General features: G+C 37.7%; 5 protein-coding genes across 7 annotated transcripts in view; all 5 read right to left on the bottom strand.

Annotated features, from left to right (window-relative positions):
- Positions 1–1,586: 1,586 nt before the first annotated feature.
- Positions 1,587–11,421, bottom strand: KRT222 (keratin 222). Its single transcript, XM_067541276.1, has 6 exons — positions 11,326–11,421; positions 9,074–9,202; positions 7,630–7,850; positions 3,848–3,928; positions 2,946–3,077; positions 1,587–1,815 (listed from the first exon to the last, which is right to left on the bottom strand). The coding sequence occupies exons 1-6, from the start codon at positions 11,419–11,421 to the stop codon at positions 1,587–1,589; spliced, it is 888 nt and encodes a 295-aa protein (XP_067397377.1).
- Positions 11,422–14,600: 3,179 nt separating this feature from the next.
- LOC137148463 (keratin, type I cytoskeletal 24-like) lies at positions 14,601–20,340 on the bottom strand. 2 transcript variants are annotated; one of them, XM_067541274.1, is made up of 9 exons: positions 19,819–20,340; positions 19,192–19,274; positions 18,594–18,750; positions 18,204–18,365; positions 17,981–18,106; positions 16,508–16,725; positions 15,383–15,435; positions 15,245–15,304; positions 14,622–14,725 (listed from the first exon to the last, which is right to left on the bottom strand). In XM_067541274.1, exons 1-9 carry the CDS (start codon positions 20,338–20,340, stop codon positions 14,622–14,624), a joined length of 1,485 nt encoding a protein of 494 aa, XP_067397375.1. The 2 variants fall into 2 exon arrangements, with proteins under 2 accessions (XP_067397376.1, XP_067397375.1); XM_067541275.1 differs by lacking the exon at positions 15,245–15,304 and having other exon boundaries at positions 14,601–14,725.
- Positions 20,341–36,736: 16,396 nt separating this feature from the next.
- Positions 36,737–42,802, bottom strand: LOC137148290 (keratin, type I cytoskeletal 12-like). 2 transcript variants are annotated; one of them, XM_067540936.1, is made up of 8 exons: positions 42,242–42,802; positions 41,548–41,630; positions 41,109–41,265; positions 39,685–39,846; positions 39,452–39,577; positions 38,851–39,062; positions 37,900–37,991; positions 36,737–36,834 (listed from the first exon to the last, which is right to left on the bottom strand). In XM_067540936.1, exons 1-8 carry the CDS (start codon positions 42,800–42,802, stop codon positions 36,737–36,739), a joined length of 1,491 nt encoding a protein of 496 aa, XP_067397037.1. The 2 variants fall into 2 exon arrangements, with proteins under 2 accessions (XP_067397037.1, XP_067397036.1); XM_067540935.1 differs by having other exon boundaries at positions 38,845–39,062.
- A 6,582-nt stretch (positions 42,803–49,384) lies between these two features.
- On the bottom strand, positions 49,385–57,572 carry LOC137148466 (keratin, type I cytoskeletal 19-like). The gene is made up of 8 exons (XM_067541280.1): positions 57,138–57,572; positions 53,710–53,792; positions 53,193–53,349; positions 52,169–52,330; positions 51,939–52,064; positions 51,552–51,772; positions 50,394–50,437; positions 49,385–49,482 (listed from the first exon to the last, which is right to left on the bottom strand). The coding sequence occupies exons 1-8, from the start codon at positions 57,570–57,572 to the stop codon at positions 49,385–49,387; spliced, it is 1,326 nt and encodes a 441-aa protein (XP_067397381.1).
- Positions 57,573–68,196: 10,624 nt separating this feature from the next.
- KRT23 (keratin 23) overlaps positions 68,197–71,261 on the bottom strand; it is a 16,843-nt gene continuing 13,778 nt past the window's right edge. The window contains exons 6-8 of the mRNA XM_067541281.1: positions 71,092–71,261; positions 69,804–69,835; positions 68,197–68,301 (exon numbers count right to left, since the gene is read on the bottom strand). The exon at positions 71,092–71,261 is cut by the window's right edge and continues 51 nt beyond it. Of these exons, the coding sequence (XP_067397382.1) occupies positions 68,204–68,301; positions 69,804–69,835; positions 71,092–71,261 (300 nt within the window). The 3' untranslated portion in view covers positions 68,197–68,203. The remainder of the gene's footprint in view (positions 68,302–69,803; positions 69,836–71,091) is intronic.

Below are 71,261 nucleotides of genomic sequence, written 5' to 3' on the forward strand. Positions count from 1 at the left end.
TTAATTAGAGTTTGGAAGGTCAACACCTTTGAAATTCTTCATAAGTAAACCATCATTCTTACCTAAATAATGTAAGCTGTTTAAACTTAGTTTTACATTCTGTTAAAGAAAGTGCGTATAAGTTTGTATTTCTGTTTTCCTGTGGAAAGAAAGCTATCTAACATAGCTGAGATTTGCCCATGCTGCTTTGAATTATCAGAGGAAGATACCATAAAAGGTCTAGTAAAATTGTGACTTAAATTTGTAGTCCTTATTTGGTGAATTTAATTAAATATACAGTAAATAAGCCCAGGCATAATAATTATGTGCCATATACTGTAAGACAACTGCATAAATTACTTTTTAAAGAGGATTTTATTCAAATTACTTTAATTCAACACTGATTGTAACAACTGGAAATGTATGGCAATAACAGTATTTTCAAAATTGTGTGATGACTCTAAATTTTTAACAACTTCCAAGAACTATTTTACTTACTGCTCAGATAGTCATAACATAGATATATTAGTCAAGACTCGGGAAACAGAAGCAGTTCTAGGATTTTTCATTTTATACAGTGCCTATATTCCTAAAGTTATGTGTAACCTGTGGATCTTTGGGGTTATCCTACACGACTTCTATGTGTGGAACTTCCACTGAAGTCATGAAATTCCATGCATGGAGGGTTTGCGGGACTAGGCGTAGTATTTTGTATTTCACTTCAGGTGAAATCTGGGACCCAGGTCTCCTTAACTTCAGTGGGGTCCGGATTTCACCCTCTATATTTCACCAGAACTCAGAAAGGCAGTTAAAAACTCAATGTAGTAAGCTTAATGGCCTATATCATACCTTCAGTTTTAAAGTAAAACCCTGAATTGATTTTAATGGAGAATTCTCCTTTAAAATCAATGGCATGATATTACTCAATATTATTTCCTTGTAAAATTGGTCTTAAGGAATATGTACATGGATACACAGCAGAAAATATACTATTTTAGATGAGTTACTTCCTCAAATAAATTTAAAATATCAGCCACTTTTAAAGGAAAATTATTTGTAATAGCTTACATACTTTGAGTTTATATGCATTTACCTTTAAAAAAAAAGTTTAAAAAATTGTTTTAAATGTATACCTTCCAATATGATACTTCCAATATGATTGTATACCATCCAATATGATCTTTTTATGTTATAAGTGATATAAGGATACATTATTACTGTTACATTGAAGAACTAAGAAAATTAAATGTTCAGTTTTCATTAACTGAAAAGAGAAAACAGGTTCTTTGCTACAAAAATAATGTAAAGGTATAAAGGTATAGTTCAATTCTTAAAAATTCTACAAAGCAAAGCAAGAATTTTGGAAAAACAAATGAGAAAATTAATGAATAAAGAGTAAAAAACTAATAGAAGTTAGGTTTCTTGAAATCTAACACCTTTACCCGGCTCTCTTTCATTTAAGAGACTCTCACACTATTCATATATTTATTAAAGCGTATACTTAATACCATTTTTTAGTTGTGACAAGATGAGGGGAGGCCATATGGCCCATCTAGATCTGTCCTAATGTTATTTATTTCTGAAACCCATCATAAATAACATGTGAGTTAGTTTGCTGCAGGTGAAGGTTTGATAGATGGAATACTGCAAGACCTCCTCATTACTAGCCTGACTTCAATGTCAGGTAGGTTATTCTGTTTAGTCTGTAAACATCCTTCATCTGTTGCTGCTAGGTGGAGATCAAAGCGCAAAGAAACAGATTTTTTCCTTAAGTGAGGGTTGTCCTTAAAGAAAGATCCTTCCCATTCTTTAATAACTTCATCCACTTTTTCTGTCCTGAAACAATAAATTAACTGTAAATATGATCCTGTAGGCACAGTAGTACATATCTTCAAAGTATGCTTTTAAAATGTGATGAAAAATTCTGTAATGGGGTTTGGAGATAATTTTAGTAAATGCAAAGATTTCAGAGTTCTTTTTTCACAGCTACATTCTCAAGAAATATTGAATAAAGGGCTAGACTTCATTATATATCTGCTTATTGTAGAAGAGTAGAAATGGATCAAAACACCCCCAGGTTTTAGTGGGAAGTTATTTGAAATCCAACCCTAGATCTGAGTTTTGCAGTCACTTTCTGTATCTGTAATTGACAGAACCAAGTTCCTAGATCTGAATGCCTTCAAAACATAGAGGGTTAGAAATCCAGATCCAGACTTCAGAGCTTGGGCCTACTTTTACTGCAAACATAGAATTAAATACACAGTAGATAAGAGCCTGATTATAGAGCCTTCACTCAAATGAGTAAACTTTACTTAAGCAAGTATAAGTCTATTAGACTACTGGCATGAGTAAGGATTATTTACATAAAAAAGGTTTTCAGGATCAGCGCTAATGATTTCAATGAGTAATTCTAATTAAATATTAGTGACACAGACGGCCCAGTTTACATTACATACTAATGAAAAAAAGAAGGTGCAAACCAACAACAATGCTGTCCTATATTAGTAAAGCAAGTTAAGTTAAATAATACTTAATAATTACTTTACTTAACAACAAGGAGACCTTGCAAATTTATCATGCATCTGTAGTTCATAATGAAAGTAGGGAAGGAGCCAGTATGAATAATACAATAATAGAATATGAAAAATATAATAACATACAAGGCTAGTAATATTTTTTTAATTAATGGAATTAACAGTTCTTAGGTTTTAAAATGCTTTTAAGATTGGCTTTATTAAAATATAATTTTATTCTATTTTATTTCATATTAAAAATATAGAAAGTGAATTGAAGATGGTATGTCTTTAGATAACCTTTAAATACTCTACTGCATATTTATGTAAATATTCCTCAACTGATAACACATAAAGAGTGTTACCCATACATATAATTATTATTTCAATAACACATAAAGAGTGTTACATGTACATATCATTGTTATTTTGGTAAATTTATGTTTGTCTTACTGTATAGTGCCATGAGCTTCAGCATTTTCCTTCACAATGCTTCCATTTAAGATTGCTTGCTTTGTCACTATTTCCACCTTTTCATCTTCATGCTTCTTTATGGCACCAGCTGTAAAGGAAAATGCAAATATACTAGATATTTTTTTGAGCTATCCTATGGAGCCTTAATTCCTTGTACAAGCATCAGGAAAAGATCTCTTTATAATGTTTAAGAGACTAGCAGGAGATGATCCTGGCTAGTATTCCAGGTAGTGTACGATCTCTTTAAGCGGCTGTATCTGGTGACTGAGCATATCCAGCATATATGTTGTGGTCAGCAGTATGTGCTAGCTGTGGGCACATACTACCCCTTTTCAGAAGAAAATCAGTGTCTTTTCCTCTGCACGTCTTCCTAACTCACCCAACTGAATTCAGCCCTGGCAAATAGGATTCCAGAGGAGGATGATACACCAGGCCGTGTATCTAACCGTCCTCTCCATTCTAGCCTGAGCAGAATTTAGCTCTAAATTATTTATTTTGGTATTATCTGTGAATAAATTAGGCATTTACTTTTTTTTTTTAAGATACTGTAGAATATGTGACAATAGATCTGATATAAGAGAAATCAGAAATAATTATTTCCTAACGATGCATTAATCAACTACAGAACCAGCGATCTTTATCAGTAATTTACTGTAAGACATCTAATGCACAGCATACATCAATGTATTTTAATTCAGTAAAGTTTTAACTCCTGTAGTTTGGGGTACAAGTTTTACTCTCCTTATCCATGGGAAGGAAGCATGTTGTCCACCACTATATTAATAGATTTTTATAGCTCCTGTTTAGAAACTCAGCTGGGCAACATTAACTCAGAAACAATTGTGGTTTTATTTTAGGAATGTTCCCTTGTCTTTAAAAACTCACTTGAAGGTGGGATAAAAGCTATCTTGCTGATGGTAGGTTTTCTGTCATCTTTTCTATCATGTGTAGAACAATGAAACCTGAAAAAATGAAAATATTACAAATATGTAATAATATTGTTATTTTAATCCAAAACTTGAGTGATGAGCTTGAGGGGAAATATGCAGAAATAATGAAAATGAGATTCATATATAGATTTATTGTAGTCACACTTTCTTATTCTGATTGTAGGACTAAAGGATGTTGAAGATTTGTATTTGGATTCCATCATTCTTTCCTGAAAGGTTTTCACTAATTTTGAAGTATGCCAGAAAGACTTGTTCTTTGTATTTTTCATTTGTTTTATTCATATTGAACTATGTATATTTTTACATAGTTATAAAATAACAGTATATTGGAAACAAATGTCAAATAAGTTCCCTCACTTGGAGCCCTAATGTGCAATCACTTTTGCCTGTGAGGTTCTGGCAGTGAAACCCTCTAGTTTTTCCTTGATAGGACAGAGGAGGCAAAGCCCCTCCTCTCCCCCATTGGAAGTATTCCTAAGAAATGCTTTCACTTGTAAAAATAGTGAAGTTTCATGTCGCCTATGGAGGTTATCCCTATTTAAGGGAAAATGGGACCCTTATTCTTTAACATGTGAACCCTATCAATATTTCAGTATTTAATATAATTTATGTTAACAGATACTCAGTTGTGCAAAACCCAAATCCTGACTTTGATTTTCACTATATCTGAGATTTTCTAGATGAAATTTATCTAATTTATCTTTAGGGAATTCACATATTCAAAGCATGGAAAGGCTTACAGATGACAATGCTAATGTATGAGCAGTATCAGTGTATGTGGGAAGATGAGGAACTGTTTAAACTAGTAGCTTTGGAATTATAATTGTTTAACTTTTCTCTATTTCAAGTTTTCTCTCTTTAAAACATTAAAGCTAAATATGTATTGATTTCTTACAGCAAAATTTTTTTTGTAGGTTTGATCTGTATGTTTTACTCCAGTGTGATGCTGCTGTAACTCAATTGAAATCTAACTGGAGTAACACTGGGGTGAATCAGGTCCATTATGTATAATTAGGTTAAAACTGTACTGAAGCAAATATCTGATAATACAGTAGGGTTTACACACATACACACACATTCTTTCTCTCTCTCCGACAATGTACTATTCTTTTTTCTTTTCAATGGGAGTTGGTGAGTCCTAAATATTTGCCACTGTTGGGGCCAAACTGTCTTTAAATATTGGTTAAATAATAAACTTTACTTTAAAAAATGAAATCCATAAAATTTGTCTCAACAAAAACATTGAAAATCAGAAAAAAAATAAGCACTGCAGACTTTCGTAAAATAAGATATTTTAATGGGATGAAAATTGTTCATGCAATCATTTAACATATTACTTTTAGATTTTAAATATGCCTGAATAGAACTTTGTACAGATCAAAATGAAAAATCCTTTTATGAAGGATCATCTGATTTAACTCTCACCTACTATATTTGATGGTGGAGTTCATGTGATTACAACTCTGAAAACTGCTGCAAACAGAAGTTCTTTGAGTGTTTGCTCATGTCCATTCCCAATTTAGGTGTATGTGCTTGCCACATGCACCAGTGCCGGAAAATGTTTTCCCTTAATGGTACCTGTACAAGCCAGCTCTGGCACCCCCTGCAGCAGCGCACACATGCACCTGCATATAGGCGCCGCCGGCTCCCCCTCCCTCTCAGTTCCTTTTTGCCGCCAGTGATGGTTCTGGAACTGTCTTGCTTTTGCAAGTTTTTTCTCGCCTCCTTAGTGGTCTGTTCATCGTTTTTAGTATATATAGTTATTTGTTCGGCCACAGTTAGTTCTAGTTTGTTAGTAGTTAGAATCCCAGGATTGGGGCATGCCACATTCCCCGGGGGTTTAAACCCTGCAGTTTGTGTAAGAAGCCTATATCAAGGAGTGACCTCATCAAAGTTGTCTAAGGTGTCTGGGGCAAGCCCATGCGAACAATACGGTCTCTGTGTATTATATCAACAGGCAAGGGGGGACTAGATCCCCTGTCCTATGCATAGAGACCATGCATTTCTGGGACTCCTGTATGCCTTCTCACCGATACCTTTGATCCACAAAGTCCTCCTGAAGGTGAAGAGAGATAGGGCATAGGTCATCCTTGTGGCACCAGTATGGCCCAGACAGCATTGGTTCGGGATGCTGGTAGAGCTAGCAGGATCCAGGCACTGGCCCTTGCTGCTATGCCCGAACCTTCTGTCCCAAGATCAAGGTTGCCTAATCCACCTGGAACTGGCCTCCCTCCACCTGATGGCTTGGATGCTCCATGGCTGAACCAGGAGGAGCAGGTCTGCTCAACCCAAGTTCAGCACATGCTCCTGGAGAGCAGGAAGCCATCGACTAGATCGACCTATAGAGCTAAGTGGAAGTGCTTCACCTGCTGGGTGACTGATATGGCATGTCCCCAGCGGAGGCATCGATCCCAACAATCTTGGAATATTGAAGCAAGAAGAATTGGCCTACTCATCAGTTAAGATCCATGGGGTGGCCATATCTGTTTTCCACCCCTTGCGGGGAGGTAGAACAGTCTTTGCACATGAAATTACAACTACGTTCCTCGGGTCTGGAAATGCTTTTCCCATCGATAAGGGAGCCTTCCCTTCAGTGAGACTTCAACTTGGTCCTTTCCAGACTCACTGGACTGCCCTTCAAACCTATGACCTCGTGCTCCCTTATGTACCTGTCCTAGAATTGCCTTCCTGGTCGCTCTCACGTCCGCCAGTTGAGTGTCGGAGATCAGGGCATTAACATCGGAACCATCCTATACAGTGTTTTACAAGAACAAGATCCAGGCAAGCCCACACACGTATTTTTTGCCTAAAGTGGTTTCCCACTTTTACCTGGAGATTTTGCCTGTTTTTTGCCTCAAACCACGCAACTCCAGTGAGGAGACGCATCTGCACTCTCTTGACGTGAGGAGGGCCCTGGCTTTTTACATCGACAGGACTAAGCCCTTCCGTCGTTCTATACAGCTCTTCATGGCGATTGCGGACTGGATGAAGGGCCTACCGGTTTTCTCGCAATGTCTTTTTAAGTGGATCACGGCCTGCATCTGGGCCTGTTATGACCAGGCTGGAGTCGTGCCTCTGTTGTCCTTGACAACCCATTCAACGAGAGCACAAGCATCATCTGCGGCCTTCCAAACGCATGTCCCTATATTGGACATCTGCAGGGCAGCTACCTGGTCATCATCCATGCATATCTTCATGTCCCACTATGCCTTGATGTAGCAAGCCCGGGACGACGCTGGCTTCAGTAGAGCGGTGCTTCAAGGGTCACATCCATGAACTCCTGCCTGCCTCCAGAGACACTGCTGGTGAGTCTCCTAAATTGTGAATGGACACGAGCAAGCACTCGAAGAAGAAAGAATGGTTACTTACTTGTAACTGTTGTTCTTTGAGATATGTTACTCATGTCCATTCCACACCCACCCTCCTTCCCCTCAGTCGGAGATGCAGCAAGAAGAAACTGAGAGGGAGGGGGAACCGGCGGTGCCTATATGCAGATGCATATGTGTGCTGCTGCAGGGATGCCAGAGCCCACTTGTATGAGTACCACTAAGGGAAGAAGTTTTCCGGCACCGGTGCATGTGGCGAGGACACACACCTAAATTGGGAATGGACATGAGCAACACATTTCAAAGAACAACAGTTACGAGGTAAGTAACCGTTCTTTCTAAAAGATAATGTACAAGCAAATACACGTTCTCCAGTCTGCAAAATACCTGTTTTCTTCTTTCTCCAGCAAACTGCGATACGTTGCTATCTCCTGCTCCAGCCTCATTTTAGAGTTCAGTAGTATTTCATGCTCTTGAAGCTGTTTCTCAATACCTTTCCTGACTTGCTGTAGTTCCTTCTCTAAACCTTCAATCTCAGCTTCTAAATTCTGTAGTTGCATCTGGTATTGCCGCTCTGTGGCACGCAGACAACTTTCCAAACCTCTTTCCTGTCAAATAAATTCAATATTAAAGGTCCAAAAGGTAGTTCTAAAAGTTTAGTTCCACATAGTGTTTATAACAATTCAGACAACATATTTGTAAATCTATTTATTTGCTAAATAATCTTTAGAAATTGTAGTAATAACCCAGGTTTTATAACACCTTTTGTAGAAACTTAAACTGGTGATTTTTTGCATTTAATTTTCCAGTAAGATCTGTAATCATAAATACTCAATTAGAAACTGACACACAAAAATTGCAGTCTTCTACTGTATGACAAAATCAATCTATTTTGATAGTAATTTCACCCAGCTGTCCAGAATGATGTATTTTCTAATAGTCACAGAAACTCAAAGTGTTGCAAAGTCATCATCATACTTATGTTACAAATCCTGTCTGCAATAGGGAAATTGACTAATATCTGAAATATATTGTCAGTAGTGTGTCTCCCTGACAGTGTTTAAAACAGTGTAATTCCTAGGCCTCATTGTCACCACTGAATTTTAGAAAAAATTCCCACCAGTGCTACCATCAGTTCAAGTACATCAGTGAGAGCTCTGGTGTACACAAAGCTCTTTCTGTGTGACACTGGAAGCTGCCAAAAACTAATCTACACTAGAGCTCCCACCAGAGCAGATGAACTGGTAATAGCAGTGGTAGAAGAATGATTTTCTAAATTCCGTAATGTAGACAAAGCAGTAGGGTAGACAGAGAAAATTGTTTTCGGCACCATTATAGACCTCAAGCTGTGATTCGCAAAACATTTAAGCACATGATTAACTTAAAGGTATATGATTAACTGCTTTGCTGACTCAGGGTCCTAGTCCCAAACAATCAAAAAAAGCATGATTTGAATGGATGAGTCCGGCAGATTATTTATTAGGAAATTGACATGGGGATATTGTGGAAAAATTCTTGAATTCCATGGGTATTGATTCGCAGGAGTGAAAACGTAAACAAAGTAGCAGTATATATGGAATGACAGATGAATCAAAAGATGTCATATTCTTAAGCATTAATAACAGTCTGGGAGATTTCCTGGCTATTAATGACCAGCAGGAAGAGAGAAAGGCCCAAAGCAAAGCTGCTATGTATTTCTATTCTTGCTGTGTTTCCATCATCTGTTGTATGTGGTTGTTGTGTATATTGAACTATGGAATATTGCATGTCAGAAGAAGTAATGGGTTCTTTATTCAGGAAGTTGATCATATGAATTTTTGACCATGCTTACCACAGCATGGAGAGATTCAGTTTCAGTTTGCATATGATGCCATTGTTGCCTGGCTTCACTGAGCTCTGCTCTGGCTGCCTTTAAAGCTTCTTTGTCTTTGTCCATTCTTTCACTTGTAGCTTCTTCTAGCTACAGAAAATATAAACAAGATACAGTATTACAAATAAAAATATTTTAAAAGAATTAAAATAAAATAAATGCAGTTGTTTTGTAAAAAAAACCTATCTACTTCTCTTAAAATAGGTTTTTTAGGTTAATTTTTTTTGGCAACTGCATACATTTGTTCAAAGTTGGAATGAAGAAACTAAACTATCATCATCATAATTTTGTAAGCTCTGAGGAACGTCTTGTATTGAGACCTCTACTGGGAAATACTTTGCTGCATCTTTACTAACTGCTGCACCTCCATGCAAGACACTTCAGAAAACAGATTACTTTTTGTCTTTAGGTACCTTAAAATAAATACTCACAGAAACAAAAACAACCTGGACATATTCTGTACAAAATCATCAGCTGATTTAACAATATTAGGGCCAGATACTTTGGTATGGATTGAAAATAATATAGTAGGGAAAGAATGAAGAAAACAGTGAAATATTTTATTAATAATTTTGAGATTTGTGTTCTCTTAGGGGCAAAAAAGTGCAAGATAGGGATGGTCAGTCTAATCAATTAGAGAACTTAAACCAGATGTTTAGAACACTCTTCCCCTGCACTTTATAACACTCTTTCTTGTAATGCTGACCCAATACTGGTTTACCAACTGTATTAGGACCAAATCCGGCCCTGGATTGAATAGGCCTAGCTTCACTGAAGTCAGTGGAGTAGCAATGTTTATTCCGGGTCCGAATTAGGCCCCTTGTTTTTTGATGCACATTGAGCTCCCAGAAACAGTCTTACAGAGAGGGAACACTATTAGATATCTTACATAAATTAGATTGCGAAGCAGCTTGACTGTAGCTGTTGTTAAGGGGTATATTGCCTGATCAGGCAAAGGCAAGACTTTAAAATGGTCATGTCAGGTCAGTTGCTTCCATGCACTGTAGTAAGAATAATGCTCAGTACTTACATAGTGTTTATTATGATAATGATAATTAGGGTTCCTTTCACAATTCTGTGTTTTGCCTGCAAGCGTTGGTGACATCACAAGCACCTGAAGCAGAACGTTTTCCTTCATGCACTTTACTGCTTTACCATAGGTTCTTGTTATGACATCAGCTCTTACTGAGGAAACAAAATTCTTGAATTCAGGTCTTGGCAGGAGAGTAAAAGAAGAACTAATATTTTGTCTTTAAAATGTTAATGTATTTTTAATGTTATCAGTCCACCATTATGGTAACAAAAGCCAGATAATTCACACTTCACACTGAATTCTGTTCTCTACATGCCCTTTTATGCCTAGGTACTTCAACACATGTGAGGCCAGATTCCTCAGTACATTTTGGCTCCTTTTTGCTGCCCTGGTGATGCAAAGAAAATGAAAAGTTGTCTTAACAAGACCGTTAAACTGGGTTTATAGCTGCTTTGCTTCAGAGTGGTGCAAAGCAGACAGAGAATACTGGGGAATCTGGCCTATGTTAAGTAAATCTCTCAGTGTTCAGAATTTCTGCAATATCAAAGTAGGGTGATATAAGACACAAATTTCAGTGTGGATTTCTTGGCATTTGATGGTTATAGCCAGATTTCTCACATTATTTGAACATGTTCTGAAGAGATGTTTTGTGTGTGAATTTATAATAGTGTATTTATAACCTTTAAAAATATGACACAGCGAACAAGTAATATAAACATTGCAGACAGGTATGGCATACTTTTATGGAAACAATAGAAAATCTGTTCTGAGAAGGTAAAGTTTTCCATAACATAGGAGCTGAAAATTGTAAATCCTCTTTACAAATGGCTTCTTTACGTCATCTCTATATGATATTCAAGATGTTTACCTCCTGAGGGATAACTCTAAATGAGGCTAGAGGGTACCATGTTATTGTATATGTCATCATGTTTTTTTTGGTCACAATAGTATAACTCTCTTGTATGTACAGACAAACAGCCAGATTCATTACACAGCATTCCTTTAGAGTGAGTTTCATAACCTAAACATAGCATATTTTCTTAGCTTTTAGGTATAGTCATACTGCAGTAAAATCTAAATCCCTTCTCCAGTAATATGCTGTATTGAAAAGGAAATACTGTACCTCAAAGAGGTCGAGATTGAATTTGGTAGACATGGATTGTCTCCTTATTCTCATTACCTGGATTCTTGTTGAGAGGATGGTCTCTATCTGATTTCTGGTGATGAGCATTTCATAGTTTGCCCTGATCTCATCGAGGAGCTGGGACACTTCCATTCTGTTCCCATCCTCCACCTTGACTAACGGAACCTTATTGATAGGATGAGGCAGCTGCTGCAGAGCCTACACTGCCTGCAGTGAAAGCCTAGAGAGAGAGAGAGAAAATAAAGCAGGATTTTAAAGATGCAGAGCTCTTTTTTATAGGAATATTGAAAAGTCATCTGCTTTCAATTGGTTTTGAAGATCATGTTTAAAAATACGTCTCTCTTTCAATTTTGCAGTGATTAAAAAAGTAAGACCAAGGTAATGTGATGAAATAAACACAAATAGTGTCATCATATGTTTAGTACATTGTAAAGCCAAACACTTATCCAAGAAACTAGTATGAAAGATATTGATAATAAGGCAAAATTATAGCTGTCCAGCGTGAGTGTGCAAGACCAGAGAGGGGGGAGTGTACACTTTCCTGGCAGTACACTCTTGCAAGTGGCAATCATAATTTGGCTGACTGTACTCCTGGAATGCAAAGAAGGAAAGTAAGTCAGCATTAACTACTGTCAGAAGATCTAGTATCCTATTGGGTGGCTGGGCAACAAAATGGCAGATGAAATGCAATGCTGATAAATGAAAAGTAATGCACATCAGAAAACATAATCCCAAGTATGCATACAAAATGATGCTGTCTAAATTAGCTGTTATGACTCCAAGAATGATCTTGGAGTCATTGTGGATCGTTCTCTGAAACCATCTGTTCAATATGTAGTGGCAGTCAAAAAAGCTAACAGAATGACAGGAACCATTATGAAAGGGATAGACAATAAGACAGTAAATATCATAATGCCACTATATAAATCCATGGTATGCCCACACCATGCAGTTCTGTTCATCCCATTTTAGAAAAGATATATTAGAAATGTAAAAGATACAGAGAAGGACTATTCCTCTTGCAAAAGAGATGACTAAGGAGGATATTATTATAGAGCTGTATAAAATCATGAATGGTATGGAGAACGTGAATAAGGAAGTATTATTTATCGTTTCATATAACACAAGAATGAGGGGTCAGCCAATTAAATCAATAGGCAGTAGGTTTAAAACAAAAGGAAGTACTTCTTCATATGGAGTACACTGAACATGTGCAACTCATTGCCAGAGGATGTTGTGAAGGCCAAAAGTGTAACTGGTTTCAACAAAGAATTAAATATGTTCATGAGGAAAGATCCCACAATGGCTGTCAGCCAAGATGGTCAGGGATGGAGCCGCATGCTTGGGTTGTCACTAAGCCTTGGATTGCCAGATGCTGGGACCAGACAACAGGATGGGTCATTCGATAATTGCCCTGTTCTGTTCATTCCTCAGAAACATATGGCATTAGCCACTATCAGAAGACAGGCTAGTGTACTACCTGAACCATTGGTCTGCCCCACTATGGCTGTTCTTATGTTAGAAATTTTAAAGACCTAGATAGGTTTACAGTATACAATAGTATAATTAGGACAGCTTATTTTATATTTTGGTGGCAATATATATTTGATAATTTTCAAATTAATTTTGATGTGAATATTTAGATAAAGAAAACTCATACTATAATTCTTAATTTATACATTTATTTCTGCTTAATTAGATAACATTGATAGGTGACTTGCTGAATTCGACTTGTGGGGAAAAAAGTACTTTTAGAAATATTGAAGTGCATTTCAGTCTAAAGAATGTTTCTATCAAAATCTGTATGTAGAAATCATTATTCTATGGCAGTTTTACCTACTGTTATCATAACTGGATCTTATTTTTATAGGGGTCAAGAAAACACCATAACAGAGGCTCAGACTAAATGTATACCTCAAATCAAAAGAGACAGTGGAAGGACCAACAGAATGCCGTCATGGCTAAATAGCAGAGTAACTGAGGCTGTTAGAGGCAAAAAGGCATCCTTTAAAATTTGGAAGTTAAATCGTAGTAAGTGAAATAGGAAGGAGCACAAATTCTGGCAAATAAATTGTAAAAGTATAATAAGGCAGGCCAAGAAAGAATTTGAGAAGCAATTTGATAAAGATGGAAAAAGTAAGAGCATTTTTCTTTTAAAAAAGGTACATCAAGCAAAGAGCCTGCCAAACAGGCAGTGGGGCCAGTAGACTATAAAAGTGTTAAAGGAGCACTCAGGGAAGACAAGGCCATTGCAGAGAAATGAAATGAATTCTCTGCATTGATCTTCAGTACAGAGGATGTGGGGGCAATACCCACATAAGAGCTATCCTTTTTGGGTGACAAATCCAAATTGTGACAAATTGAAATTTTAGATTGAGTTGATAAATTAAAACAGTAATAAGTCACAAGGACCAGATGGTATTCACTTAAAAGTTCTGAAGGAACTCAAATATGAAATTGCAGAACTACTAATTGTAGTATGTAACCAATTAATCTCTCAATCAATCTCTGTACCAGATGACTGGAAGGTAGCTAATGTTGCCATTTTTTAAAAAGGGCTCCAGAGGAGATCCTGGTAATTGCAGGCTGATAAACCTAACTTCAGACTGTCAGACTAAGGGTAACATTTTCAAAACATTGTCTCAGTGATTTAGGAGACTAAATCCTATTTTCTAAAGGGATTTAGGAGCCTACGTCTCAATGAAAATCTCATTGAAATCTGGAACTTCTGAAGGACAGATTTTTAAAGGTTTCTAAGTGCCTAAAGATGCGGATAGATGCCTAATGGGATTTTCAAAAGTACCTGTGTGTGTAACTCCTGTTGATTTAAAAATAATGTTTCTCGGCTCTGAAAATTTAACTCTGCTATTGTTTTTCATTGTAAAAAGTCACAATGTGCATTCAGTGTACCTATATGCATGTGTGTTCTATACTGTTTAATAATAATTAGTAATTAATTGCTAATAGCTTTTGTGTATCACATATAAATCATAGGGCTGAAAAACCACAGTTTATTTAGAAAGACTTCCATGTTGAAGAGGGGAGGATTTTATAAGTTAAAGATAGTCAGGACTAATGCAGAAATAACTTGCAACAGCTAAAAGATTTATTGAAAAACAGCAGCAAATAGAATGTACTTTTTAGCATCCATAAAAGACTACATCTCAGTGAAGTGAGAAGAGAAAGCAGATAAATCTTTACTAGAACTCTTATTTTTAGGGTGGGAAATTCTTAAGTCACCTAAAATTCTACATTTGTCCAGAATACTTCTTTGTTTTTGGTTCTGTCTGTAGGCATATGTAAAAGGATCTTCTGTTCCATTTTCATGTTGGTTATTTAGCTGGCCTTTCTTCAACTGACTGGACTTGTGATGAGACTATTTTGCCATCCACCAGCTCTTCAACAATTGTCTTCACCACTCTAGTTTTAGATGGTTCTAAAAATGAAATACTAATAGTATTATCCATTCAAGATATTAAAATAAAAACTCACATAAAATGAAAAGTTATGCTGCAGTTAAATAAACATAGGATTGTATGCCTTATGACAGTGTAAACTTTCAAGGCAAACATTATAAATTTTTATTATTTGACATTTTGCTGAAATGCATAGTGCAGCAGAAAGTTACCTACAAACATGAAAAGGAGGTTGAAATCTTAACTTTGACAGATGATGGTGTAAATTAAGATCTTTGAGACTTCTTTTTCTTTATACTCAATTACAAATTTTATTTCACCATTTCAGGCTTAATAATCTGAGTTGCTTCATGTCTCCTGCTGACCTCAGTGGGAGTTAAAGGGTTCCTAGCACTTCACAGGAAGCACTCAGCAGTTTGTAGGATTAAAACTATATATAGTATAAAGAATTGGGGCCTGATTCAGTGTCCACTGAAGACAATGGGAAACTTTCCATTGACTTAAATGAGCATTTGATAAGGTTTTTAATAAGTTATTACTTATACAAATAAATACTTTGTTACCAAGATCTGAAGATTTTTTTATTGGCAGAGGTAATGCTATTTGATTTTGAAAAGTGTACTTCTACAGCCTTGTAATGCAATGGTACACCCAAAAATAAAAACAGTAACAGTTACCTTTGATTTGAACTCTTGGTTCTTGATATTCATAACTTCCAGATTTAAAGCCGCTGTTAAAAATAATAGATGCTCATTAGTTATCTTACAGTATTGTTGGAATTCTAAGAAAAGAGACTTAATTTTGAAGTTGATGAAAATGCTGGTTTCAAAAACAAGTTTATTGCTATCTTTCCAGAAACAGCATGGCAGGCAATCAGTTTTGTAAGTGACTGGAACTGCTATGTACCAGATCCAGCTTTCTGCATTTTTTTTTTGCATGAAAGAAAAAGATGAATAATTGATTCCATCAAAATGCTTTGAAGGATAAGGATTTTAAAAAGTATTTATCAAATATGGATGTAATATCAAACACTTTGCTGGCTCTTTTGCCCTTGATTGATAAAATGAAAATTTTCTATGGTAGATATTCTATTTATCAGAGTCATTTTCATGTATTTGCAGCTGCACATAATGTACAGCTCTATAATATTTGTCAATACTGAGACAGAACAGAGAACTGATATAGCAATTTGCTTTCAGTTCACTTAGGTCTATTTCAGTGGGCATAAGGCTCAGACTGACTTCAAAATGTGTTGAATTAGGCCCTTAGATTCCACAACAGAGCCTTACAAATATTTTTATTTCAGAAAAACATTTAATGAAGTGTGCTACTAAGAAAGAAATATCCTTCTTAATATTGTTTAGACATAATATATACAAACTCCAAAATTTTTAATTATTCAATTACTTCAAATCACATTGAAGTCAATGGATTTAAGAGCACCTTGACTCATTACCTTTCAGGATCAGATTTATAGTACTGATAGAGAAGAAAAAATCCTCTTCTTGAAAAAATGGATGCTTTCTATAGGTCATATTTGAATTGTGGGCTCAGTCCTACAAGGTACTCAGCACTTATGCAAGGTTCTGAGGGCCCTCAACTTCCACTGAAGTCAGTGGAATTTAAGGTGGTTAAACTCGTCACTGGAGTGATCCACACCTTATAAGATTTATCCCTCTGTGCACAGCACATGGAATAAAGGTATATTGATATTTATTTCTTATTTATTTATTTCTTAGTTGTAGTGTTTCAAAAGACATTCATCTAACTGAAACAGTGTTTTCTTCAGGCTGTTCGCTTACCCTCCTTCTCCATCTAGCAGGCGCCTATAGGTTTCAATCTCCATCTCTAGACGGGTCTTGACGCCCAGGAGCTGTTCATATTCTGCATTCTGGCACTCCATTTCAGACCTGATCTGCTGTAATTGTTCCTCCAGATTGCTAACCTGAAGCTGTATTTGTGAAAGCTGAGCACTGTAGTTTCCTTCAATTTCTGCCAAGTTGCCTTCATAGGAGCATTTCTATCAGTGCATAACAATGACATGTTACTGATTATGCTGAAATGCTTGATTACACACAAGGAACGTCTTCATTAACAGAAAAAATCATTTATACCAGAGATGTAGAAAAATTATTTTCCTAGTCATAACACTTAATTAGAACTAAAATTACATTAACTTTTTTCCCTATCAGTTTTCAATACCACTAATTTTTGTGTTGAAAATTATTTCTCTGGAATCATTTTTCCTTTCTCTTCTCTTTCTCACTATAGTTTTCTTGTATTATATTACTAGTTTTATAGTATTTTATAGCTATATATACACTGCTTCTTCTGTAACACTTTTCTCAAAATGATGCAAAGTAAAATCTATTCAATTATTTGGATATGCATGTAAAACAATTTTACTTGTGTGTTAAGTTTTTGAAAATGAGTGAAAGGTCAAAGTGGAAATATAAGGATTTATTCTCTTTGGTGCATGATTATCTGCTAAACAGGCGTTTGAAAGGAATTCAGTTTTGTTCTTATTGGTGAGATGTTGGAGATAAGTAGTTTGGCTATTGGCTGGTGTTCTGAAGAAATGTATAAGAGCTTTTAGATGTATTCTTTTCACAGATCAGAATGAATGAAAAATATAGTAATTGAGAGAACATGATAGAATAACTTTACGCCAAAATGTTGCAGGGCATTAATTTTAATATCTTGTGGTTTCTTATTTACATTAATAGTCTGTTATCTGTAAATATTAAAATAGCAAATAGGCCACCAACGGATTATTCAATATTCAGCATTCCACATACACATATATTCAGTTGTTTTACAATTACTTAAAAGACTGTGGGCCATATTCCAGACTGGATTCTTGCCAAAAAAATTCCATTGAAAGTAGATAATGTCGCATGTGTATAATGAAGGTGGAATATTGACCTGTAATGCCTCTTGTGAGGCCATGTCTATTACAAAACTTTATAAAGTATTTTTTAGACTGTTTTTAAAAAAAATATTTTGATTATTCTTTCTAGCTTCCCAAACTCACCACCTTTCATTCTCTATGGACTTTAATATTTAATTTAGAAGTACAGTTGTTTCTCCGTGCTTAGAGTAAATATAGGCGAACTATGAAAACAGATGTTTGTATTGGAAATGATTATATATTAAATGCAAATATGCCCTTACATGATGCCGAACTAGAGGATGAAGCTATTATGCACCTGTAAATTCTTTCTAAGAAGAATTTCCAATTACAAAAGCTACCTTAAGTAGCAGCTATTACAAACCTTGGCCAGAAGGGCTTGCAGCTCAATTTCCAAAGTTTGGAGAGTGCGTTTGAGCTCAGTTATCTCATGTCTGGCTGAGTTTGCTGCACCAGCATCATCATAGATCTGTTGCTGCAGCTGTTGACTCTGAAAAAAGCATAATAAAATATAGTGGATACAGTGTGATAAAACAAATCTTTGGCTTTGAATATGCTTTCAGATAACTTATCAACCATATTTTTACCATTTTATTAAACTGTTCTTCAGCTTCCCTACGATTTTGCTCAGCTAGAGATTCATACTGCATTCTCATGTCATTCAGAAGCTTCGTTAGATCAACTCCTGGAGCAGCATTAATTTCTACATTCACATCACCTGTAGAGCCATGCTGGAAGGATTTCCTTTCCTGGTTAAATGGAAGACAAGGAGATTAAATTTTAAATATATGGTAACTGTAGAAAAAGCAGGGAAAAATTAAAAAACTGAAATCGTGTCAAAATCTGAATGTTTTGAAATAATAAATTGACCATAAACCATTCCATTCTTAAACCACTTTTAAATGGAAAAACTCTCATTGACTTCAATGGGAGTTGGACTGAGACCTATATTTGCAAAGGGAAGGCAAAGATCTTACTTCCTCATGGTTCTTCTTAAGATACGCTAGCTCCTCGGTTAGGCTTTCAAGCTGTGCTTCCAGGTTGGATCTGTTCAGAGTCAGGTCATCTAGGACTCTGCGCAGACCATTAATGTCAGCTTCAACACTTTGGTGAAGGAACAGTTCATTTTCATACCTTAAAAGTGTTAGGAGAATTTGGAGATCAGATCAGAAAGAAAGAAAAATCATTTTTCCATGCGAGAAAAATATTTGATGTTAATAAAGTAGCATTTCATTAGAGAGTGAGAATAATGCATTTTTTATTATCTGTTATTTTACATTTTTTATACATTTTTTGTGATTTGGCAAAAGTTTAAATACATTTTTAAATTAAAAATATAGCTCTATTGCATATTATAGTTATACAATTGGTTTTAATATTGTATTTATCATTTTTTAATAGTACTTCAGATTTCTTTTAATACAAAAAATTGTAGAGAAAAGTGTCTAAGGAGCACATGATATCATCAGTTTGTAAGCAGAAAACAGTGGTGAGTTCTGCTTAAAAACAAGTGCACAATATGGCCCAAGTTGTTACTACACCATCATTACTAATGGTGGTTTTCATTGAACTTACTTAAGTCTGAAGTCATCAGCAGCAAGCTTGGCATTGTCAATCTGCAAGACTATTTTGGCATTGTCAATAGTTGCAGAGACGATCTGGATAAATAAAAACATAGATAAATAAAAAGACAATATTTGTATAAAAACTATGAAAATACCCTTTGCATTTAATTTTGAGGCAGTATTGGGCAAATTTAGAGACTAAAATGAAAAATGCAGATTTAAAAAATGTATTGTTTATATGTGGTACAAACATAGAGGAAGATATGATGTCTTTCCCTTTTTTAAAATTAAATATTTCCTTTCCAGATTAACAAATTAATTTTCATACATAAACAGTAGAAAACTGAACATGCTTAATAGTAAAGTAGATACTTTTATAGTAATCTTAAACTGAACAGTGTGACTGTACCTGATAAATGAGAACGTGCATGGGTGTGTGTGTGTAAAAAATCAGTTGGTAGAGATATTACATCTTAAAGTCTGCTTTAAGTATTCTTAATGTCAACAGAAAATCATACATTTCTGAAATTACACTGAGCAGAATTTCTCACTTGTTAATAACTCATGCACTGCTTGTGAGTTACAGTTTGGTTACAAGGTGCATACTACTGTAAAGTGCTGAAAAATTATTTATTACCTGGTTTTTAATATCTTCAATTATCTGGTAATATTTGCTGTAATCACGGCTTAACCCAGCAGCAGCAGGATCATGTTTCTCATACCACTGCCGGATTTTGTGTTCAAGATCAGCATTTGCCTCCTCCAGAGCACGCACCTTATCCAGATAGTTAGCGAGGCGGTCATTAAGGTTCTGCATGGTTTCTTTTTCACCACCAGAGAGAAGGCTGCCATCAACTCTACAAAAGCCCCCGCTAAAGCCACCACCATAGCCGCTACCCAAGCCCTCAAATGAGTTACCGCAGTAGGCTCCTCCATAGCCTCCTCCAACTGATACATTACCAAAAGCACCACTATAGCCTCCTCCAAAACCACCTGCACCTACTCCTAATCGACTACCTAATCTGACATCAGAGCCCCCAGCCAAACCACATACACTGCCACTACCAAAGCTTCCTCCTATCCTAGATACTCTGACTGATCCACCGCCTCCAGCAATTGAGGAAACCTGCCTGGATCCACTAGCAATCTGAAGAGACATACTCTTTTAGTGGTGGTATGAATTGTCAAAGCAGAGTGAGAGAATGTCTTGGCCAGGCAGTTCCTTTGCCTTTTTATACAGAATTATTAGGGTGTTTCTTTCTGGATTCCTCATACCTATAGCAAAATATTTTTTTGGCAACTCAGCATAGTGTTAGCCAAGATTGGATGATTTCTCCTAATTAGCATTTAAATCAATGGTGACCATTTGTGTAAAGAGGTTAGTGCCCTGAAGATGTTTGGTATATCAGAAATAGAGCAGGGTGGAACAAAGCAAAAGAGTCATTATTGCATTTTAATCATAGATGAGTAATTCCTTTTCTTCTTCCAGACCTGAGGCATAACTCTCATAATTCCTGAAGAAGATAGGGCAAAATTTCAAGTGATGTATATTTATTATACATCCTTCCAAACTTATAATTTCTGTCTCAGATAATTAATAAAAATTGCATTAGTCCCATTGTTTGTTCATCTGAGTTGCATGCAGTTTCCCTTTTTAACTGTTATTCAGGTTGGGTCTTCTTAATCATGAGCTATTTGAGACTTTCAGTAAATTTGGGGGCTGACTAAGGGCCATACCTAGGTTCTTCCAATTTGCCTTTACTAATAAAATCATCACCATTATTATAATCAATAATTTTATTTTCAGAGTGCCTTCCTGCTGAAGCAGTTGGTGTATTGCATAATATTTTAAACTATTAAAATATTAATCTATTATTATTAAATGTGACCTCTTAAAATTTAAATGAATAAAATGTAGGCATATCTTGGAATTTCTGATGCTTAATTTTTTCTTAGGAGAGGTGGAGAGATTTGGAGCTGGGAATTTGGAAGTTATCAGAACTATTTAGTAGATACAAAGTGTGGCATCAATTAAAGTAATCTCTGTTGCAGAATATGCCCTAATTCTGCAAATCAGTTACACGTGAGTTTACCTTTAAAACGTGAGTAAGCCCATCTTTGTTCTGTGAAGCGTTTGGGCACATTCTTCAATATGCTAAAAGTTAGGACTGTGTTTAAGTGCTTTGCAGAACAGGGATGGAGTTACATGCTTAAATTGAAGCATGTGATTACTTGCTTTGCTGAAAAAGGCCAGCGTGCAGTATGTATGCGTGAATGATTATGGATTTGGTACCAGCCTTTTAGCTTCAAATCCAGTGAATGCTAGCCACTCTGAGTTGATTTGAGGGTGATTTTTGCAATAACTGAGCAAGTGGGTAATGTACATGGTTGTTTGAATGTTCTGTTGTTTAATAAATTGAGATTGCTTTTGCATGTCACTTATTTTCATTGTTTGATGTAATGAGGCTACTACTTAGATCATTCTTAGACGCTTGGGAAAATCCTTCATTTGGATCTCAGTGTTGTTATGCAATTGACTGAAATTCAGAGTATTTGCATAGAGCACGTAGGTGACTTTGTGCTGAGCAGTGTTGTGTTTAACAGATCATGACAAGGAGTTGAAAAGATAATGCTGTATCTGCCATTCTCTCAACTGAAATGATTTTCACCACTTTCTCTTGTGTTAATGGTCTTTTTGCAGTAAACATATATATATATATATATATTTTTTTTTTAAATGTACATTTTATTGTTTCTACATTGTAGGATGGGTGGCCGTTCCTCCCTGTCAGTTCCAGAGGGAGGTCACACCCAATCCCTACCCTGCTCCGGCAGGGGTTGGCCCAGCCCAGGGCAGAGGAACAGTCTCTGGGCTAGGGCCAGGCAGCCCAAAAGCGATAGCCCAAGTTCCCACGGACCACAAATGGTCCAGAGCCTCAATGGGCAGCACACCGTTCAGAGGCCCCAGGCGGGGTGATCAGGGAAGCAGGAGGGAGATGCAGGCCCACCCGACTCCACTGCATCCCAGCCCAGATCCCTAGCTGTGACAGAGGGATATGCCACGGAGTGAGCGGGGTTCCAACTGCAACACGCTGACTCACTGCCTGGTTCCCCTGTCCTCGGACTGTGTGGACCCTCCCCTGGGCTGCTTCCCCCATCCCTTGGGAACTTGGCGTGCCGCCGTCCAGTCGGCCTCGTTGGGGTAGGCACCCATGGGCAGGTTGCAGAACCCCTCGATATCATTGGGGGGCAGTAGGTCGGGAAGCTTGGTGGGGAGGTTGACAGGGGGCAGTTCCTCCAGGTCCGGTCCTGTCAGGGCCTGTGCCTCGTCATCATCCTCTGGCAACTCCAAGGGCAGCTCCTCCAAGTCTGGCCCTGGTATGGCCACCTCCTTCTCCTCTGCGTCCGGCAGCTCCTCCAGGTCCTGGCCCCTCTGGATCACCAGGTCTGACGGGGTGGTTGGATCTGGGGTACCTCTGGACCCCAAGCCGCGCACTGCTCGTTCACTAGTGCCCAGACCCAGGCCCTGGTCCACTTACCCGGGTACCAGGTCTCGGTCTGCTCGCCTGGGTACCAGGCCACAGGCAGCTCTGGAGGGCAGGGAGGGACATCCTTCCCCTCCAGGAGCTCACCGCCAACTGAGCTCCTGGGCCTCTCTTTTATACTTCCTGTCCCGCCCCCCCTCATTTCCGGGCGGGCGGACAGACAGTCTCTGGCTCCACTCCCACAGGCCCAGCCTGTTTCTCCCTGTCAGTTTCGGAGGGAGTCCACACCCATTCACTATATAGATGCTTAGAAAAATAATTAAAATATAAAATAAATCTCTTTAAAACGAGCAAACTATAACCCACTTGTCAGTTTTGTATTCGACTTTAACCGAAAATAGCTTTGTCAACTCATGCCTGACCTTTGGAGCAATACCTGTAAATGATATACATTAGAGAAAGATCCTACTTTAAACCTAAAGGAACCAAAACACTTTCTAGCTTTCTGTTCTGCAGGAGGGGAAAGATGTTTCCATTCCAGATATATTCTGCTAATTAGACATCTCAGTGAGAAGAGAGGAATAAATAATATATCTTACAACATGGTCAGGATTTATTTAAAAGTTTATGTTATTTAAACTTTCCCCAAAATAGATCAGTCTAAAATGAGCCACATTCCAATACTGAATGCTTCACTAGGCCAGTGGCACTCAACTTTTCCAAGCTACAGTACTTCCTTCAGGAGTCTGATTTGTCTAGATCTCTCTGTCTCTCTCTTTCTCAGCAGTTCTTAAACTTCGTTGCACTGCGATCCCCTTCTGACAACAAAAATTACTACACGACCCAGGTAAGGGGGACCGAAGCCTGAGTCCGAGGCCTTCTGCCTTAGGCGGGGGTGGAGTGGGGTGGGGTGGTGGGTGGAAGGCCCAAAGCCAAAGTCTGAGGGCTTCAGCCCTAGGTGGGGGTGGGAGACTGTAACCTGAGCCCCATCGCCCAGGACTGAACTCCTCAGACTATGGCTTCAGCCCTGGACTACAACAAGCCTGATGCCAGGCCTGGCGACCCCATTAAAATGGGGTCGCAACCCACTTTGGGGTCTCAATTCACAGTTTAAGAACTGCTGAGCTATCTAATTGCACCTATTACCTTGGTATCTAATGCTCCTTATATCTTCTTTCTTAAGCAGCTCACCTGTGTAGCAGAGGGTAGGGTTATGGTGGGTTAGTGGCATTGGGTGGAACTGCCATGGCATTCTTATTTTTTGAGTAGAGAGTGATGTGTGCCCAGGTTGCTGTGCTGGCCATGGCTCCACCGCTTCCGCTCTACGTTTGGGATGCTAACAGGGAGCATTTAGATTGCTATAATTTGGGTTGCTGTAATATACATATGCTATAATATTCTCATTAATAATGAGATCATTTTAGTCAAAATAATTTATTGTGTCTTCTCCATTTTATTCCACTATAATTTAGATCATCCTCTTGTAGAAACTTGAAGAATGTTATCTTGTAGAGATTTCCTTACTATCTTCTGAAATAAGAACAAAAGAATGGCCATACTGAGTCAGATTAGTGATCCATCTAGCCCAGTGTCCTGTCTTCTGACAGTGGCTGGTGCCAGATGCTTCAGAGAGAATGAACAGAACCACAGTTATTGAGTGTTCTGTCCCGTTACCCTATCTGTAGATGGGCAGGTGTGCAGGCAAAAGGGCACTGACTGTTTTATTGTGAATAGCAGAGGGTGGAACTCAGTTTTTACTAAGTGAACTTGTAGGTGTGGGGGCTCAGTCTCTTGGTGGCAGGTGGGCTAAAGAAATGGTTATCTGGTCTAATGGCTTAAATATCACAGCCCTTACTTGGCCATACAAGGAAGTAAGGGGGAGTGAAGCCCCTCTTTATTCCTTCCCATGGCCCAGTTCAGATTATGGTTTTGGCTATGGTGAAGAGAAATATCAACCATATCCATAACTTCCATTACACATATAACACATGAACATAACATCATCATCTTACTTAGCACATTATAGCCTTTCTAACAGTACCTGACACAGCATATCTTATATGAATTATGATTTTGACATATTGATGTTAAATAACATAATAAACATAATAAACACCCCCCACCCCCTACCATCTAGCCAGCGTTGACAGGTGGCTTCTCAGAAGCAGTTTCCTTTGATGCTTTTAGCTGCACAGCCAAAGTCATCTTTAAGTTGTTGGCTCTTCTTGGAAGCGAGGAGGGTGTTTTTGGACATCATGGTTCATGTGCACCTATAGTTTTGTGGCATGGAGGGAATCATCTAGTTTAAGAGGAGAACCTTGCGTATTGCAAAAAGTGTGCGGGTTGTGTATTTTCTTTATTTTGTATTTAGTTAGTATTAACTTTCTTTTTTCTTTCTTTTTGTTATTCCCATGTAGAGAACATCTTCCTGGCATGGCATAGAGATTTCTGACAGCAAAAGGTAAGTGTGAAATTTATTTTTTTGCTGGGATTTATATCCTTTTGAATACTTGTTACTTTGAATACTTACATTATTCATGTTGGCTTTTACTTAGCTTTATACTCTGGATATTTTGAGTAAATTATTTTGCACTGTGTGGTCTAAAAATAGTGTCATGTTAGTTGCTAGCTGCTTTGGTCAATGGTCATCATTGATGCCTTTTGTTGCTGCTTTCTTGGAATACGGAAACTGACTGTTGAGTGTGGCTGGTAGTGTAATTTCTGCATACTATGTAAGTTTATACTTGTATTTTTTCTGATGTCATAGTTATTGTTTTGGTGATAGTGGCCAGTTTAGGCAATAATATAAATGTAGATACACACTGCAAAAATTATTCAACAGAACAACAGCAAATAAACTAAACTCTATGTTTTGCTTTTTACAGCAACCATAATTGTGCTCTTGTTTGTATACATGGTATTTCTTATTCCTTTATATTGGGATTATGTTTATGCCTACATACATGTACATTTGGGGGAAAGGGGATGAGTAGTGGCTACATTTTCCCCATCAAAAGGGAGATACTGATAAGAATGGGAAAGAGATTATGGCCTCAGGTTTCTGATATATGACAAAGAGATGTTGCGAGTGGAAGAGGAAGACCATGGGTGGTGGCCTCCATTATTAAGAGATGCTACTCAGAGTAAGCATCCCTCTTGAAGAATTCCTGTCTGACGAGGGTCAAGGTGAAACTTGGGTCTGTATCCTTGAAGATAATCAAAGGTGGTGGAGAAGGGTAGTGGAATTGATTAATTTAATTCTAGTGTTGGATGTTGCTGCAAACTGCTGTCACTGTGTTTATGTGTGGTGAACAGGGTAGAAGGATGTCATTCTAGAAATGAACTCAGAAAATGTGAATAAACATTCATAATCCATATGCTTATCAGAACTGAGACTAAATTATAAATATTTTGAGTTTCTCTCTCTATTGGTATTGACAAGTGTAGTGCAGAGTTTCACAGTTTAATGTAAATACAATTGTGACCAAAGTAATAGTAAAAATGTTTATTGAAATATACTAGCAAATAAAGTTAGAATATCAGAATATACTTTTTGGTTTCCATTAAAGAATATTTCTCAATTAAGTGAAAAAAATGAGAAACTGTTGGTTTAATTCTGATTTTAAAAACAGAAAATATTTCTTCATGCCACTCAGGATGCTGCACTTGTTTAGGAGATTTCTTCCTTTCTTGACTCTTGGTTTTGACATCTATAAAAAGATTGTCTATGGCGGATCTTGATGCTCTTTATTTAGTTGGTTTTTCTTCACAATGTCACAAAGGAACATATTTTCATGGTGGAATATAAATCACTATCACAATAATTATATATGCAGCAAAGATGTATTATATTTTGAATTATGAAAACTGGTGTGACAACTGTTACATACCATGGCAAGTTGGGACTGGAGCTCTAATTCCAGTGCCTGAAGAGTGTGTTTCAGACTGGTTATTTCACTCTTTCTTAAGCTCTGTTGATCAACATTGGCAGAAATCTCTTGTTGCAGGGCTCCACACTAATACCACAATCAAATAAAATATATTAGTTAATTAAATAAAATCTATGTTTCATATACTTGCTATACTTCAAAAATAATGCCATTTTTACTTGTTAATTGAACTGTTCTGCCTCCCTATGATTCTTTTATGCAAGAGCATCATACTGTGCTCTCATGTCATTTAGTCAGATAAACTCTTAGAGCAGCATCCATTTCAACATTGATATCACCACTAGTAACCCTTTGAAAACTTCTGAGTTTCTGGAGAAGGAGAAGCCAGGAAGACTTTAATAACATAGTGACATCACACTGTAAGATATGAAAACATGACTACCACCTGGATGGAATAAGCTTAACACAGTCTCTACTGTATCACACAAAGTGAGACTGCCTTTGGATCACCTGATTTAGGCACTGTTTCAGTGAGGTATTTAAGTACCTGCTTACATTTAAGCACATGAGTAGTCCCATTGACACATTCTCAGAGACCAGGTCTACATTACAAGCTGGGGTGATTCCCTTGCTTGTGTATGCATACTCACAGTAAATCTCATTGACCTAGCGTGAATATAAATAGCAGTGTTGCTGCGGTAGCATGGGTGGTGGTAGTGAAGGCATAGCTGAGCCATACAAGTAGAAACCCACTTTGGTGGGTATGTACTTAGCAAGGCTCAGGGTGCCTCTGATGCTCCTACTCATACTACTGTGGACGCATGAATATTCATACTCACTCTAGCTCTCATTTAATATTATATTAATAATTGATACGAATATTTAATATCATTTATACACACCCTAGCAGAGGAATCACACCAGTGTGTAGATGTAATCTGTGTGTATGAAAATAATTCCTAGCAGCACTGGGAGAAAAAGGTGTGTTCGTTGCTGCAAATGGAAAGCATAGCACCAAAACAATGCTCCTACGTCTTCATGATTCCTCTTGAAATAAACCAGCACCTCATTCAGACTTTCAGTCTGCAACTCCAGATCAGATTTAGTTGTAGTGAGGTCCTCCAAGAGTATATGTAGTTGTAGACCACTGATATTAGATTCGAGGAACGACTCATTTGTGTACCTTAATGTTAAAAAAATATTCACTATAAATCAGTTCCATTTAAAAATTAAAGTAAGTATCTCTGTGTCTAATTACTTCTTGTTTATACTAAAATCTGAAATATAGGATGCTATAGAGTAAAAGGCACTTTTACTGTCTTATCCTTGCCAGTAGTTTGGTTTTATCAACTCACCCAATTTACTTTATTCTGAAGTCATCAGCAGCCAGTCTTGCATTATTAATCTGCAAAACAATCTTGACATTGTCAATAGTGACATCAATGATCTGTTCTATAAAATAGATAAAGAATGATGCAGTACTTCCTAGACATTATACAAAATAGCTATTATGTTTAATATGGAAGTCCAATCTGTAAACATACACTGAATTTATTAGATACTACAAAAAATAATTGGCTCTTTTTCGTAGTGCAGTTACCTTTTCCCAAAACTGTGATCTAATAAACTTATTTGTTCTGAAGGCGATGTTGACTTCTAGTAAAAGGGCCATTTTCAAAAGTGCCAAAAAAAAAAAATAGCAATTTTAGTGATGTTCACAGGATTATTCACTTGCATAGTGGAAAGGGGAGATTAAAAAGACTGGGACTATTCATCTTAGAAAAGAGATGACTATGGTGGATGTGATAGAGGGCTATAAAATCATAAATGGTGTGGAGAAAATTCACAACACAAGAACCAGTGGTCACCCAATGAAATTAATAGGCAGAAGATTTCAAACAAACATAAGGAAGTACTTCTTCACACAGTGCACAGTCAACCGGTAGAATTCATTACCAGGATATATTATGAAGGCCAAAAATATAACTGGGTTCAGAACAGAATTAGATAAGCTAATGGAAGATCAGTTCATCAATGTCTATTAGCCAAGATACTAAAAAACACAACCCTATGCTCCAAATTTTCCTATACCTCCAACTGCCAGAAGCTGGGACTAGATGTCAGGATGGACCACTCAATAATTGCCCTGTTCTGCTCTTTGCCTCTGAAGCATCGGGCATCAGCCACTCTCAGAAGAGAGGATATTGGGCTAGATGGACTATTAGTCTGACCCAATATGGCTATTCTTATGTTCTTATAATAAGATACTATTCAATGTCAGTCAGGATGACAGAATCAAGCCCTTAGTATGATGTGTTTGTTAAAATCCTAACTCATGATTAACTGGAAATCACTACCTGCTTAATATAGAAAAACAGGTATTGTGTTTTGTAACCAGGTATTACACTTGCATAAGTGTTTAAAGAAATGGTCCTAAGCTGCAAAGTTTATATGCAGACCCAGACCTTCCAAAATGAACTGTTCAGATCTGGGTTTTTGGCTCAGTTCCATTTCTGATCAAAATATCTGTTGGTCAAATGTGAACTCCTTACTCACTGGGGAGTAGTGACTTCATTGGGACTACTCTTGAGAGTCACTGCTCACCTGCAGGAGTTAGGGCTTCACAGTCTGGCCTGTGTTGTGGTAAAGTAGAAAAATATACTTTAAAATATTTAATGCCTTGATTGTAGAGAGTTATATCTAACTGTGTTATACTAGTATAAGACGCTAGTTGAATTTGAAGTATAGTTTTGGACAAAAAAATTTTTTTCCAAAAGTTTTGATATTTTGTTTAGAAATATAGCTAGATATATTTAAAAAAAACAAAACACAAAATTTTTGTTTGATCTGCAACAGAATTTTTTTGGTTTTTCATTTCAGCAAGGGTAACTGAAAAAATTCCCTTTCTGGTTCAGCCCAAAAGATTTTTTTTTTTTTTAAATTTTATTTTTCAGTTTTGCCACTGAATTGAAAAATCAGTTATTTGTTCAACTGTAAATACACTGTTTCCTTCTGTATTCTTCCCTTTTCTTATCTTCCCTCTCTTTTTAGCAGGTTACGGTAAACCTCAATCTCATTTTCCAGATTAATCTTGATGTCCAGGAGTAATTCATACTCTGAATTCTGGCATTCTATGTCATCCCTTATCTGTTGCACTTGTGTCTCCACGCTGCCGATCACAACTTGTATTTCTAAAATTTGGTAAAACCTGGCTAATAAACTTCAGTTCTACTTCTTACTGGAAAACATTCATCTCAAGTTGTCATTGCAATGTAAATTTGAGAATAAATCTAATATTACAATGCTGAATAACTACATATACTAGATGTTGTGTTTATGACAATCTCAGTTCAGATTGGGTGTCCTAAGTAACCAGGGGCAAAAAGAAGAGAGATGTTAATTTCATGTATTATCAGGTATATAGGTGTATCCATCAAGGTTACAGAATAATAGCTAGGCACAACATTAGATAGAAGAAGCTTAAAGCCTTTCAGAATTATATTTTTAGCCTATTTTCTAAGGTCTTCAGAGATTGTGTAACTTTTACTGTAGTCTTGAGGTCTTCCATCATTACCAGCTCTTGAGCCAAATTTATCATACTGTTCATTAATTTTGTATTCAAGCTCCCATTAGCCTCCTTCAAAGCATGTGCTTTGCCCAAGTAGGCAGTCATTAAGGTTTTTCAGGGTTTCTTTTTCATCACCACAGAGAAGACATCTATCATTCACCACCAACAACCCTCACATACCATTGGTTTAAAAGCTTTCCACTGACCCACTTTCAGTATCATACCATCTTGAACTAACACCCCAAACTTCACCAGTGCCCTACCACACATCTCACCACTAGAAACACGTGATCCACCACTAGAGCCTCCACCAAAGCCAAATGTTACTGCTTAGTACTCAGACAGATCTGCTGATGCTCTGGGAGGAGGAAACCTGCTTGCACTCATGATAAAAGAAAGTCATTGTTATGAAGTAGTTGTACAGGGTTTTCCAGTGCAAAAATGTAGTTTAAATCGAGGCTGTGAAGATAATTTTAAGCTTTTATATACAAATTTGAAATTGAATCATACTCTTCTTAAGTGTATAATATTCTTTGTTGATTTACCTTCTTTAGCCCATCATTAGGTAAATTATGATTATTAATAGCCAGCACCAAAATGTCCATTTGTGTTATTTCTTCTGTTTTTGTTATGTCAAGATAGAAAATGGATGTAGTAGAGTAGGTCATACCTTTCTTTATACTCTTCCGTCTTCATCTTTTGAAGAAAGCTGAGTAATTCTTATATTTTTTACAGCTTTATTTCTATCTGACATGAATAAACTATTTGTAATGATTGTTTTACCTAACCTTTCTATAATTTGTTACACTCGTTTGCAATTTTTGAAGTTCCTTTTGCCAGGAGGCTGTGCAGATACTTCTGTGCTGATTTCAGCGTATTTTGTTTCTTCAATCAGGGTAGTGCCTGAATAACTGTGGCTAGATTGTCACTTTATAGTTTTCCCTGAGCAAGGGGACACATGTAGTTTTGTTGCCCCATAAGCAGGCTGGCAAGCCATTTTTGACTCAGAGCTTTCTGTTTTCTTCACTACACTGGGAAGGCAATAAATACACTATGCTGGGCTTATGCCTGGCTCAGTATATATCATGTGGCTCATCAATGCAGGTATGTTGGCTAGCACATTGAGGGTCGGAGCCAATGTTCCATCTAGTCCCTGCCCCATCCTGCGCACCTGCACAATGTGAGGGAAGTAGCAGTTCTTTTTGAAGTGGCTCTGCATATTCCCATTTATGGTTATTCTGCCACCTGGTGGTGCCTAACAGTAGAACCTTTTCCAAGCAGCATCTTAGAGTGCTTATGCATCCACTTCTGCCTCTCTGATCAGCATCTCTGAATATTCTGAGGAAAAGGCTATATAAAGGCATGCAGAGCCCTCCACCACCTCAGTTCCTTCCAATCAAAGATAGAAGTGGACCACTCCAGTTCATTTGGATCCGGGTTTTCTTCCATTCTTAGTGTCTTGTTAATTGTTTAGTATAATTTATAGTTTAATGATAAGTAAAGCTAGTTAGTTAGCTCAGTCCTGGGTTATGGCAGGGCCAAAGAAAAAGAAGAAACCGGGATTCAAGAGATGTGCTTTAAGTTATCTTCCTGATGTTGGACAATCACTTTAAGCACCTGAAGTGCTTTGAAGAGAGCCAATCTCCTTCTGGGTGTTCAGTCTGCTGGACTTCCATGCCCAGAGCTCACAAGGAGGGCTAAAAGAGGTTGCAAATGCTTCTGCATAAAAAGGCCCTTGAGGCTAAACCTTCTGGATCCGGGCAGTCATGAGATCTAAGGTCTAAGAGGCCAGTTTTGGCTCCGATAACTTCCTCCAGCAAGTCATGGCAGCTTAAAGGTTCCAGGAAATCAGAACCCTTGTTGGGTACAGCTCCGGATCCTGTTGCTCAAGCAGTCAGAACTTTGAAGGTACCATTGTTGGAGAAAGGCAGACTGCCTATTAAAGAACTGAGAGTCGTGTTGTTGGTTCTAGCTATGTTGCTTCTGAAGAAGGCGGAAAGGGAAAAGACGGCTACTGTTAGCAGTACCGGATCCCTCACAACAGATTTGTTGTTTCCACGTGATTCTGACAAGGCCTATACAGCTCTGAAACCAAGGCTGGTTCTGGTCTCAGCTTCAAGAATTGGGGGGGAGAAGATGGGGGTAGATTTGAGTATTTCACCAGATTCTGTGCAATCCAAGTCTTTGGCTCTGGCCTTAACCCTTGCTCTGGTTCCGGGTCCATCTTCAGATCCAAAGAGGACTTTTATTTTGGTGGCTGATGTGCATTATTTGGCTTCCAAGCATTCCTTAGATCTTTGTGAGAAAGAGAGGGTTTCAAGAAAGAGACAGACTTTGCTGGTTTCAAGACTGTGTTGTCTTCATCTGAAAAAAGGAGGAGAGCAGAAGATATTATTAGCCTTTCTCTGCTGTATCTGTACCTCCTCCTAAGACTCTTGCAGGATCTCCATGAAGAGCTCTCTCTTGCTCAATTTGTTTCTGTCCAATTCTTGGTCCATTGCTGTCTCTAGTGTGTTCCATCCTGGATATGCAGCAAAAATCCTAGCCTCCTTGGGTTGGTGGCTAGACCCCCAGTCAGTGACGGAAGGGATCCTCTTTGCAGATCTGGCCTCCTCGGTGACCCTGGTCTTGGACATGTTGGACTTGGGGTGAGGGACACACATCAGCTCGGGCCACAGTACCTAAGGGACCTGGTCGAGGAAAGACCAGGAACTACACATAAATATCAGAGAGTTCAGGGCGATCCGCTTGGCCTGTGGAGTGTTCCTCCCCTTCCTGAAAGGCAAGGTGATCCAGGTTCTAACATACAACACTGCTGCAATGTATCATAACACCAGGCAGGGCAGGGCCCGCTCCCCCGACCTGCATCAGGAGGCGGTGAGTCTGTGGAACCTGGTGATAGGATACGATATTCACCTGGTGGCTTCTCACCTTGCTGGTATTAAGAACACCACAGTGGACCGACTCAGAAGGACATTCTGACCTTGCCACGAGTAGTCTCTCCACCTATTGGTAGCCAGTATGATTTTCCAGAGGTGGGGCTTTCCCCAAGTGGACCTCTTCGCTTCCGAGGTCAACCAGAAGTGCAGTCAGTTCTGCTCCATTCGTGGGCTCGATAAGGGAACACTGTCAGACGCCTTCCTACTTTCGTGGTCGGGGAGACTGCTGTATGCGTTCCCTCCCATTCCGTTGATCCACAGGGTCCTGTTGAAAATCAAAAGAGACAAGGCGAATGTTATGCTTATAGCACCTGGGTGGCCCAGGCAGCACTGGTTCACCCAGGCATCATATCTAGCCAAGTGGAAGAGATTCACATGCTGGGCTGCAGCCCAGGTGGTCACAACCCACCAAGCATCAATCGGGTCGGTGTTGGACTACTTGCTGCACCTTAAACTCCAGGGCCTAGCCATGGCCTCGTTGAAGGTGCACCTGGCTGCCATTTCAGCCTTCTATCCTCCAATTCAAGGTCTTCTCCCACGCCATGGTGATTAGGTTTCTCAAGGGTACAGAGAGACTTTACTCCCAGGTTAGGGATCCGTTATCCCCTGGGACCTAAACTTAGTCCTCTCCAGGCTTACAGGGACACCATTCAAGCCCGTGGCTACCTGTCCCCTTTTGCTGCTGTTGTGGAAGGTAGCCTTCCTTGTGGCCATCACCTCAGTTAGAAGGGTATCTGAGATTAGGGCACTTACCTCAGAGCTGCCTTACACAGTCTTTTATAGAGACATGGTCCAGCTGAGGCCCCACCTGGCCTTTTTGCCCAAAGTGGTATCACAGTTCCATGTCAGTCAGGACACCTTCCTGCTGGTGTTCTTCCCAAAGCCACATGCTTCAGAGGAGTAGTGGAGGTGGCAGACGTTGGATGTGCACAGAGCCCTGACCTTCTAAATTGAGAGGATGAAACCATTCTGTAGGTCCACACAGCTGTTATGGCAGTGGCCGACAGGATGAAGGGCTCACCTGTGTCCTCGCAGCAAATCTCCTCTTGGATAACTTCCTGCATTGGGTTCTGCTCTGAGCAGGCGAAGGTTCACCTTCCGAGAAGTTTCACAGCTCACTCTACTAGAGCGGAGGCCTCTTCTGCGGCGTTCCTAGCGCAAGTGCCCATCCAGGACATATGCAAAACCACTACATGGCCGTTGATGCACACTTTTACATCCCACTATGCCATAGTTCAGCAGGCAAGGGACAATGCCAGCTTTAGCAGGGCGGTGCTGAAATCAACAAATCTGTGAACACCGAATCCACATACAAGGTACTGCTTTTGAGTCACCTACAATGGAACTGACATGAGCAAGTACTTGAAGAAGAGACGGTTACTTATCTTGTAACTGTTGTTCTTTGAGATGTGTTGCTCGTGTCCATTCCATGACTCACCTCCATCCCTGCTGTTGGAGTTGACGGCAAGAAGGAACTGAGAAGGTGTAGGGCCGGCGGTGCCTTATGTACCACGGCATGTGCACAGGGTTCCAGGGGGTGCCGAAACCATCCCTACGGGTACTGCTAAGGGAAGAATAATTTCGGTAACCGTGCATGGGAGCAAACATGCACCTACAATTTGTTTTGTGAGTGCCCGATAGATGACATACCAGGATACCTAAAATTTAGCTGATAATTGGTTATGTTGTTATACTTTGAAACATCTATCTACTTTCAAATACTTTTTTCATTTTCAGTAAGTGTACAAGCATGGGCATTCTTAATTCTGCAGAAAGAACATTGATTTTAAATGTCTTTTTTCATTGTGGCAGTAACAATTTGTCTAAGGCAATGTCTATGCTAGAGACTTCACAACAGCACAACTGTACCGCAGCAGCTGCACCATTGAAAGGTCTCCGGTGTAGTCACTCTATGCCGATAGGAGAGAGCTCTCCCACAGGCATAATTAAACGCCCCCAACAAGCGGTGGTAGCTGTGTCTGTGGGAGATGTTCTGTCATAGTACTGTCCACATCAGCGCTTTTGTAGGTGAAACTTATGTCAGTTGGGGGCCTTTTTTTTCGCACACCTCTGACCAACAAAAGTTTTGCCAACAAAAGTGCTAGTGTAGACAAAGCCTAAATTTGCCCTTCATGTGTCATTAGTTTTCTGATATCAGGGATGGAGTGGGTTCCGCTAACGTGCAACTTCATTGCTAGTAAAGGGGGTATGCCATATCATATACATTGGCTATCCCCATCTCATGCCCTAGCATTGCGGCAAGCTAGCTACATATGTCATGCTCACCCTCCTTTAACACACCCCACCAAGAGAAGTCACTGCTTTTAGAGAATGTTTCTTGTGATGGTATCTCAGTCATTGTCATGAGGCTTCATTACTAGAGCTGGGTTATACTTTTAGGCACAGCACTATATGTAAACGCTCTATAGCTGCTTGTGTATTCATTAATGAAGGATACTTTTGATGCTGCTTCTCAGTTTTCTGTTGTGGTACTCAACTATTCAGTAAAGTTCACAGTTGTTCATGAAGTCTGACTATCATTGTTAGGGAGTCCCCTAGTGGAATGTGTCTTGTATTCTGGGGTATTGAAGCAGCTTAGTCATATTAATAATAATTATGAGTAATAATAATAAATAATTATTTATATCACCACAATGAATGTTCATGATGCTTTACAAAATACAGACTAAATCAGTTCCGATCCAGAGAATTTACAGTCTAAATCATATGGGCTCTTCATTTGGAAGCATTATGTTGTTGAATTAATTGTAACTGATTAATGGAATTTATTTTCTTAAGTATCCCTAGTGCCCCAGTAGTAAAATCACCAATATGAGGCTTCCTTCATTACGGTTAAGTTAAGATTTTAAAATAAAGTCTCATCTGCAACATTTGTGCCCCAGAGTATGTTATGTGATTCCAGGTGGAAGAAATTCAGGCAACAAAGAATGTACTTAAATTTCATAATAAATGCATCTTGATACTCCAGGTTGGGATTTAAATTGTACACCATCAAATACTGCTTTGATCACAAACATAAATAGTGTTTGAACGTAATGCTCTTGTTTCTGGCAGGAACAAACACTGTCTTTCTTAAACAAGGATTAAAATTACAAACATACAAACACAAATTGTGTGGTAAAGGAAGATACTGAACAGAAGAAAGTATATGTTCAATAACTACAGTTCTAAAGTTATGATAGCACCTCTCAGAAAGCATTCCTATTTTAAAAGCTTGTTTATTCCTTTTTATTAGAAAAAACCTGCATATGGGGTTTAGAATAGTGAAGTAATTATATTTATTACTCACTTATCAAAATTACAGATAAAAGTCTACTGTATAATGAATTAACTGAAAATTTAGCACATACACTAGAAACCTGTTTTTTTCAAGTGTCTACTAATGATATGACAATAGCTGGATTTGAATTGTTAATACATTGAAAGTAATAAAGGCTAGTATAATTTGAAACAGAATGTTTATTGCGTTACCAACTTCAGAGATTCAGAAGTGTATTTTTTGTTTTATACAAAGAATCATAGTAAAATTAAAAGAAAAAGAAGGCAACATCACTTCAGACAAAAGAAAAGAGATCCAAAGTTATGTCTCTTTATTAATGCTTGTCAATGAAACAACCCAATGAATGGATCCTCTACAGTGTCATGCTGTTGCTTACATCTTCTCTTCAATTTCCTTTACATGGGATGAGACAACTTTACCATCCACCACCTCCTCAACAATTGTTTTGATCTTTCTGGTTTTGGTTGGATCTAAACAGTAGTAAAAAAGAGTTAGTTTATGAAAATATTAACATTATTAAAAAAGCCTCCAAATGCAGAATGGAATTTGCAATGATGTCATGCTGCCTAAAAGATGATAGGGGTGTCAAAATAAGCACTAAGCTTAATGTCTGTTGGGTAGTTGTGCTTACCGTGCTTCTCGTATGGTTGTGAGACATGGACAATTGTTGCCACATTAAGAAACTTGATCAGTTACACATGCTCTGTCCTAGGTCTGTTTGCAGGGTCAAATAGCGGGACAAGATTCCCAATATCAGAATCCTTAATTGTTGTTGGCTGTCTGGCATTGCTCAGTTTCATTCATATGGCCAACTTGAGAAAAGCCAAAGTCATATTTTATGGTCAGTTAAAGCAAGGCACCTGTTCTCATGGTGGCCAGTACAAACAATATAAGGACATACTGAAGTCAAACTTGAAAGCATGTCATGTTCACCCCAACAACTGGGAAGCAACAGCCCATGACAGAGCAAGAGGGAGGCCGATTTGTCTTGTCTCCATTCACTGCTTTGAAGCAAGGCACATTAACAGCTTATGTAAAAACCATGACCAGCACAATGCAAGCATACAGCAGCCTGCATTGGTCAAGAACAATCTTTTTTGTCCCACATCTAACTGTGTTTGCGGTTCTCACATTGGCCTGACCTCCCATATACATGTTTACTTACAGCATTTGCTGAACCTTTGTACGTTGACATTGACATGAGACTTGTTCAATCAAAGTTATAAAGCAGAATTATATACACAGATAACTGGTTATGTCCGTAATCTTTTTAAAATTAAAGATTAATGTTTCTTGTCATGATGAATTTTACTAATGGCATTTACTAATTTAGTTACAGCAGTGGTTTTATAAAATTTTAATTGGGTATTTCCTCCACCATACAAACATTAATGATAATTTTACATTCTATAGTTCACAATACTTGGTAGTAATATATATATATATATACAACTCTAAACTTCACTTGAAGTTCAATGCTCAGGGTCAATACAGCACTTGTAAAAATAAATGTTATCCCAGGAGACTCTACTCACCATTAGAAGAATCCAGTGATTGTGTTTGTGATTTGGAACCTGTCAAGGATGAACTTTCAAATGAACCTCCTTGTCCCCCAGCAAATCCACTTCTGCAAAGAAATCACAGATATACAATGTCACACAATAGTAATGAGGATATAGTAATATGGAGCAGCAAGTGTTTTTTGTTTGTTTGTTTTTAATTCTGGATGAGTCAGGAATAAATTCCATCTGTTTTCTTCTTTTTTAAAATATTGAAATCATAAATATCATGGGTGAGAACTTTACTTAAAGAAAAATCATTAAATTATCCTGCTTCAGCTGGTCAATACGAGTGCAATCCTGCCTGGTCAGTTCTTACCAGGTCACCGAAAGCATTCATTGAAAAGGACAATTTATTTAACATTAAAAAAAAACATATATGACTATATCTACTTCAAAATTTTCTTTTAAGTCATTGGTCTGGTAATTTTGCAGAAACTCCACAAAAAACAAAATTTCTGGGTCAAATGGCCCAAAACAGAATAACAATAATTTTAATGAAATTTTGTGTAAACAATCTCGTTACTTTTACACAAGTTTAATTCTGGCATATCTTAATGAAGCCCTGAAATTCCATGTATCTCTAATTCCGGCTAGTGCACACTAACTCCAATTCAGACATAAACCATCACATTCATGGAGTAACTTTAAATACAAGATAGAATTGCTGATTCTCCTTAAGTGGCTTCTGTATTTAAAAAGATCTACTACAACTTTAATCATTACAGGATCTTTTACTACTAAAGAATGTATTCTTGAAATCTGTGTGTGTCATAGACCTTACTTTCTATTGATTTGTGGACCACCTGTCTGAACCATTCCTACTTTCCTGGAATTTACAATGAAAGATTGTGGAATTCACATTGAATTCACTATGAGAATGAGTGAAAAGTCAGTTTTCAATTTCAGTTCTTTACTTACCCAAACTCTCCATCTAGTAAGCGACGGTAGGTCTCAATCTCCATTTCCAGCCGGGTCTTGATGTCCAGGAGTTGCTGATACTCTGCATTCTGGCGCTCCATATCAGCCCTGACCTGGAAAAGCTGGGTCTCCAGGTTCCCAATCTGAAGCTGTATTTGTGAGAGTTGAGCACAGTAACTTGCTTCTGTTTCTGCTAATGTGTCTTCAAGGGATTTTTTCTGCATAAGAAAGATATGTTCTTGATTAAATGTAATCTTTGACTGGAGAGAAGAAAACAATTTAATAGTTAGGAAGAAAAATGGACTAAAATGATGGCTCATTTCTCAATATGTATAATGAAACATTTGAAAATTTTCTTAGAATGAAATATTAATTTTTAAAATTTCTGCTTTGACTTCTTAAATATGTAATGATGTTTTTTGCTGTACCCAGTCATAACAATATATTTGTTTTATAATGCATTATTTGCAATTCAGATATTCTAGATATTAATGGAGTTTTTGGCCTAAAAAGAATAGAGTTCCCTGGGATAATTAAATGCTAATCTTAAACAGTAGTATATCTGAAATTGGAAGTTACTCTGAGTAACAGCTGTCTATCAGCATACCATGGCAAGTTGAGACTGTAGTTCAATTTCCAAGCCCTGAAGAATGCGTCTTAGATCCGTGATTTCACTTTTTCCTGATTGAAGCTGTTCAGTGTTGGTGGAGATTTCTCTTTTCAGTTCCGTGCTCTGAAATGTCAAGGTAAAATAGAATGTAATTCAGCTATTACAAATGTTTGTCCTATATTTAACTGTAGCCTGTGTTTGGCTGAATTTGTTATCTCTAAGATGTTTACTTTTTCATTAAACCATTCTTCAGCCTCTTTACGGTTTTGTTCAGCAATGACTTCATACTGTCCTCTCATGTCATTCAGAAGCTTGGTCAGATCAATTCCTGGAGCAGCATCCATTTCAACACTAATTTGGCCAGTGGCATTACCTTGGAAACCTTGAAGCTCCTAGAAGGATAAACAGAAGTAAAGGTGTTTCAATATAATAATGAACAAAATATCAGCCCTAAATTATGTATAAAGAAAACTGTATGATTCAAGATCCTTTTAATTCAATATGAAGACTTCCTAATCAAATCAAATTGAATCTACTAGTTACCCTGTTAAGTAGGAATTTATTTTTACTAAATCACAGCAACCTCAGTAATTCATCTCAACCGTCTTGCCGTTTCAATTTTTTACACCTTTTTGGACATATCTAAATTACAGAGAAGTCATCTCTTCCCCATCCGGTGCCCTAGATTATTAGTTTAAAAAAAAATCACTGAAGGGGAAGATAGGGTACTAGAAGTTCCTCTGGTTCATTTATGTATTTTTCAACTTGGGAGAGAACTTACTATTAACAGAAAAAATATTTGTTCATACATTTGTTTATATTTGATTACAAGTTTGCCACATCTGTTGAAAATGCTCCATTTTATCAAATTAACACATCTGGCTGATTTTCAGGATACTTTGAAAAAGAGTATGAAAGGATCTTGCAACCCAATTTCATTTAATTAATCACTGAACAGACTGACAAAAAACTAAGAGCTGTTGTGATGAAGTGATAGCAAGAGTTAAAAATGTGTTGCATACTAGTGGAAGTAAATATGCTGACAGTTCAGCCTCCTGTACATTTCCAGAATGAACCCAGAAATTCAGGAGAAGCTGGAAAGAAAACATGTTGCTGCCTCCCCAAAGGCAAAAGGTAAATAGCTGAATGTAAAAACTAAACAAAATGTAACTTGCTGGTGCATCTTAAAGGTCTTTTGCACATGATTTTTTTAAAGCACATAAAAGTAATCAAAAGGTGTGGTCTGAAGTTTTTTCAATACTTATATGGCAGATCCAAGCCTATTTAATCCTTTTGCCACAACTATCTTGGCCTATCTGTTGTACCTACACAAAGGGCCTTATACAAAGCATATATTATTGGGAAAATTGCCTATTATATTATGGGAGGTGAATCTGAGAAAACCAGTAATACTAGCACCATTAAAAGTCTACATTTTGTCTCTTTGTCTACCTTTTTCAGTGTTTCTCTCCCCCAATTCCTTGATTGAACTCCAAACAAAAACAAACAACAAAAAGAGTTCTTTTTAGGGATGAAAGATAAGAGGAAAGACTGACATTGCACATTTCATTTTTTTTTTCCAGTACGATTTGAGTTGTACTATGAATCAATTGGTGAGAAAACTGCAACACAGAAGCATAAAAAATCTGTCTACCTCCTCATGGTTCTTCTTGAGGTAAGCCAGCTCCTCATTCAGGCTTTCTATCTGCATCTCTAGATCAGTTCTGCTCAAAGTCAGCTCATCCAGAACTCTACGTAGACCATTGATATCAGCCTCCACACTCTGGCGAAGGGCTGCTTCGTTCTCATATCTTAAAAGAAATCATAAACCAGGTTTTTGTACCAAAAATGGGATCAGAGTAACCTATACAGATAAAAATAATATAACTGTTTATTACTAAATGGTTTCATCCTTTGCTACCACTTCAAAAAACAATATATTATTATTATGATTGTTATTAAATTGTACAATAATATTTCATTGAAATTTTCTAAGAGAAATGTCTGAAAAGGCCTAAATGTATTTGACATTTTTAAATAAAACATTAATAATGGGTTTCATAATAGATTTCATGATAGCAGTCTCTACTTACTTCAGTCTGAAGTCATCAGCAGCCAGTCTGGCATTGTCAATCTGCAAAACGATCCTGGCATTATCAATAGTTGCATTAATTATCTGGAAAGACAAGCAGGATGCCCAGAGAGTGATTCTATAACCTGATGGATTCACTGCTCAGTATATTTAGTAATATAATAATATAAGGGACATTCATTAAACTCTTGTACAATATATAACTAAAATATTTAGGACCAGATTCTCAAATAATGTAAATAAGCAACACCAGTTTATACCAGTGAATATCTGTCTCATGAATTCTGAATTAGCTTTTCAGATAATCTCTTTATTGTAGAAATTGAATTTGGGGCGCAAGAAGTTTGAAGGATATTAACATGAAAACTTTTTTTAACTATCAAGAAGAAGGTAATAATCTGAGTTAGTTTAGCTAATTTTATCTCTACCTTCTCTTTAATTCAAATGAGGCCAGTGAGTTCACATCATTAAAAGGGAAATAGCCACATAATTTAAATACATTTGCTTTATCTGCACTACAACAACAATGTTCTTAGTATCAGCACAATGATATAGATGATCATTACAAATAACAATACCATAGAGAAAATTTGCTTTCAACTTCTCAAAATAATTCTTGTAATTTTCACCTAGGACAATGTTAGGTGAATTTAGATTGTAAAAAGATGCAGCAGTTAGGTGTTTGTTTTTTTTACCTTATTCCTAAGGTCTTCAATTATTGGGTAATATTTACTGTAATCATGGCCAGCTCCATGGCCACTAGCAGCAGGGCCATTTTTCTCATACCACTCACGGATTTTACGCTCCAGCTCAGTATTGGCCTCCTCCAGAGAATGTACTTTGCTCAAGTAGGCAGCCAGACGGTCATTCAGGTTCTGCATGGTTTCCTTTTTCGTGCCGGAGAGAAGGCCACCATCACCACCAAAGCCACCTCCAAAACCAGTGCCTGAGCAGCTACCAAAGCCACCTCCTAAACCTCCGCCAAAGCCACCTCCAAAGCCTCCACCTGAGCTACCTCCAAAGCTACCGCCCAAACCTCCCCCCAAGCTACTACCAAAACTTCCACCAAAGCCAGAATTAGAACCAAGCAGAGAAGCAACACCAAAGCCTGTACCAGATCCCCCACTAAAGCCAAATCCACTTCCACCAAAGCTGCCTCCACTACTGGAACTAGATATTCTTACAGATCCTCCACTAACACCACTCCGGGACGAAAGTTGCCGAGATCCTACCCCTGTATGCACAGAAAGAGCCATAGTGTTCAAATGCCCTGATCTAGTGTAGCAAGTAGATGAAATAGAGCAGGGTAGCTCATAAAGCAATTTTAGCCTTTATATACAGAAAGAGATGGGTGTTTCATTTGTAAAGTCCACACCTCCTCAATCAAAACACTTCAATCTTTTTCTTTTCTTTTTTTCCCAGCTTAACATCTCCTGACCAGACTAAATGATATGTGCAAATCCGTATTATCCATTCATGTGAAAATAGATTACCCTCCAGATATTTGTTCTACTAATAGAGGATATGGGTGGAGTAGAGCTAAGCTTTCATTATAATGTTTCATCATGTGCAACTGAGCACAGAAAAGTCTTCTTTCATTTTAATTGCTTGTACATAACTTTTTTTTCATTCTAATATTAATCTCCGTTATTATTTGTGGCTATTATTGTAGGAATTATACCTGAGAGAATCAGTAGAAAGATTCCTTTAATCTCATTATATATCTTTGTCAGTTACCACGAAAGAGAAAGAAAAGAACAAAAACATTATTTTCTCTAGAAAATCACTAAAAATTGAGCAGAAAAAAATACCAGCACATAGATACCAATAATAAGTATGGTATGGGGAAGAATTTAAGAGAAACGTTTGTGATATGTAATACAACCATTTTATATTGAACTCTTTAAAGGTTTGTCCTTGTTTCCCTAAGCTGTTTGTAAATGATTCAACTGTGTTTGTACTTCGTGCATTTACATTGATACAATTTTACATATTTAATTTTGGCATTTTTGGTGCCTGGGTGTTTAACCATGCAGTCTCAATGAGCTTTTAACATAGATTTTGTGTGAAATACTAGTACTACAGCATTTTAGTAGATGATTTACAAGCTTCTACCAGTGTGTATTGCTTCTCTTTCTACCAGTTTCAAAAGCGATGTCACCTTTTGGTATAAATTGTACCAATGTCCATGAGACTCAGAAAATGCCAATTTTCTATATAGATTCTCATAATGGCACTTGTCACCATGCTGCTTATTCCTTATTAAACTGTGGAAAATGAAATGAATGCACCTATAGCCTCTGCTAGTGTGCCCGCCCTCCCCGCACCCTCGGTGTATTTTTTAACAGATGGGAGGGCAGGAATTCCAGCCTGGAAACACCTTATGTTACATCTACAGCACTATATTGTGCTATGCTAGCTAGCAGGATACTTTACACAAACACCAATTTGAATCATAGAAGGAACATACAATGTGGGACAAAGAAAATGATTGCATCTGTAATGGTCTTCAAGGAAAAAGAGAGAGGGGAGACAATATTATACATTTTATTGAACCAACAATTAAGTTAGAATCCTTACACAAGTTTCCTGACCATAAAATCTCATTGTTAGGTGTAGATGCATGCACATCTTAAAAAGTAGCTATTGGGACTGAAAGCTGGTAGATAGTACAATATTCTTTTCTGAGATATCTAAAGATCGAATATATGTTCTTGTTACGGGTTTAAACATGGGAACACTTGAAGTCAGCACACTTTCCTTCTAAAGTTGTTTCAGTAAACAGAAAACTTACTTTTCTTTGTATTGACTTAATTATATTGTTATATATGTCACCTCAAAGTTTATCACTTTTTAATTTATCCACACCCTGGAGCATGGGTATGCTTTTGACAGAAATTTGTTATGAGCTGTATTGGTTCCAGAGAACAAGTGAAAAGACAGGTTCCATTAAAAGCATTTTTTGTTTAGAATAGAATCAGTCAGATGGTGTCTGATTCATGGTTGTGAAAGATAAAAAGTACTTTCTTTGACAGCTGTGTGTATACAGTTCATAATAGAATGGGCAGGTGAGTTTTCAAAAGGAAGTTTTTTTTGTGTTTGTTTTGTCAAGAGCACAAAATTTACTTCTTTGACTGTAGGCATAGGCATGGCATACTTACTAAACCAGTACTCTGTGGGAAAGACCGTATGCAGTATGCGTTTACTGCTGGGAAAAGGTGTTAGTAAAAAATTTCTTAATAACTTTTAGCCCAGTGATTCAGGTACTCACCTGGGATGTTGGAGACCCCCAGTTCAAGTCCCGTTTTGATGTGATGGGAAAAGGGATTTGAACAATAATCTGCTATCTCTCAGGTAAATGTTGTAACCATTGGTATATGGGATATTTCAATGTGGGAAATCCCTTAATCTCTTCTATTGAAGCTGTTGCACTATGGATAATATAAATAATTAAAAAGCCATTCAAGCAGGGGACTGGCATGTGGGTCTGTCATGGTCTCACAGGACCTGTGCTTTCTCAGCTCTGTACGGTCTCTGGGAGGGACCCCCTTGACTGTTACAGCCCTTCTTGGTGATCCATTCTCTCTCAGGTTTAAGCCCTGGGCTCCTCCTCCTCCTGGAACTGAATCTCTCTGAGCTTTCAGCATGCCTGTCTTTTGCTGTGGGCCCCCTCAGAGAATCCACTTGCTCTGGACCCCCAGGGCCTCCGTACCCAGACGGAACAATGCAATCCTGATCTCTAGACTGCAGTGACTCTCAGCCAGTTTAAAACACAGGGTTTATTGAACATCTGAACACAGCACAGGAAGTTCTCAGGGCCTCCAAGCCTGGAAAGTGTCAGCACAGTCCCAGTCCCTGGACCTGTCCCAGTCCTGATGGACTTCAACTGTTCTTTGTCCCCAGTCCAGGAGCACCCCTCCTTCTAGCCAACCACCCTTTTATCACCTCCCCGCAAAAGCCCCTCCTCTGTTCTTCTTCTACTTTTCTGGGTAAACAGAGCACCTGAACTCCCTCTCTTCTGTCCTTTGTGCTGCCACTGGCCAGAACCAGCTGCAGCTGCCTTCCAGATCACCAGGCCCCTGTCTCCTCAGCTCCTTTGTCCTCCCACTGTCCAGAACCAGCTGGCTTCCAAGATGGGGCAGCTTCTGGTTTACTGGTTGCTAAGTTCTAAAGTCTCCAGACTGTTGTTCAACGTTCAGCCTGCTTGACCAGGTCACACCTGGTCCTCTGCAACAAAAAACATCCTCGCCCACCACCTCATTTAACAAGCAACACACAGGGAAACCGAGTCACACATCCTTTTCACGCAAACCATTAAGAACATAAGAAAATTCCCTCACTCTGTCACAGGGTCTTTCACATCCTGAGTGAGTGCTCTAATCACCAGGCTATAGAGTCATTCTCATGCTTATGCCCTTTTATGGATATAGTTGGGTCAATGACCTAGCCAACCCAAAGAGGAAAGAGATGTATATTGGTAGTAGTGTACTTTGCCGCTAGATATGCAGAGGCACTAGCCTATTCTAATATAGAGGCTGAAACAGAGGCTAGGGCTCTGCTCACTGTATTCAGCTGAGTAGGTTTTCCAGAAGAGATCTCAGACCATGGGTCAAATTTCATGTCCCAGTTATGTGGTGACTTATGGCAGATGTGTGGGGTAAAACATCTGCCCCATATCACCTAGCGACAAACAATTTAGTTGAAAGGGTCAATGGAACTCTAAAATTTATGTTGAGAATGTATTCAACCAATAAGTCAAGTGACAGGCATGTAATGTTATTTGCTTACAGGGAGGTATCCCTAAGTTCCACAGAGTTCACCCTATGCAATTTCCTGTATGGAAGGAAGGTCAGAGGCACATCAGGAACTCCTGGGAGGATGGCACTGATGCAGTGGGGAAACCACTGGCTGAATATGTACAGAAGTTTAGGAAAGATTTAGAAACTGATGGAAATGGCAAAACCTCGCTAAAAGCCATTATCTTTGAAAATTCGTGGCGACTGAGGGAGGTTCCAGATGATTGGAAAAAGACAAATATAGTGCCCATCTTCAAAAAAGAGAAGAAGGAGGATCCGGGGAATTACAGAGCAGTCAGCCTCACCTCAGTCCCCGGAAAAATCATGGAGTTGGTCCTCAAGGAATCCATTTCCACTGGCTAGGCAGCAGTTCTGCAGAAAAGGACCTGGGGGTTACAGTGGACAAGAATCTGGATATTAGTCAACAGTGTGCCCTTATTGCCAAAAAGGCTAATGGCATATTGGGCTGCATTAATAGGAGCATTGCCAACAGATTGAGGGAAGTGATTATTCTCCTCTATTCGGCACTGGTGAGGCCACATTTAGAGTATTGTGTCCAGTTTTGGGACCCCCCACTACAGAAAGGATGTGGATAAATTGGACAGGGTCCAGCGGAGGGCAATGGAAATTATTAGGGGGCTGGAGCACATGACATGAGGAGAGGATTAAGGAACTAGTCTTTAGTCTGCAGAAGAGAAGAATGAGGGAGGATTTGATAGCAGCCTTTAACTACCTAGAAAAGGGATTCTAGGGAGGATGGAGCTAGGCTGTTCTCAGTGGTAGTAAATGACAGAACTAGGAGCAATGGTCTCAAGTTGCAGTTTGGGAAGGCTAAATTGGATATTAGGAAAAGCTTTTTCACTAGGAGGGTGTTGAAGCATTGGAATGGGTTACGTAGGGAGGTGGTGAAATCTCTATCCTTAGAGGTTTTTAAGGCCCAGCTTGACAAAACCTTGGCTGGGATGATATAGTTGGGGTTGGTCCTGCTTTGAGTAGGAGGTTGGACTAGATGACCTCTTGAGGTCCCTTCCAACCCTAATCTATGATTTTATGAAAAGCCAGACTGCAAAGAAAGCATGGCATGTCTGCAATGCCTATGAGCAATCATTTGAATCAGGGGGACTTGATGTTGTTGTCACTCCCTGTAAAAAGACACAAAATGCATAATTCATGTGTTACTCTTCTGCCAGTTTAAGTTGGCAGCAGAAAGATCCTGGTTTAACGTTTTGGGGTTTCTCTTAACAGAAAAGAGGACCGGCCTGAGCCCCCACCAGTAATCTGGGAGAACTAAATACCACCCCTGGCCCTAAGAGGCAGTGCTTCCCCTCTCTCAAGCACTGAATCTGTTTACAACAAAATAAAACTTTTATGAAAAGGGAAAAGGGGACCCAACATTGATTTGGGAAAACACTACAATCATAATTCAAAAGCATCTAACTATAGGCAAACACCCAACGATAATGGGTTGGGCAGTGTCCTTTGCCTCAATTTCTGACCTTGTGACATGAAAGTCCAACAAACGAATTTCCCTTAACACATCACTCCCTTTTGCCTCCATGGCACACCACTCACAGTTGACAGTCCTTGGTCAGCAAAGACTCAGAGTTCAGACGTTTGTTTGAGTTCAAAGTGTTAACTTTTGGGTTAATTAATGCAGGAGCCACCTTTCAGAGGTTTGATAATCTAGTGTTAAACAGGTTACAAGACTTTGCACAGGTTTATACGGATGACATTGCAATATTTAACATTTCTTTGTCAGATTATAAAAACCTCTTGGGAATTGTGCTGACAAAACTCAGAGATGCAAGTCCCACTGTGAAAGTGTCAAAATGCAAAATAAGAGCAATCAAAGATCCTTATTTAGAACACTGGAAGGAGGGGGGTTGGCCAAACTTCCCCAGATCCTTTAAAATTGGAATTCATAGTTAACTGGCCTATACCCCAGACTAAAAAGCAAGACTAATCTTTTATAGCCTTGGCTAACTGCTAATGCTGATTTGTAAATGGTTTCAGTGACATTGTATCTGCTTATCAGGGAGTTGTGCAAAAGACAAGACTCAACAAAACAGTGTAGATGTCAGCCTATCAGAAAGATTTCAGTGAGGTAAAGAATATTCTTTCAGGAAATCTTGTCCTAGCCAGTCCACATTTTGACAAAATGTTTGAATTGTCTGTGCATCTATTTGTTTACATGTACATTTGAGAATTGTTGAATATATTTGAGGGATAAACATAAGTGCCATACATTTGATGCAGAAAAAGTTAATTAGAGGTGAAAAGAGATGTTATTTTAAACATGGCTTAATATATTTTGACTAGACTATGGAACAACAGGGACCAAATTAATCTTCACATTCAGCAAAAGCAGGCACCATTGTGCTGTATGTTATAACCCCAGATGCACAGATATCATATGTCACATAAAGTTTATTACCAGAAGTACAAAGGAAACAATTTTGATAGTTTAAGAAAGATTCAATAACTTTAAACTACAGGACACATGCATGATCTCTGAAGTGTTTTGTACTTATATGATCACTACAGTTTAATGAAGCTTTTTCATAACTATGTAGCTACATAGTTATTGCTTGTTATTGAAAATCATTAATCTTAGAAGATCCATAGTAATTGCATAATCGTATGTACCATGGGTAAGACAAACAGAAATAATCAGGGATTTGTAACAATATGGCATTCACTGTGTCTGTACACAGTATTTTCGCACTGAATGGCCCTCATTCTGTAATCAACCTGCCAGTCACTATATAAGTAAAGAATTCTTAAAGGATATTTGCACCTTCTAACTTAGTAATGCAAAACAATTTTTGATTAATGGACAGAAAACGAGGAAGTAGCAAGTTGTTTCCCAATAAATAATAATGGCAGTTTTCTTTCAGCTCGATCCAACTGCCATTGAAGTCAATAGACAGCCTCCCAGTGGACTTCACAAATTGTCCAATCAAGTTCTGTTGAAGTTTAATCAGGTAATTTTTGCCATCAGCTCTAAGAAGCTCAGAGGCATCTCTCTGATGATGGTGTTTATTATATCTTCTCTTCAATCTCTTTGACTTCAGAGGAGACTACTTTGCCATCAATCACCTCCTCAACAACTGTCTTGATCTTCCTAATTTTATTTATTTCTGGAAATAAAGTTGCACAGAGTGTTAATAAAAACATTTATATTAAAAGAGTAATATGTTTTTAATGTTTACTTCAGTAACTAGCTCTATACTTTTAATTTTCTAGCCTGTTGAACAAACATATTTGGAAGGGGTCTCTCCCTTATTCTCATCTTGATATAATCAAATGAAACATCAGGAAGTTTGAAACACATATGAAAAAGAAAAGTTAAATTACTGATCATGTATAATTTTGCTCTTCAATTTAACAGTGGGTTTATGAATGAAGGTGCCATTTATTGTAAAATGTTAGATACTGAGCTTCTGCTTAAATATAAATGATATGCTAATTTCATTCTGAAGTCAAAATTCTGGGTAATCGGGTGTTACATCAATAGAGTGCCTGGTCATAGCTGGGGCAAATGGAAGTATAAAGCTCCAGGTGCTGGAAAAAATCCCTTGTTATGGAAAAGAATAAACAAAATAGTACTGTCCAGTTCACATATGGGCTGAGGCCAGTTCTAAGGTAGGAGTGGGGAAATACCTATGTAAAACGAGAAGCGTCAAGGAAAATGTGTGTGATATCTTGAAGAATATACAATTTAACACCAGGAGGCACCAATCCCATAAGTTTGAATATGCAGAGTTGACACTAGTAGCTTGTTTTGAGTGAGTCTTTTATTCCTCCTGAACATTTTGTTGCTTGAATTTTGTACAAATAGTATAGTTCTAAGGTGCTTTAAATAGAAACATTACACTGAGAGTTGTATATTCAGGCAATTGAATTGGCAATTTGCCAGAAGATTTCATATTTTTATCTGAAAGACTTGCAGCACCTCAATTTGTTTTATATCAGCCTAATTAATTTTAATGGATCCATATTAGTAGCAACCAAATATACAAATATGAAAACAAAAGTTTAAGTGACATACCTCTCTCAGACTCTTCTATTTTAGATATCTCTGACTGGAAATGTCTGTTAAATATATGAAACATACTTTGTAAATAAATGGTGATTATTACATTTTAAAATGTAGAGCTCACTGATCTTTGTACATTGAATTTGTTCACTTAAGCCCCAGTACAGCAAGGTATTTTTTTTGTTAAAGTTAAATTCCTTGGACTAATCTCATTCAGTTCTACAACAGTTATCTCCAGGAGGGAATGGAACAAAGCCTAAATAAAAGAACTGAGTGTCAGGTAACTGTGAGGGGGCTTGGTTGGTACTGAATCAATCAATTTCTTTAGAAGTCTCTAGAATGTGCTCTCTGTAGCTGAATGTGGTGATGCTGTCTTTCAGCAGGAAAAAGAGGATGGGCCTCCTTGAAGAGTCCCTACTATATTTGGGTTATAAGGAATGGAAAAAGAGGACAGACTTACTTGATAGGAGCCAAGGAGGCAACAGGAAGTGGCAAGACCAGGTGAGGGCACTGACCCATCATGTGCACCAGGGGGAAGGGCAGGGTATTTTTACTCTGTGCATTTTGAAATACAGGTACTCTCTCTCTTTCTGTCTCCATCCATCAGCAATAGTTATTGCAAAGAGGTGGGACAATGCATTAATGACTAAATCCCAGATTGCCCCCCTTTTCACTCCCCATGCTGCTTTGCAGAGATATCCGTGGTACAAAGGATGAAGAAGAGCGGCCTTGTGCTGTCAGTCAGGATGCTCCAGAAGCTGAACAATTCAATGCCATAGTTTAGAAGAGACATGTTACCATATGCGAAAAGGGTACTTGTAATTGGTCATTTCACTGTTACTTTTTGTGGGGGAAGCATCTGTACTAATTTTTTAAAATACTCACAAAAAGTTTCTATTTTAGAACATCATCTTAGTTTGCTTGTTTATCTTTGACATTCATTCTCTTTAGTGTCATCCAGACTGACACCACCAGTAGAATAACCAGTATTGGCAGGACCAAATTTTAATACTCAGAAACATCCTTTATCCATTCATTTTATTAAATGCAAGTGTAATCTGTCCTTTTTACCCCTCTCATAGGCAGTCTTTTAAAGCGTATTTATAATAGTTGCTGACTTGATATAAAGCTGAACTGAACAACAGACTTTATTGGTACTTAGTTCCTTACCCACTATCCTCTCCCTCCAGTAGGCGTCGGTATGTGGCAATCTCCATTTCCAGCCGAGTCTTTATGTCCAGGAGAGTATTGTACTCAGTACTTTGATTCTCCATGTCAGCTCGAAGCTGCACCAGCTGTATCTCTACATAGCCAATTGCATCCTGTATTTGAGCAAGTCGTGAACCATAAAGTGCTTCAGTCTCAGCCAGGGTGTCTTCTAAAGCCTTTTTCTATAGAAGGTGAAATAATAGAGGACTTTAGGGGCTTGTATTATTCAAGAGGACTTATTTGTGTTTTTAAATTATGTTTACATTGAAAGACCTTGTAGTTATTATGTTTATCAACACAATTATCTGTTAAAGATGTTTCTGATGTTAAGTTTTAGATATGCTTTACCGTGCTAAGCTGGGACTGCAGTTCTATCTCCAGGCCCTGGAAAGTGCGTCTCACATCTGTGATCTCAGTTTTTTTGGTTTGCAGTTGTTCAATGTTAATAGCAACTTCCCGGTTCATGTCTTCTGTCTGAAATACAAAGAAATGGAAATGAAGGTGTAAAGACAGTGAAGTTCAAGTTTAAATCTTGATTGAACTCCTTGTGAGGTGCCTGCTGATATGTGAGACTTTACCTGTTTATCAAAGCGGTCTTTGGCCTCTTGACGATTCTTTTCTGCGATGCCGTCATATTGCTGTCTCATGTTTTCCATAATCTTGGCAAGATCAATGCTTGGAGCAGCATCCACCTCAACATTAACTGTGCCACCTAGCTGTTTATTCAGTTTGTCAACTTCCTACAGACAATAATGATTATAAATAATTCTGTATTTGTGAACATCAGTTAAACTTTTAAATAGGAAGATAAATGTGTAGTCATGAAAGATAAAAAGACAGAAACAGATTCCTAGATTCTCCTAGAAATAGGAGAGCTATAAAAGTAATTCCTAGGTCTCAGTTAGCACCTTTTATCAGAGAATCTCAGTCACTTTTCAAATATTAATTATTTAAACCTCACAACATCCCTCTGATGTACTGTTTTCCCCATTTTATGGCAAGGAAAACTGAGATACACAGAGGTGAAATGATTTCCTCAAGGTCATAGTGAGTCAGAATCAGAACTGTGAATAGAGGCAAGAAGTCTTGTCTTTCAGTTAATCTACTTTTGCATTTAGTGATGGCCCACAGAATCAAAGGATATTCTTTAAAGGAAGACCATCATTCCTTAATTTTCAGAGCCACTAAAATGTCATATTTTTCTACACAGTTAGAAAGAATTTAGGTATTAAAAAGTTAATACTGTGACCTATGATTGCTAAGGGGAATCAGTTTGTGATATAGATTGTAACGAAGGAGGCCTAACCTATGTGATATAATTCAGGCTTTCTGTTAGCACTAACAGAGTAGCAGATTAATTCCAGATTTCAGTTAGGTGACACTACCTCTTGAAAAGAATGGGAGAAACCAAGACTGGTTAACAGTCTTAGTTTTATCTTTTCATTTTGTCTCTGAAATTATAAATGCAGTAGTAAAGGGTTTTTTTTTTTTTCAGATTAACCATGTAATTTTCATTATTAACAAGATTTGCATGTGTCAAATGTTTTCTTTGTATCATTGAGAAAAGCGTGAACTGTGAATGAGTTTCTCTGCTGTTCTCACCTCTTTGTGGTTTTTCTTGAGGAAAGCCAGTTCTTCATTTACACCTTCAATCTGTAGCTCTAAGTCTGCCTTTGACAAGGTCAAGTCATCAATGACTCTGAGTAGTCCAGCAAGGTCATTTTCCACATTTTGTTTGATTGCCAGCTCACTCTCATACCTGACAAAAGAATGTTAATTCCAGAATCATTAATATGTCATTACTGACCATATGAGAATCACTAACTATTACTGTCTCAGCTTTTTACTGACTATATAGTGACAAAAAGTTTAATTCTCAATTTTAACTCCAATAATTTTAATACTAAGACAAGATATACAAATGTATATGTAGGGTTTTTCTATGGGAATATGGCACGTGGGATAATGTGTCCATTTTGTATTACAGTTCAATTTCAATGGTCTGAAGGCATTCCCTCCTTAAAACTCACATTTGTCAGAAGACCCAGCTGGCTTTCAAAGAAATCACTTGACTGTCAGAAGTGGGGAAGCGATCACCTTAATTTATCATATAACTTACTTCATTCTAAAATCATCAGAAGCCAGCTTGGCATTGTCAATCTGCAGGATGAGCTGGGCATTTTCCAGATGTGCAGCACCAATCTGGAAAAGAAGATGATAGATTGCCAAGTGATCCAGAGTTAGCAAATCAAACCAATATCTAAATATTATAAAAATAACTTTAGATAATGTTTTAAAATATGGAATCTTTTGCCAGCAATCAATTGTTCTGTGTTCTAAAAATCTTGATATATAGGCATGTATGTTCCATTCTAACTTATGGTGTTAATGGAAGCAAATCTGAGGTTACCTGTTTACTTCAGAGACTATACAATGCTGTCAGCATAGCCCCTTAGACAAAGCCTACATTGACAGAAGGAGTTTTTCTGTCAGTACACAAACACCACTCTCTGAATGATGTTAGCTATGTTAATGGAAGCACTCTTCCACCAATATAGCTGTGTCTACACTGGGGGAGAAGGGGTTTGTCCACATAACTATGTTGATCAGCAGTGCAGTTTACCCTTGACTGATGTAGATCTGTGTAGATCAAACCTAAGGTAAAAGAAACTTCCAAAAGCAGTGGAAGAAGAAAGCAAGGACTCTGACATTTTCCTCTCTTCCTGGGATCCTGCTGAAGCCCATTAATCCTTTGTGTTTAGAAGTCTGTGGGTCTATATGATGAATCAAGGTTCATGAGAAATACGGAATCTGGGAGCATCCAATTTGCATCACATGCTCCACTCAAACACTGGTAGATTTCTGTGAGTATTTAGTGCTGATAGAAGCAAGAAGCAGAATTAACTCTCCTCTATGGCTTCTCTTCTCCATGGAGGGAAGAGGTTGAGCCATTTTACTAAAGGTAAGTGAGACCCTTTACACAAAAGACCTGAGATCAAAAAGGGTGGAGCCTCATGAATCCTCAGTCTCTATGTGTATACATGGCTATTCGCTTCACCAGCTGCCACGGACCTGCTTCCATGGGGGCAAGGTGTTGGTTTCTCCATGTTCCCTACCAATAGGTTTAAACATGAAGGGGAGTCTATAGACCTTACCTAGGATGGTTCTCAAAGCTGATTAGAATGCAAACAGATCAGAAGCAGCAACGAGAACGTGTTACTCTATGGCATGAACAAATGCCAGATGGAATAAATAAGGCCCTGATTGTTTAAAAAACCCAATCAACATTTGTGCAAGCCTGACCTGCACTCACACAATCTCCAATGCACCTTCACAAGCTTGATATCTCTGCATACCTGCAGTACCTGTGTGTGCATGCAAATTAGAGTTTGTGTGTTCATTGGAGTTTGTGTTGACTCAAATCAAGAATGCACATACACATTTGTTCTAGTGCACTTTTGAAAATCTGGCTGTAATTTAGTATCAGGCTTTTGATATAAATAAGGTCTTTATAATATGGTTATAGGATATTTGTGTGTGCTCTGAAACCAAAAATTTCATTCGTGCCTTAACATTCATAAAACAGGAGGAGTTAAATGAATTTAGGGTAATTTATAAAATGTGTCTTGTAGGCTGGCCAAAAAGTATTTACCCAGACCAGGTGAAGTTGTAAAAAATGAAAAACCTCAAGTCCATGGAAAACTTAAAATATAAGTCTTGAGGAGAGAGGCCTATCAAAATCTCAAGGCTCACATTTCCATCAGAAAAAAAATTTAAATGGGCTGAAGAACCCATTTTTATTAAAATTCAGAAAAGTATTTAAGAAGGCAGGCCACTTTTTTAAAAACTTTTGAAAAATCTTCAGAAGCATAAAAAACCATGATGTAAATGTTACATTAAGTATGATGTCATATATATGAATTGATTCTTTCCATAGTATAATACATTCCTCCCACATCATGTCATAACCTTAGGAGCCATGCATTCTGTAGGTGGTGATATTTTGACAAGGGAGATTTTCTTGCAGGTATAAATATGGAAGCTCATGAAGAATGCCTATAGGTAGATATTGGAGAGACAAGATGGGTAAGGGAATATCTTTTATTGGATCAGCTTCTGTTGGTGAGCGAGACAAGCTTTTGAGTTTATATATGTCAGATAGTATGATAACTCACAATCTTATGGAGGTCAAAGTCTGGTGGTTGGTTTATTGTAAATGAAAGCTGCATCAAGTTTGCTGAGGATAGTAGTCAGAAAATGACTTCCTTCTAGATCTATAATGAACTTCATTTTAAAATAAGGATTAAAACTTTAATCCACATTGCTGAACATCTTGCTGTCAGAGGGCATCTCTTTAGAATTTAACATTTGTGACACTGGCAACATGGGGGTTGATATGTGAAATTATGAGACATTTTCCTTTGCTACTAGTTAAACAGTTGAAAAAAGATTACTATTTATACAAAAACATTGATAGTTAAGCAAAATGTTTAAATAAAAAATGACAATTAAAATTACTTGGGGAAATCAGTGAATTATGAAACAGCAAAGAGAACTTATTTTAAGATTTCCTCAATAAACACCATCTCCCAGGTAACAATCGTCTGTTTATTTACTGTTGTCCAGGTGTGAGAGAATAAAGATTAGATTAAACACGCACACACATACAAGAAGAAGTAAACAAGTCTGAAAGTCTGATATGAAGCCCGCGAATACAAGAAAATCTGTGGAGATAACCGAAATGCTATCTTTAATCCACCCACTTGTGCCCAGATAAATAAAACTGATGGATGCTGGGAGACCTTTTTAACAGAAAATTTAAGATGAGCTAAGAAAGTAGTTTTACCATTTACTCTAAATTTCCTGCCTTTTGTAGGTAAAAGTGATCCTTAATGTCACTTTATCTTGGTTTTTTCGTTATTTGGGGGTTTTTTGTGTCAGTGATATTAAGAAAGATGTTACTTGTCATTGAGTGTTTGGTGATCCATTGATATGTAGATTATGACAGACTGTAACAGAACTTTCAAAACCTTAAAGTCCTCTCTGGGAGTGTACTTAGAATTTCTGAAATAATTTGTATTAAAATGAATGTAAGTGTCTTTACTTAGAGTGTCTGGCCTGCAACAATACTGAGGAAAGAATTAAAGTTTGATATTCTTATACTCCAGTTGTGAGTGTGGTTAATTGGATAGGGCACTATTATGAGAGACAGGAGACATGAATTCTATCTTCACGCATGCTCTTGACTCGGTGTATGACCTTGGGCAAGTGACTTCACTTCTCTGTGCCTCAGTTTCCCTAGCTGTAAAATAGGGATAATTGTATCTTCTCTGGATAGTCCCACTTTGAAATTTACAGCTGAAAAACTATGTTATATAATGATAAAAGAATGAATTCAGTCTTTTAGGATAGATTTTGAACTGTTAGGTTACACATATCCATAGACATTTTTATAGAAATATAAAATGTGTAAAGTCAATCTGTCACATCACAATTTAACCTGCATCTTGTCGAAGTTAAATAGTTAATGTGCCTATAATTTCTTACCTTGTTTTGGAGGTCTTCAATTGTTTTAAAATATGGACTGTGGTCATGCCGTGTAGCTGAGTTGTTATTCACATACCAGTCCCTGATCTGCTTTTCAAGCTGAGAGTTGGTCTTTTCTAGAGAATGAACTTTCTCCAAATAGGAAGCCAAACGGTCATTCAGATTCTGCATGGTCAGTTTCTCATTTCCAGCAAGCAGGATGTCATTACTGCTGGTTTTGAACTGAAATCCACTGCCAAAGCCACCACCAAAGCCTCCCCCATAGTTAGTGCTGGTAGAAATGCGGGTGCCATAGCCACCGGCTCCTCCATAGACACTTGGTGCATGATACTTTCGGATAGCTGTTTTCTTGTAGGTCAAACCATTTAGGCTTGGTGCCGTAGGCTGGAAAGTGGAGCTTGTATTGGTAAGGTAGCTTCGGCTGGAGAGTGCCATTGATAGTTTTTGTTTTAATGAAATAGCTGAAGCACCACAAGATTCAAAGCAGCCAGAGTGGAGAGCACTGTATGCTTCTTGAACCTTTATACGGAGTCTCAAAAAAGAGGCCTGACAACTATAAACTCCACCTCTCCTGACACACGGTTTAATTGGGGTCAACACCACCAACTTTCAGCATATTGCCCCCATTATCTGAGTAATGTAACAGAACTGTAATCTGTTCACGTGTGCCAGGAAAAGTCCTCAGTAGTGGGGGCATCTTTGTGATTATTTTAGAGAAAAGATAAAACACATTTAAGCTACTGAAAGATTTATTGCATTGTATCTGCTGCTAGAGTCTATATAACCCTTCTGAAAAAAAACCAAAGGAAATACTTTTACTCCCTATTTGTAGATTATGATTTTAAAAAAGCAGAGGTGTGTGTATGTGACAAAGGACATAAAACTTAGTTAGAATCAATAATATATTTCTACTGACAAGACAATAGTCACTGCCCAAGAGACAGTTTAGAATAACAGTAGTATGTTTGTGTAAAAAAAAATCTAATTAGGCAAATGATTAGAAAGATTTACTTTTGTATTTACCATTTTTATTTATTTGATAGTAAATGCAAAACAGCATTAACATTTAAAAAGACATTAAGCATTTGTGACATTAGGAAAGGTGAGGTATGTTAAATATGAACATAATACCGGTTTTAAACAAGAAATCCTTACTTTAATTTAAAATGGACAGACTTGCAATACCCCTGAAAATAAACACAAAGAATATTATTTTGTCATAAGATGTAAGTAAATGCAACTTAAATAACAGGGGCAAGAGCATTTGAAATCTCATTGTTCACCTTCATTTCCACAGCAGTAACTGAATCAATGGAGCTATACCAGGGATTAAGTTTAGCCAAGTTAATTAATCTGTAGACGTATTTACCTCCAACACTCTTTGCACTCTTGTGTGGCTGAAGTTAAAGTGAAACAAATAACCTTTTATTAAATATTCTTTTCATGTTTTATATGGTCAACAGATAAAAGTAAATGTATTAATTTGAACTGTATTTTGGCAACTACGATTGGTTGTACTCTGTGTATTAATGATTAACCAATTATATTGGCATGTTAGTAAAAAAACATTCTGCTATACCAGTACACTTGTTTCCTTTTTTCAAAAACATTTTTAAGCAAAAAACACAGACATTTCTTTCCTCCCTCCCACCCACCAACCCATACGTGCACACAAATGTACAGTCCACTTAGCTATTTTCTAAAGGAATTTGAAGATTTTAGACTGGTCCCTTTAATTTGATAGATTAGTTTAGTTTGCCAAATATTGGTTTAGTTGTTTATCTTTATAAAAGTTATTAAAATAGGGGAGTCTGATTTTTGACAACTGTAAAAATTAGCAGTCACTCCACTGATGAAACATCTGAAGGCTGCTCTAACTTACACCAGCTGCAAATGTCAGCTGGGGATCACTGAAGTGTAGGAACATTCTGGATATGTCCCTTTTCTTTTGCTACAGTCCCGATGCCAGAAGCCATGATGCAATGCTATACCAGGGGTGAGTTCCTGGCTCCATTGAAATCAGTTGAAGTTTTGTCATAGATTTCAGTCAGGCCAAGGATCCTCTTTAATTGGGTGATTGTTCCATGGCCAGATATGTTGCCTCCCAATTAGTAGGCACCAGCAGTGTGGCTCAAAGTAGTGACGCTGCAGCTCAGGGCCATAAAAATAGCAGCTTTACTTCCTGGAATTAAAACATGTGCCCTCCTTTTCTTTCTCTTCCTCCTATCTCTACCCATTTCTTTTCTTTCTCTTTACTGCTTCTCTTATTCCTTCCCACCATTCTCCTCTCTTTCCCCCTGACTATTTCTCTGTTATCCTGGTGTTTGTAGTAATCATTATTTCTGAGTTTGAAGGCAAATGGGAACATTAACAATAGTGTTTATTAAGAGAAATTTAATTGCAGAAACAGGTGAATGACAGTTCAAATCACCAAAAAGGCTAGAGGGTCCGTCAACCAATCAGTGAAAATACAAGTTAGCTGTGGTCATCAGAATAACTCTTGCTTGATGACTCGTGATCCTGAGGGAAGGACCTAGTTTCTTAGCAATTTCTGAAAGGTTATAATTAAATCTTTTGTGGGTGTTAATATACCACCCATCTTCTTTCTCTTTCCCTTCTACCCTCTGGCTGTTACCTTCTTCCTCTTCCAGTAAGAGTCACTCCTGAACATTCTGTAAAAACAAGCTACAGATTCATGTACAGCAACTGCTTTCAGGAAAAGGAGCAGTAGAGGCTGAGTGGATTTTGTCTAGTGAAATAAGGTATTCACAGAAACATTCAGAGATTATTTAATTTCCTGAAGAATTTTTACCTGTGTGACTGAATGAAGTTCAATATATTTTAGAGGACAATGAGGGTGACTCATGCAGGAGTGTGCTAACGTGTGTGTCATTTAGTATTACTCATCTATTTGCTAACCAACCCACTGAAGTGCAAGGAAGGGGACACACCTCTCTTCAGTCCTGTGTTCATGCAAACCTTTGTGTGTAAGGTATGCATTTCTTTAATTGTAATGAGATTAAACCAAAAACTGTCTGACTTCAGGACCTGGTAATAGGGTATAGAACCTTTCACCTTGGCCATTGATAGTTGCTCAGGTTGATAGTGTACAAAAGTCATGGCTCTCTCCTGCTTGTTAATTGTCAGTGTGAAATGAGTTGCTGATCTCAGGCCAGTTCTTAGGTGGGACTTGATTAGTACAGTGCTGAAGAACTCCCTTGTTGTAGTCTTGAATAGACTCCCAGTGTAAATGTGCATTCAGAGGAGAAGGAGTTCCTTGTTCAATATTACAACGTGTCCTGGCAATTTTCCTAACACCCTTCTAAATCTCAACATGGGAGGAGGTTTCTCTCTCTCTAAATATATGCTAGAGTGGTTCTTGCACAATGATAAATAGTGCAGGACAAAGCTTCAGAGGAAATAAAAGGCTATATATAGTGTAGGTAAGACCAACTCACAAATATGGATAGTGATCCCTTAAAGCAGAAACAGCAAACTTGATAGTATTTGTTTTTTCCTCTGAATTGGGAATTGAACACTGTGTGCTGATTGGTGTGTGTGTCACATATAGAGTGCAGCTGACATGCCACAAGAAAATGGCTATTTTATTATGCTACATTTTATCCTTCTTTATCTGCTCTTTGCTGTAACATTATCTCTCATGTGCTATGCTTTCCAGTCAGATGAAACCCTGTTAAAATTATTCTTATAATAATAATGACACTTTATACACTGATGTGGCATGGAGTGGGGCAGCTGAAATATGTAACAGTGGTAGCTCTGTAGCAATTGCCCATATATTTTATATCAAGATAGCATGTAATACAAAGATAATGTTCAGTTCTAATCTTCATCAAATTGTATACTTTCCATCTGCTTTAAATTAAATATTTGCACAGTGAGGTGGGGAGAGATGAGAACTTGGGATACTTCTCCACCCTGTAAGCAAATTATTTCCCACGTCCTCTTAGTCCAAATGGTGCATCCTCAAAATGCCATTTTCTCTAACACTCAGAATGAATATTTTTCATGCCAGATGTGACCAAGAGGTACAGTGTATTGAAGTAAATTTAAAAAAAAGCAAGCCCCCTGTTCAGTGACAACAGCGAGAAGCAATAATTTCTGTAGTTTGTAGGGGCAGCTCTTTCTCTGCACATATAGACGAGGACATATTGTGCAGAGTTCTGTACTCAATTATCCAAGATAACAAAAGTTCAACTCAGGTGTATAAAGTTGTTTGTTTGTAAAAGTAAGCAGAAGTTAGAAACAAGATTATCATAAATTGAATGTTGAAGTTAAAAAACAATGGCAAGGGGGTCTTCAAAACTCCAGGTGAAGTCCTGGTCTGGTATAACAATAAGCTGAAACTTTCTAGAAATGGGAGGAAATATTTATGGTTGAAATCACCAAATGCAATGCTGCAAGTGAAAGTCTGCACCCCAGTCATAAGAAGCTGCCTTTTCTACCTTTGCTGCTGTTTTCCTTGGGACAAGATCAGACTACAATAACAATAACAACAGCTTAGGCCATCTTAATTAATCTTTTTCTTCCAAAAAAGGACAATAAATACCATTTTTAATACCATCTAAAAGACTATCAAGCAGTGGTTTTTTGTCTGTAAAATACTATGCAGCTAAAGGGAAAGGATCCTTGAGTTGAGTCAGGGAATGAAGGAGGTTCATGAACATTTTGATTAGGTTTTTATTTTTGTTTCTAACATTTAGGGGCTCCACATGCCACATATTGAGGTGTGGGTATCAAAAGCAAGTCTTTTTCTTTTGGCACGTTTTGTCCAAATCACTCTAACCCACTTGTTATATATTCATCACTAGAGGCCTCCACATGCCTTCTTAAATCAGCCACTTGTGGTGTAATTAGGACATTATTTTACAGGAAGAAATTCATGTTGGAACTTGAGCATGGCTAACAAAACAGCAGCTCCCAACTGAAGCAAATGTACTTTGTCACAGGAATCTTATATATACTATTCATATTTCTTACATCTTAAACATCTGTTCACACTATCCAGTAGACAAAAGGATTAAGGAGACTTACAGTTAAATGTTTAAAGAGCTGTAATGATTTACCTTCATAATCTCAAGTATTACATAAAAAATGTTGAGTTTAAAGTACAAATATATTGCAATGATTTTGTAAGTAAGAGGAACAGTCATTGTGTAGTCTGAAATTGCTTATATATCACTGCACATTAGAAGCTGAATTTCTGAGAAAGTGAATGTTTACCAGTGGACTTGAGTCATTCCTTACTCTTTTTGATAAGTGCCATGGTAGCCTTTAACTTCCAGATTGCAAAACCTCCAGAGATCAACAGAAGATACTTTTGTTAATACCTTATCTAAGGGCACCTCCAACAGAGCACCAACACTCACCCATTACTGCACTGTTCAGCCTGTGGGGCTAAAGATCATGCATCTTTGAGACTGTTTAAATCTTTCTGCTTACTGTGAAATGAAGAAATAAGATCTGGACACTGACTATAGCGACTGCCTCAAATAAAATGTTGCTGTGTCTTACAATTCCTCGTGCTACCCCAAAAAACTTATATTTTAAAACCATCTGGAGGTCTGTGATGTACGTCTCTTATGCCATGCAGAATGGGTTTAACCAACTTTAAATGGCTTCCAGAAACTAGTTACTCATTTCAGTAACATATTCAGAGACAGAATGAGAAATATTTTGTTTCTAGATACTGGTCAGTTTATGGTCCAGATGCTCTCCCAACCCCAATCTCATGCCCCACTGCCCCACACCCTTTGTGCTGCTCAAGCAGTGCAAAAGGGATTTCTCAGTAGATGTAAATTCACTATAGCTGACTTCTTCATCTCCTCCCCTTTCCACCTTTGGAGGCATGTCAGGGCAAATAGGGCTGTGCTCGGGCTATAATCAGCTGGTGGGTGATCCTTAGAGCATGCCTTTCAAAACTCCATCAGGGTTGGCAAAATTGGCCTGATAATCAGGAAGCCATGACCAGATCCCTGATGGCTTCTTTGCTACAACATTAGAATTATATAATTCTATTATAATAATGGTTCCTATTTCCTAATGTGATAAAGATTTCATGTCTCTATTAACTGGATTTAAGCTATCCTGGGTGGGAGGAAGTGTGAGCTAATCATGCAGTACTTTATTTACAGGAAGTTCTAGTCTATCTTTTCTTTACTCAGTACCTTTGAAAATCAAGCCTTTTTTGCATAGGTTTTTTCACTACTTTCTTTGTAATTTTACTCACAGAAGTAATTCCATTTTCATATTTCCCTTACTTTCCACGATAGAATTGACAGAAGGCAAGCTGACTGGTCCGTAATTCCCTGGGTGGTCCTTACTTCCTTTTTTATAGATTGGCACTATATTTGCCATCTTACAGTCCTCTGGATTCTCTCCCGTCTTCCATGAGTTTTCAAAGATAATTGCTAATGGCCCAGATATCTCCTTAGTCTGCTCCTTGAGTATTCTAGGATGTATTTATTCAGACCCCGGCGACTTGAAGACAGTTAACTTGTCTAAGTAATTTTTAACTTGCTCTTTCTCTTTTAGCTCAAATCCTCCCTCATTTTCTCTTGTGCTCACTAATTGCTACTGAACTTTATGGTGAAAACTGAAACAAAGAAGTCATTTAGCACTTTTGCCATTTATACATTTCCTTTTATTGTCTTCCTCCCCTCATTGAGTAACAGGCCTATGCTGTCCTTGGTCGTCTTCTTGCTTCTAATATATTTGTAGAATGTTTTCTTGTTACCTTTTATATCTCTAGCGAGTTTAATCTTGTTTTGTGCCTTAGCCTTTTTAATTTTGTCCCTACGTGCTTGTGTTGTTTGTTTATGTTCATTCTTTGTAATTTGATCTAGTTTTTGCTTTTTGTAGGACTCTTGAGTTCCAGATCACGATTGCTTGCCATATTTCTTATCTTTTCTACACAGTGGTATAGTTTGCTCTTGTGCCCTTAAATAACATCACTTAGAAAAACTGCCAATTCTCTCAAAATATCTTTCCCTTAGACTTGCTTCCCATGGGATCTTACCTACCGACTCCCTGAGTTTGCTAACGTCTGCCTTCTTGAAATCCATTATCTTTATTGAGCTGTTTTCCCTTCAGCTATTCCTTTGAATCATGAACACTATCATTTCACAGTTAAAAGAAAACACACATAACCCATGTAGCCTTATATAGCACGTGAATATATCCGTAATTATGTTCCAGTTAATAATATAGTATCTGTGTTTCACTTTGATTATAATAATACCTTTTAAAATCAAACATTTTGTCAGTGAAATACATCTTGTGAAAAAAATGATACTCCAATATCCATAACAGAAACCATAAATATAATAAGTAATCATCCATGTTAGTATTACTCTGAAATCATGTAGTGATGAATATTAAGATATTGATAAGAAATATTACATTTTAGAAATGTAAATGTACATTCACATAAAATTATTCTAATCTTAGATCAAAAACAAAACAAATTAATTGGGATTTTGGTGATTTGCGCTCTACTCTTGTGCTTTGTGATGCCACCAGGTTTGGCCAATAGAACTGTAGCTTTGTATTAAGTGGTTGCACTCTTGTTCTATTTGTCATATAGTCAGAAATAATGCATAATCAATAGTAACATCTCTGTGTGACATAATTAACCTTTTCTGTGAGCACCAATATGGGCCATTGGATAGGCCCCTTATGTAGCAGCGAGAGATCTGGGTTGCATTCCTAGCTCTGCCACTGGTCTATTATATGGCATTGGATAAGTAATTTCATCTCTCTGTGCCTCACTGTACCCATTGTGAAATGAAGATAATATTTTGTTGTTCTTCTGTCTCACCTGGAGATATATGGATGAAAATCTCTATTTAGAAAAAACAATGAGAGTCCTGTAGCACTTTAAAGACTAACAAATTTAATTTCTGCAGGCATAAGCTTTTTTGGGCTGTAACCCACTTCGTCAGATGTAAGGAATAGAAATCACAACAGAGAAAACAACATCCCACAGTGCTGAAGGAACAGGTCCAAGACTATTTAGAAAGATTGGACATACACAAGCCATGGGGCCAGATGCAATGCACCCAAAGGTGCTGAGGGAGTTGGCTGATCCGATTTCAGAAACATTACCTATTATCTTTGAAAGCTCATGGCAACTGGGGGAGGTCCCTGATTACTGGAAAAAAGCAAATATAGTGCCCATCTTCAAGAAAGGGAGGAAAGAGGATCCAGGAAACTACAGACCTGTAAGCCTCACCTCGATCCCTGGAAAAATCATGGAGCAGGTCCTCAAGGAATCCATTTTAAGGCACTTAGAAGAGAGGAAGGTGATCAGGAACAGTCAACATGGAATGGTTTTCTCATTACAAGAAGTAATTGTCACTGTTCACACATTCTCACTTCCTAATCAATGGTTGTGAATAAGCCTCAACTACTCTAACTGAATGGACTTTACTTTTATCTACCTTCCCTATTGTTGTTACTTACCCTTGGATATGTATGTATATATATATATATACACCTCTTATGTGATTTCTATTCCTTACATCTGACGAAGTGGGTTACAGCCCACGAAAGCTTATGCCTGCAGATATTAAATTTGTTAGTCTTTAAAGTGCTACAGGACTCTCGTTGTGTTTGCTGTATACAGATTAACACGGCTATCCCTCTGGATCTATTTAGAAAGTAGGTATGATTATTTTCTTTAAAATGTCTACAAGTTTTGTAGTCCAAAGCTTGTGATTCCTTGTTTCTTATTGGAGATTCCAGTGGTGCAAGGGGTGCTTAAACCCATCTCAGGCAGGCATCTAAGGATTCCCCCAGAGCAAGGGAATCCTTCCATGGCCCAGAGCTTGCATAGCCACCTCCTCCCTCATCCTTGACATAAGGGTAGGAGAGGGTACCTATGAGACCACTCCAGCCTTTATCATTTAGAGCAGACCATAAGATTGGGGGAGTGGAAAAGTAGTTTAAAAGAATCCAAAAATTTTGTTTAGAATCAGCCAGGTTCATTCCAGCCCTGGTGCTTTTAAGTGACAGATATGTCTGGTTGGACCTGCTGAGCACTAAAGGAGTACAATTAAAATTAGCTTAGAGTCACCAATCCAGTATTACCAGTTTTATTCAATTTAGACAAAACATTAAGGAATTTTCTTTCTGCTATCTGGGGTGGGGGTGATCATCAACTAGTCCTAACATGCCACTAAGAAAGGGTTGGGTCATGAGGGTTGGATTTTGTGTATTTTAGAAGTACATTTTTCCTAAGCCTTTGAGACTTTTACCCTCTTTTGTAATCCTTGTTTCAGTGCAGGCTAAGCAACAGAATGCATGTGCAAACCCATTAAAACGAAGGATGAGCAGATATGAAAGAGCACAGTATCATTTTCTCCCATTGACATAATATCTGTCAGAACAGAACTGTTTTGTCTGGCATGCATATGTTTGCTGGGGAGTGCAAATTGCAAGGAGTTGCTCATGCAGCTCCATGCTGTCTCTCTTCCATGGCTTCATTTTCCAGTCCTCTCAGCCTGAATATCCACTTGTGTTGATTCTGTTTGCCAAAGTCTCCGTTTATTATTGTACTTCACTGCCATTTGTCCCATCACTGTTGGGATTGTCTCCTGATTTAGTGAATGTGCTGATGTGAAATTTAGGGAGGAACTGCAGGTCTGGACCGCAGAGATTGTTGGCCTGAATTTCAGACATGCTGAGTATCCAGAACTCCTATTGACTTCAGCTGCCATTCAGATTGTTCAGCATGTCTGAAAATCAGGCTCTTTTGCTCCTTATTACTAGAGTTTGTTGGAAAATAATTTATTTTATGAGAATTAAATTTTTCTTCAACATTTTTATAGTTTTGTTGGGAAAAAATGAAAACCCCAAAACGGAAAATATTTCAGTTTTTGGCAGCCAAACACTCAAAATGTTCAGCTGTCAGTTGAATTTTTTTTGATGACCCCCACAAATTTTCATTGAAATCAGACATGTCCCATGTAAATTTCTGTTTTGATTTTTTAAAAAAAGCAATTTTTAATTTAAAAAAAATTTCAAATGAAAATTTTTAACCAGTTCCAGCTCACTTGTTTGTGAACACCTAAAATATGATTGACCTAGGTTCCATTCTTTGATACCTCACAGTGTGGTACACCTATTTATCTGTCTATGTTCTTATTTAGTACGCATCAACATGGGATATTAACTTGTTAGGAAGGCAAACAGTCAAGTGATGGGTTGGATTAATCAGATCACAAGGAGAATTTTGGAGTTAGAAGATGGAGGCTAAAGGAAGTATCTGGACAAACTAATTGTAAACTACAGATGAAAAAGAATAGCTGGACTTCAAGAGAAAACATGCATTTCTAGAATGGGCATTTTATTAAAATATACTTTAAAACAATGCTAAAAATAATATATTTAAAACCTGACATTTAAAAAGCTGTACACAAGAAATGCTGAATGTTCTTTGTTTATATAAATAACGTAGGACTTTGTGAACTGTCAACCCTTTTCTTTGGTTAATTATTATTATTTTATTTATTACCATCTGGACACGTCTGCCCAAGATATAAGGTTTTCAAGCCTTTTGGATCTGCTGCCCTCTAGTTTTTAATATAAAATCTAACTACCAGCAGAAGTATTTGTATAGAGTTTATTATAGACAATAAGATTTATAGTAAAAGGTAACTGAGATTGACAGCCAAGGTGGAAAATTATTAAATTCAAATTAAGTTAGTCAGTTTGGAAAATATGTCAATTATAGAAGGAGGTCAGCAGATTCATGGCCCTGGTGAGAAATGTATAACACATTCAGTACCAACATTGCTGAGTCATTTTCATTGACTAGCTTGTCTTTCATGTCTGAGTGGATAAGAGCTTTTCTTAAAAAAGATATTATCTAGCTCTTGTATAACACTTCTCATCTGTGGATCTCAGATTACAAAGGAGGTCAGTATTATTATCCTTATTTTACACATAGAGAAACTGAGGCATGGAGCATGAAAGAGATTTGCCCAACATCACATATTAGGCCATTGGTAGAGCCAGGAGCTAGTATGCCCCTTGCTTCACATCTACTTGTGGATTTCATTGATGATGGAGGACACCACCTGTCCATTCACGCTGTCCTGTATGATTGTTTTAATATTTCGACTGGTCGTTTCAGCATGTTCTGAAGAGAAATAAATAAGAGATTTATTAGGCAAGAGGCAATATTAAAAAGAAATCATACAGGGGAGAGTTTGCTTATGTACATAGCTTATGGGCCAGATCTGCAGATATAGTAAATTTACATAGTTCTTTGGAAGTAATTGGAGCAACTCTGATTCATCCCAGCTGAGAATTTAGCCCTATGTGTTCATTTGCCCTGACCTGGCCGAGCCCTGAAGAGATTTTCTGGTGATAGTATGTTTCATACATAGTTTTATGGTATGTCATGTGAATGGTGGAATGTTTGTGTGAGCTGCTATTCAAAAGCTCTGTATGTTTCACCTTTGGTTTGGCATGGCAACGTTCTTATGCTGTATATTTAAATTGGTAATGAAGCAGGGTACAAACTGATTTCCAGTCTCTAATGCTCGTTTCCAGCACTGGCAGATTTGATAGCCTTAGCTTGCTGTTGTTCACTGTCACTTTGTGGACACAGCTATTTGCTCTTGCAAAAATTAGCATGAACCTTTTATGCAAAACAAATACAACCACTTGTGCTTGCCTATTGAGTATCTAGGCACCAATTCACATAGGCAGATTTTTTCCTTATGAAGAATGGAAGGATTATGGATACATCCAGATAATGCATCTCTAGGTTATCATATAGATAAAGATACTTGTCCACTTCTCTAGCCAAAGTGTGTCACAAAATTCAGAGAATGATGCAAAATGTAACCTTCTTTGGCCCAAAGAAGTTCTACTGTTCTGGTTTTTTATCAGATTAAAAACATTTTTAAGAGATTTAAAAGAAGTATGTGAAAAAAGATTTTGTCTATGGATGTGTGAGACAGCATAGTGTGACTTGCAGCTGGTACAAACAGCACAGGACTTGCTGGCTTAACTAAAGGGTATGCTACTTTTTAGCTTGCCTTGCAGAGTTGCTATTCCTGCTCATGGATCATGAGGGTCTTATCTTGAGTCTCGGCTATGGATGATGTATTTCAATAATTAGTGAGGTCTGTACCAAGAATAGGCTACAAGCTGGCAGACACAGCAGCATACACTGAGGATATGTCTATGCTACAATAAAAGATGTTGTTGCACCTCAGGTAGACATACCCATCCTAACTTTAATCTAGTTAGCACAGCTAAAAATAGCAGTGAATCTGCAACAGGACTGGTTTCATTGCAAGTTCTTACAAGTGTGCCCTGTCCACTTGGGTATGGACTCATATTCCTAGCCCACACCTACCTTCACTGTTATTTTTAGATGTGCTAGCTAGATTAAAGCTAGCACAGGTATGCCTATCTGAGCTGTAATCACACTTTTATTGCAGTGTAGACAAACTTGAAATTCACCCCTGCATGAGACATATATGCACCACTTAAACCATATCAAAATGTGGCTTAATTGGGACTCAAGTTGTGTCTAAGCTTTGCATAGCCTCTCCACACAGGAATAAATTTCATCCAAAGTGAATGTGATTTGTATTTATTATAGAGAACAAAATAAGGCGCTTTTACCTTTAGTGCTTGACTCAAAGTTTCTTGTTATTCTGTAAAGATAATAAAATGAAGGTAAAATAAATGAACATTCTCAGTTCAAGTATCCATTCATACATCCACCAATGGTATTTCTAATGTGACCATCAAACCAATATCTAAAGGACAAAAACTAAGCACATGTATATTTTACCATGAGGGATTTTGCTCTTCATTACTCTTGGGTCCAGCCACTTTTACTTTGAATCCCTCCCCCATTTTGTTTTTCATTATTGTTGCTTTTGAGGAAAAGTGTATCGCATCCTAGAAATGATTAGTGTTGGGCCCATTGTGGTTTCCAATAACAAGCTCAATATATGGGGGAGAGTGCTCCCTGGGAGTTTCAGCAGCAGAGCTATACATTATTACTAACTCCTAATAATCTTTCTCCATCCGGTTTGTTAATTCTCAGGTTTCATGTGTTCGAAGCAGGTTGTGTATTTTAAATGGACAGAACAAAGAACTGGGAGCCTAAAAGGTTTCCAAATGCAGAGATTCATAGACATCAAAGAGGGTAGACTAGATGTCCATTAGTGAGGGGCAAAACTTCAGAAATGCAATATGGAAGCAATTATGAATTTGGATGATTATCCAAAGTCTGTCCAAACATATCTCCAGTCTTCTTTTTAGACTACAAATTGGGCTGGAAATAAAAAAAGCTATGCTTTAGTGAAATTTCCATCTTTTCCTGAGTCCAACTGAATCAAACATATATAATATAAATTACAAATGAATTAAACTATCACAGCCCTGAAGAATCTAGCCTACGTGTTACACAATACATAGCACATTCTGGTACAAGACTCTGAGGTGCTTCAGTTAGTACCAGCTGAACTTCTAGCTTTGTGTAATGCATTTCTTTTGTCTGTGCCTTGGTTTCCTTACCTATAAAATGGAGTTAATTAAATATACTTCCTTACATGGGTATTGTGAATAAAATTTTGTATATATTTCTAAAGTGCTCTGAGAGCCTGGGATGGAAGTTACTATATAATTACAAAATATTATAATAATTGAAGTATCACAATTATCAGAGACAATAGATATTTGTTAATAAATGTAGTTAATCACTATATTATTTTGATACTGCACAGTGGTACTTGCAAGTGTCTCGTGCATTTTATTATGGTTCGTACACACAAAATACCAACATTTACTACCATCTTCATGATGCCCACAAGTATTGATTAAACATAAATAAATAAGTATGATTCTAAGTTACATAAACATAAGACTCTCCTCTACCCACATTAGACTAGCTTTGTCTTACCCATCAACATTTCCCTCCAGCAGTTGACGATAAGTGGAAATCTCCTTTTCCAGGCGGGTTTTGATCCCAAGGAGGATCTTATACTGGTTGTTCTGATACTTGATGTCTTGGCGGAGCTGGCTCAGCTCTTCCTCACAGTTGGAGATGAATTGTTGTATATTCTGGAGTTG

Source organism: Emydura macquarii, unplaced genomic scaffold (genome assembly GCF_026122565.2).
Source record: "Emydura macquarii macquarii isolate MOO-44397 ecotype Brisbane River unplaced genomic scaffold, CSIRO-AGI_Emac_v2 contig_629, whole genome shotgun sequence".
In the NCBI taxonomy this organism is placed as follows: domain Eukaryota; kingdom Metazoa; phylum Chordata; order Testudines; family Chelidae; genus Emydura; species Emydura macquarii.

What these genes read in the sequence shown, in the direction of transcription:
- KRT222 (XM_067541276.1), bottom strand. Translation starts at nt 11,421, where the DNA reads ATGGAAGTGTCCCAGCTCCTCGATGAGATCAGGGCAAACTATGAAATG. An exon ending in CTGGAGAAAGAAGAAAACAG is followed by an intron (nt 3,929 to 7,629) that starts GTATTTTGCAGA and finishes TCATTTTTTCAG; the next exon opens with GTTTCATTGTTCTACACATG. An exon ending in TTTATCCCACCTTCAAGTGA is followed by an intron (nt 3,078 to 3,847) that starts GTTTTTAAAGAC and finishes AAAAATATCTAG; the next exon opens with TATATTTGCATTTTCCTTTA.
- LOC137148463 (XM_067541274.1), bottom strand. Translation starts at nt 20,340, where the DNA reads ATGTCTCTTCAGATTGCTAGTGGATCCAGGCAGGTTTCCTCAATTGCT. An exon ending in GCTGATGACTTCAGACTTAA is followed by an intron (nt 18,751 to 19,191) that starts GTAAGTTCAATG and finishes AACACTTTTAAG; the next exon opens with GTATGAAAATGAACTGTTCC. An exon ending in ACCAAGAGTTCAAATCAAAG is followed by an intron (nt 15,305 to 15,382) that starts GTAACTGTTACT and finishes AAAATCAAATAG; the next exon opens with CATTACCTCTGCCAATAAAA.
- LOC137148290 (XM_067540935.1), bottom strand. Translation starts at nt 42,802, where the DNA reads ATGGCTCTTTCTGTGCATACAGGGGTAGGATCTCGGCAACTTTCGTCC. An exon ending in GCTGATGACTTCAGACTGAA is followed by an intron (nt 41,266 to 41,547) that starts GTAAGTAGAGAC and finishes ATTTCTTTTAAG; the next exon opens with ATATGAGAACGAAGCAGCCC. An exon ending in AAGAATGGTTTAATGAAAAA is followed by an intron (nt 39,578 to 39,684) that starts GTAAACATCTTA and finishes TTGACATTTCAG; the next exon opens with AGCACGGAACTGAAAAGAGA.
- LOC137148466 (XM_067541280.1), bottom strand. Translation starts at nt 57,572, where the DNA reads ATGGCACTCTCCAGCCGAAGCTACCTTACCAATACAAGCTCCACTTTC. An exon ending in TCAAGAAAAACCACAAAGAG is followed by an intron (nt 52,331 to 53,192) that starts GTGAGAACAGCA and finishes TATTGTCTGTAG; the next exon opens with GAAGTTGACAAACTGAATAA. An exon ending in TGCAGTCCCAGCTTAGCACG is followed by an intron (nt 51,773 to 51,938) that starts GTAAAGCATATC and finishes CACCTTCTATAG; the next exon opens with AAAAAGGCTTTAGAAGACAC.